The sequence below is a fragment of the Carex rostrata genome, chromosome 33 (genome assembly GCF_964058835.1).
Source record: "Carex rostrata chromosome 33, lpCarRost1.2, whole genome shotgun sequence".
NCBI classification, from domain to species: domain Eukaryota; kingdom Viridiplantae; phylum Streptophyta; class Magnoliopsida; order Poales; family Cyperaceae; genus Carex; species Carex rostrata.
Window position 1 is genome coordinate 1739581 of NC_135950.1, and position 72089 is coordinate 1811669.

Genomic DNA, 72089 nt, shown 5'->3' on the forward strand with positions numbered 1-72089 from the left:
GATTCTGGGAAAGAATTTTATCAATTCATTCCTTGGGAGTTGGGACTGGTCAGCAAGGATCGTTTGGTCTGGGAAAGAATTTTATCAAATCATTCCTTGGGACTGGTCAAGTCTTGAACTAATTGGGTCGGGTACTCGGGTTCTAACATTAACGGATCAGATCTTGTTGATATACCAAAATGTGCCTTAAGCAGTTAAGCACTTATTACTAGGGATACTACTAGAATTCTCAGTAATGGTAACGGTAGGATTAAGCTTGTTGCAACGGCTTATCCTTGCTATAGGCCCCAAAAATACTATTTGCAAGCGCTATACTTGTGATAACTACTGTTGCTTTAAATCAAATTCAGTCTGATGTTGATTTGTATCATGATTTGTGAGGAGAATTAAAATTATAAACATTCTCGTGAATCTAAATGCGGATCAAATGACCTAGACCGAATTCGGATTCCCTTCACTCCATGATGCTAGATGCCTAGATGGTTCCCGACTTCGGGTCTTCACCAGTTTTTCTATGTAGCTATAAAGCAAGCCTCTTAGGCTTTTAAGAAAGATGAAAATCTTCTCTGTGTAGATGAGGTGTACATGTTTTGTAAAATGTCTACATCAGTTTGTTTATCTTACAAATTTGAAATAAACTTTAATAAATTGTGAGTTTTTAAAATTTAGAATGGTAAATATAAAATATGATACTATGAATTTTAGAGGGAAAAGTACGTAATACATGAATTCTCCCAAAATTTTAAAGCAGTAATGTATACACTCCGGAGCAGATTGTAGGTTTTTATATCCGTTTTGGAAGTTTAAGTTACATCCTATTTAAATTTAATATATCATGGTAATTAATGTCCTGAATTCTATCATTACAACATTAACATTTTGATATGCAATATATGAGAGGTGATTATAAATGGCTTAGGTTTTGTTCAAGTTACTCTGGTTCCATACTGTGTCAAATGAACCAGACAGATTTGAAACTTGTGACAAATGGTTCCAAATTTCCAATGCTGCCTTTGAGGTACTGTAGAGGATGTGACCAGTCAAATTAACCATTTCAGAGTTATTATTTTTTTTTTAGAAATGTTTTGACCCTCAAGCCTTCATCCTCGAGCGCTCCTCTTCCCCCGGATTTTGTAATTTAGAGGGATAAATGTACTATTTTAAATATTGGAATAAAAATACACAATTTTGTAATTTTGAAAGATATATATAAAATTCCTCCTTATATTTAGAGTTAGATAAATGAATGGGGATATATTATTTTACCAGTGCGGTGTTCTGAAAGGATTTTATTAAATTTGTTATTTATAAAATTTTCATCTTAAAAACGGAAAAAAAGAAGTTAACATGTTAGATTTGTAATTAGAACGAAATTATAAAATGTAGATGCACTATATATAATATGTTGCTGCGAAATAAATTAGATCGTTGAAGTGGGTTCGGATGTGAGAGAGATTTGTTTTATTTTCTAAGGATATGTCGCCGAAGATTGTGAGAAAAATAAAATTGGACTCTATCTTGCAAGCACCAATTATTACTTGACACGTCAACTTCTTCAAAAGCATTTCTCGAGTGTGAAATTATCTGTGCAGCCTTTTGTGTGACATTTAGATTTTTTTTTATTTGTATCTTAAAGCAATTAGAAAAAAAAACTTTTCAGTATATAAAAAATATTTTTGAATTTATATAAATGAAAATATGAATAATATGATGTGTTTAATTTACTGTTTGATCCCTCACAACATCTTACTATAGTCAAACATGCGGTATTTTCAAATTTAATCCTTGGACATATATGATATAATTTTTGAATAATAGCTTTGCTTAAAATAAAAATAAGACACTACAATAAAAAAAAATTAGGATTAAAATAGGTGTTTGATTAATGTGAATAAAATTGTGGTGACAAATTGTTGTTGTATTTGGATAAATGAAGTTTTTGTAACTTCTATATAATTAAGCCTCTCAATTATTTTCCATCCTTCAATCAAAGTTTTAATTTTTTTTCTTGACAACCATTTCCTTTATGTTTTGAGATTGGTTTAAATTAATATTTTTATTAGTGAATTAATAATTAACATAATATCAAAATCGGTAATTTTAACAGTAATGTAAGAATTTACAAAGTTAAATCTTAATTAATAATTTTAGAAGGCTCTTATTGAGTTAAAAAAAATTAAAAAACTGGGGTGAACAAAAAAAAATTAAGAACTTAAGCAATAAAATGTTCAACAGAAGTACAATAATAAGCAGCAAACAAAGGAAAAACAATTATGGTCTCCTGCCTACGAGTCAAAAGTGCAAAATTGATCAGACGAAGGCTCTTGCTAGACTATTGACGCCAATTGAAGTATTGCCAATCAAAGCAAATATTTTCTCGCATCTTCGCCCCTTTTAAATCCCACCGACCAAAATTGATCGGACGAAAGCAGCAGTCTTCTTCGAATCCCCAACTGAACTAAATTACTCCCAGCGCCACCACAGCCGCCGAAATTCTCTTCTTCCTCCTCTCTACTCTTAGCTCACCTCCTCTCCCAACTCTCTCTTGCACTCCAACTGTTTGTTAAAATCCTTCTTAGAAGAATTGTCGTTCTAAGCACCACCCGTCATACTTGTTGCCTAATGAGCCGCTCTCCCTCTTCTTCCAAATGAAACAAGACAGACTAGGCTCTCTCTGACTGTGGTAAGAGCTCTGTTTCCTGTGCCAGCTTCTCTAGGTGTTTTGCATTTATGTCAGAAATTTAGCACCTTGGTAGATCGTGGTGACTGTGCATTCAAGTTGCTTGGAAAAATATCCAGAAATGTTACAGTCTCGAATTCAATTTGTCAAATATTTTCATGGGAAGTATCCTTTGCTGTTTTTGTCAAATAGATACTTGGGTACCGTACACGGCATAAAACCAATTGACCACAGTTATGAACACTATAAATCTGGTAATTATGCATCATCATCTACAATGTATTAAAAAGTTGGGTTGGAACGAAAATTGGCCAATGTATACTTGTACAACCAACAATTTAACATGATATATTAATAGCATGGGAGCTGATCTGATTGAAATTGTGCTTGCAAGATTCTGTTACTAATTGTGTTGGACTATTTACATTGTAATGTATGGATTGCTAGCTCCCAAATACTGAAGCCTAACTAGTACAGTACTTAGTGTGGTACCTATTGTACTGACCTGCAACTGCAAGACTAGTACTTTATGCAAAATCTATTCGCCATTCTTTCATTTTTTTTTTTATTATGTAGGTCATCCATTGATTAATTATAGCACTCATTCAGTAAGTCCCTTACAGCCAACGTATCTCCTTGAACTGTGAAGGCTGTGTTCTCCAAGTGGATTTTTGTCCAAACAAGTCAAACAAACGGGTGTATCAGCCCATATTCTAGAAGCAGTTTTGAGGCTACCACAGATTCTACAAGTGGAACTTGTAACAATTTTCAACACACAGCCATGGGGATCCGCCAGTTAGAACTAGTTGTAAAAGAACGTTGTTGGTCGGGCACCCTTACTATTAAAGATGCCCTTCAATTTTTTGATCGCTTGTTGGCTGCTAAGAGCCCGGCACCATCCATCTACTCCTTTAATCATCTGTTTAAGGCCTTAATTCATATGAAGAACTCAAACAACCATTATGCAACTATATTTTCACTCTTTAACCGTTTGAGCCAAACTAAAGGAGTCGCACCCTCACCCAATGTCGTGACCTATACTATGTTGATCGGCTACTGTATCCGTATGAATCAACTGGGACATGGATTGATTTTGTTTGGAAGGTTCATAAGGGTGGGCCAGAGAGCTGATGCTTTCATCTTCACTCCTATACTCAAGGGCCTCTGTTATGAGAATAGGATTAGTGAGGCCGTTGCCATGTTGCTCTACAAAATGCCAAAGTTGGGCTGCACACCTAATGTGATCTCCTACAGCACTGTTATTGATGGCCTTCGTAAAGAAGGTGCAGTTAGTAAAGCATTTAGTTTGTTTGAACGAATGCTTTCAGAGGATATTGCGCCAAACGTAGTCACATATAGCTCACTGATTGATGGCCTATGTAAAGAAGGCACAGTTAGTAAAGCATTTAGTTTGTTTGAACGAATGCTTTCAGAGGGTATTGCGCCAGACGTAGTCACATATAACTCACTGATTAATGGCCTGTGCAAGGAAGGAGAAACTCAGAAGGCAGAGAAACTGATGTCCTACATGGTTTCTAAAGGACTTAAACCTAATGTTGTGACCTATACTACTCTCGTGGATGGGTTGTGCAAGAAAGGGCTATTGGACAAGGCAGTGGAAATGCTTCAGTCCATGGTTTCTAAAGGGCATGATCCCGATGTTGTGACCTATAATACCATAATTGATGCACTATGCAAGGAGGGGAAAGCTGAAAAAGCAGAGGAGGTGCTATGTAATATGATTTCTAGAGGTAAGCATCCTAATGTTTTTACCTACAGTACTCTTATAGATGGGCTCTGCAAGATGAACAAACTAGAAAAGGCAAAGAAGATGCTGAACGAGATGGTTTCAAAGGGAATATTGCCTAACATCGTGACTTGCACTATAATTGTGAATTCTCTTTGCAAGAGGGGGAAAACTGACAGGGCAGAGAAACTGCTGTATGATATGATTGATAAAGGTGTCATACCGGATCTCATCACGTATACTAGTGTTATAAATGGATATTCTAAGCTAGGCTATTGGAAAGAGTCGATTAGAGTTTTCCAGGATATGATTGATCGAGGTATTTTGCCGGATGAGGTTACTTACAGATCAATGATGGATTCTTTGTGCAAACAAGGACAAAGCAAGGAAGCCCAAAAGTTGCTTGACTTAATGGTAACGGGAGGTATAAAACCAGATGTTGTATCATATAGAATTTTACTTACCGGCTATGCGAATTATGGCACTATCGATGATGTGATGAAAATCTTAGATAGAATGCAACTCAATCATGTTGCGCCAGATCTCTCAACTTACACTTCCTTGCTGAAAGCATATGCAAAGAACAAAAAAGTACATCAGGCTATGTGTGTGTTGAACAGAATGAAGCAAGAAGGGGTGAAACCCGATTTAGCTGCCTCTGGACCAATATTAGAACTGCTTTTGAAAATGGGACGAGATGATGATGCGAGGGATCTCATGGAGACAATTGGTAAGACTAATGACTGAAGTGCTTATTCTTGTTGTCAATAGATAGCTTATTTGAATTTAAATGATCAATTTATGTACTGTTGGGCAGTTTGTTGCTCCATTTAGTGTTACATGTAACAATAGAAGTGTTCCTGGACAGATTATTTTTATTTATTTTTATATTTTTTGGGTGATTCAATGTTTTGCAGCCGCACTTTTGGCCTGCTTTTTTTGGTTGCTTTGCATTCTAGTCTATGTCAGATGTCAGTAAATTAAAACCCATATTGTATTGTATCGAAATTCAATGTTGTTAGATGAGGCTATCTGTGTTATCAACATCAAGTACAATTCTTTTAATTGAAGTGAGATATCTCTAAGATTTTACTATTTTGAACATTACAAAATTTCTTGTAATTTTCATCAAAACTAAAATGATATATGTTAAAATTGAATGGCCTTTCCGAATGAAACATTCAGTGCACATGTTTGCAATGCATATTGGCTTCAACCATTACTATTTTTCCATTCGGTTAATTATAGTTTTTTTATATCCAGGCCAGCAGAGTAGCAGACCTTTTCGTTAGATCTAAGGTTTCGTCCAACCTGGTGATAATTTAAATGAAAATATTAAACTATTAAATTATTGGTAGAAATTAATTCCTCCTAAATTGGAAAGAGAAACATTTAATTCAATGAATAAGGCAATGAAACATTGGAGGTCATTTTAGGCCGAAATAGAAAAAACCAAGCATGATGAGCTTTTCAAAGAAAATTGTAGCCCAGCCCATTTAAAAAGTTTCATTGCTTGATAACAAAGAGACACGGGTGCTTGCAATTGCAAATATCCAATCTAGGTAATCTAGGTAAGTCAATAGAAAGCGCCGCCATTCCAATTAGATGGTTGGGAAATAGGACTCGTCAGACTCATAATAGCATCATGGATGCACTCTGCAAGGAGGGAGAAACTTTAATACCTTTATTTTCAGTTCTCCTTGCATAGTGCATCTATGATGGTATTATTTGTTAACAGTTTACTTGGTGCCAGATGGGGTGCCTTATGCCTTACAGCATGAGACAACAAGACGAATAAGAAATGAATTCATGGCGGCTTGCCACTATTTGCCCCTCTGACCTGGATGAAGGTTGCGTTGAGCACGGTTTCTTATTGATTTTTTGTATCAGTTCCTCAATAACTCAATAAGTCTATTCAGACTGACTCGCTTTCTTCTTTGTTTATTTCAAAAAAAAAATTATATGTAGGATATATGTGGACCTGTCATCTGGATGATACTTAAATCATAAGCTGTAATATCAGTGGGATGTAAATTTTATCTCGGAGACATTGGGTCTTAGTTTGAATTTGGGGAATATTAGTTGGCAATTGCAAATATTTTTCAAGTTTTACATGTTTGTTTCATTCAAGGGCCATAATGAAGTGACCGGAGTTGAAGCAAAGACGATAATACTGCTTGCTTTATCTACCAGTAACTTAGTAAATGACAAATATGAAGCAAAAATAAAAAATTTACATGGAGTCGTGGCCTTGAAATTTGGAACCAGGGCAGAATTCGCTCCAATCTCTGTTGAAATTGACTCAGCTATTGCAGACAGGCATTGCAACGGCATATGATCCGTCAGCATTGTGAACCAGGGCGGAACAGTGATGGCCGAACAGGGCCGTTTACATATGCATCCAACCATATGCACATACAATAACATAAATAAAATTTCATAAACATTGCAACATAATATGTCATAATCATCTGAATACAACATGACATAATACCTTGAACCTTAAACAAATAAACAAAAACACCCAAGACAGAGACCCATATCTAGCAAAGGGGTCGTCTCTCGATGTATTGGTTCGCCTCCAACTGCTGCGCCAGCTGGCTATCTAAGTCCTGGAGCATCTTGTGAAGGTCAGCGAGCGCCTTATCCTGACCGTCCACCCGCTCTCCCATCTTCCGGAACTGCTCATCGACCATCCTCTCCATTTCCTTCCCACTATAACTCATCTCTTTGGAGTGAAGCATCTTGCGAAGGTCAGCGAGCACCTTATCCTGAGTGTCTGCCCGCTCTCCCATCTTCCGGAACTGCTCATCGACCATCCTCCCCATCTTCCCGAACTTCTCATCGACCATCCTCTCCATTTCATTCTCACTAGAACTCATTCCATTGTGCAACTGCTTAGCAGCCTCCCTTTTCAATTTCCTTATATTAAACTCCTCTTGAATCGAAGTTTGCCCCTCCTTAGTCCTAAGCCAAGTGTTTATGTTCCAAATATCGGCTGCAGTAAGGCTACCGGCACTGGAAATAATCCCCTTAAGAAAAGCCCGAGCCATTAGTTGAGGAAATATTTCCTGCTTGACTAGGTGATGCAAGAATTTTTGGATCTTTCCAAATTGTTCGACAGGAATTAAGCAAATTGGTAGGCCTTTGAGTGTGCAATCATCGGTATTTACGCCAACCTTCTTGTATGGTTCGATCATGGTTGCTAATTTTGCTTCAAGCATAGCATCGCTTTCTTCTTGGGAAGACATCTATTATGTGTTAAGTTCTTCAAATTTTCTGTATAGCATAAGAGACAAAAATTTAGAAAATGAAATTAATTTAATTAAATACTGATCCTTGTAATGAAGATACCAAAAAAAGAACTCTAAAGAGTAAAGAGCATATATCATATCCAGAGCCGTAAGATGCCAGACATGATGTATATACATTGGAAAATATGTTTGAAAATTACAATGAATTCATCTATTGAAAAATGTACATATATTAAAACATCTTGCAAAGGGAAAATGACGAATTAAGATGAGAAAGAATCTCAGTAAAGACTCGAGGGATTAGGAAACGGGTTTAAATTTGAAGCAACTATTTCATGTCTATCATAACAAAAATCGCTTGACATGCAGGCTTCCTAGCTACTCTTCTTTAAACGATATATTTTACGATGATCTAAAATTCTAAACGAAAAAAAAAAAATGGGACAAATATCTCAAATGTACAACTCGATGTAGAACAAAAATAAATAAAAGAAACAGCACTGACCTAGTCCCTCTTCGAATTCTGAATTTGAATTTGAGCGGACAAGTGAACGCTTAAAACGAGCAGAGAATTTGAAGAGGGTGAAAGTATTAATTCAATTCAAAAGCTGCCGGAGGTGCACTGAACAGTGTGCTCTGCGCTGTTACTTTCAAATTCCTCGTTCCAACTTCCAAAAAGCGTTTTTTCAAAAAAATTTGACATTTTCCATAAAGCCTTGTAATTATCAGCAAATTGCAGTCGGCCTCTCTCTTGACAGTAATTATTATGCTCAATATTATATTAACCTTTATTCTATTTCATATTTATCCATAAACTGAACATTCTTTTAATTGAACTTGTTTCACGAAAGATGAAAGATGTATGGAGTTCAATTTGATATAAGAAATTATTTTAGTCCTATGTCTGTTAATCGTGACCATAAATTATAATTGATGCATATGTATATATATACAAATTTTGATACATTGTAAAAATTAATTATAAATTTATATATTTGTATTCATTAAAGAGTCTGGCTAGGATGACATTGATGTTATATAACACTAATTTCAAAATTTATCAAATAAATTTCAAATGATAAATCCAAACCGTTCAAACCGAATTGCTAAATGAGTGATGCGTTTACATGTCAATTTTATATACTTTGGAGTTATTTTAGTATCCAATTAAGTGGTCAAAAATGTTGAAAAATGGTACATTAAAATTAACTTAAAAACTCTCACATTTGACCGCTTAACTTGATACTAAATAAACTAAAAAAATTATAAATTTTGCAGAGAAACACACAACTAATGAAGTATATCATTTGGAACGGTTTGGATTTTTCGTTTGAAGTCGATTCAATAAATTTAAGAGTTAGTGTTATATAGACTGAAATGACATTGTTGTCATACTAGTCGTACTCTTCATTAAGTGTGAAATATATAGAATTAATTATATATATAGATGTGAATTATGTATAAATATAAAAATAATTTATTTTCTCTTTTGGTCATTTAGTAATTAGAATCCACGCCAACGCATTAAAATTGTTGTTGTGCATCAAAAACCGCGTACTATAAATATATAAATATCATATTTGTAAGTTAATAAGTAATAATTTGTTAAAGATGACAATATCCAAATTTTGTATTTGATAGATAGTTATATTGCCTAAATTATATTTCCATTATCATTGTTTTTTATCTCGTGTAGGGTAGACAACTAAAAAATTATTCTCAAATTATATATTTAATTTCTATATATCTACTTTAGCTCGCCTCCTTCTCAACGAAAATCTTCAAAAAATAAAAAATAAAGTATATTTATATTTATATTTTTAGTGGCTGAGTACGTCCTTCTATTGAATAAAATCAGACCGGATTAATTGTTCATTACTATTCTATATTTTTCCCCCTTTTTTCATATTTTTCAATGATATTTAAGTGTCGTGATTTAATTTTGTTAAAAAAATACAAGTTCAAACTTTTTTGGGTAGTTTGTTTTTGACTTGAATTGTGATATTTGATTTATACCTTTGGTGTTATAGAAACTATGTTTTAACCTAATCTAACGAATCTGTCACATTTTGGTTTTGTATTGCTTTCAAGGAAAATGGTGGCGCAACAATTAATCAAATTTATAAACAGTTTAAATTTAATGAGTTGGAAGAGATGAAGCAAAATTCGGTAATTTGTTATCTGAGATGGCTATATTACCCCCTTTTATCTTCATTTTAGTTTGATGTCTGACAAGATGTACAGGGGTAAAGTTGTCAATATGTAAGAATATACATGAACAAATTATGATAATGATTGATTGTGGCTGTAAATTTTATCTCGGAGGCATTGGGTGTTAGTTTGGATTTGAGAAATATTAGTTGGCAATTGCAAATATTTTTCAAGTTTCACATGTTTGTTTGTTTCAAGAGTCATAATGAAGTGATGACTGGGTTCATCTACCAGTAACTTGCAAAATGACAAAATATAAACCTAAAATACAAAACTCAGATAATTTTTTATCTACAGAAAAAAAAAAAAAATATATATATATATATATATAAAAGAGAAACATAAAGAGTGGTGTTGAATTTTTATAAGTAGAAAGATCAGTAGAAATTATACCGATTTAAATTATATTTTTCTTTTAAAGTCATAGATGTTTTTGGATTCTCTGTGGCTTCATCATGTAAGAAGCATAGCATGAATAAGAAGTCATAGAAAATCTGAACGCATGTAAACATGTGTCAAAAGAAATAGTTTGAATTCGTAGAATTTCTATCTATTATTCAATGTATGAAAATTCAGCAGTACTCATTTTGTTTTCCTCTCTTTTTTTTCAATATTTTTATAGATAAAAATTAAAGATTCTCCAAAATTACATGGACAATTCGTGTATCTTCTTCAAAACTCAAAAGACATATATGTAATCCTCTTTTTTAGCATCGGAATGCTGCTCTTTTTGTGACCATGATTATTTGACTATTATTTAAAGACTAATTATTAAAAATAAAGTTTAAATAAATGTGGCATCAATTCAAATAAAAGTTTAAAATTAGATTCAAGAAAAGAGAAAGTCTGAAAGGTTGTTTGTTTTTAGTGGGAAAATAAACAATTTTCAAGTTGTGATGGAAAAATGAGATATTTGAAAATTTTATGATGGGCATGAGAACAATTACTCCTTTAAAATCTATAAAAACTTTGAAATTTTGAAATCTCTCTTCTTTCTATTTTCTGAATTTTTTTTGTTATTTCTCTTAGAGGCTTATTTCAAACTAAAATTTTATCTAAATAGAAAATGTTTCGGGAGATAAGCGAAATCGAGTTACGCATAAATCTTTCCAATTTATAAAATGTTGAATTCATTTGCATTTTATTTGTAGTGTTATGAAGAAAAAAAAAAAGCTGACTCTGTAAGCATAAATATATGAAAGGAAAAAAACATGATATAGCATGCACAAATTGTGTTATGTGCATAATATTTGAATGAACCACACACATTAATTGTGAGGTTATTATTTAACTCATGTAATTCAAATTATTTAATTTTTGATGAGCTATATATGCACAAAAACGTATAAAGATTTGGTTTGCGACATGATTATAATTGAACTAAAAAAAAAATATTGTTGAATTTAAAGGCAAAATTTATTGAAATAATTTGGATTTTAGAGGAAATCAAGTGAAATGCACTAAACTATTTTCTGACACTTGGAAAATTAACGGTCGATCTGCAATGAAATCATTCCAAATCTATTTTAAAATAATTAAGTAAGAACATTCAATGTAACTAACATAAAAGTTCAGAAGTTTTATTATGTATGGGTTTCGATCCAACACGAAATATTTATTTTCATATGATACTTCATTTTTTTGTTAACTAGATGGATGAGTAAATAAAAACAAATTTTGGTCAAACTAAGGTGTCAGACAATAAATACAGTGCTCTTTAATTTAAATGATTCTGATCGACCAACGGACAACGTACTCCCATACATCTTCATTAACTCACAAAACAAAAATTTATGTTTCATGTTTATGCATAAAAGATGTCATATATGCAACATACATGTAATGCTATATAATTTAATATGTCAAGATCATTTAATTAAGCAATAAATATGTTGTAACATTAATTATTACATAAATTTCATAATTATAATTTTCATTACAAAATATTTTATAAAATTAAAGTCAAATTTTGTTATTAATTGACTCAATTTCACTAAATATCTTCACAAATACTATTGAAGGGGCAAATTATTATAAAATTAATAATTATAAATATGATTTGGTCACGAAAACCATAAAAAAATTGAAAATCTTTTTTTTTGAATTTTTTAATATGATTTGTTGTACATTTAATTTTATAAAGTATCAAGAATTGTCTACTTTCATATTGAAGATATCTATAAAATATATTTTAGTCTCTCATAATAATAACTTGCATTTAGATTTAGAAAAATGCATCCATGTTCAATATAACATTATAATATTGAATCATAATTTTACTACTGTTTAAAAAAAAAAAAAAAAAAAAAACAGATCCAGATCCAGATTCGAATCTGACTGGACTGGACTGGGCCATGTGAATTTGGACCATGGTCTTAGCACAGATTTGGACCAACTCCTTCAAATTAAACCCGCCGGATCCGAACCATGCCAACCCGTAGACCATGAGAATGAACCGGATAAAACCGGACCGGCCAGTTTGCAATTCACTAATACCTAGTAGTTCTGCTCTGTATTTGATAATCAAGTTGTATACTTGTTTATGTGTCGTGTTGTAATAAACTGTGCAATTGAACTTCTAATTATGATATTAGTTGGTTATTAATTTTTTTTTGCACAGTGCACAAAAAGTCAAATGAAGCCCACTCAATAGCCTGATCATGAAGCCCAATGAAGGCATTAAATGCAACTTATTGTTACATGCGTTCTGGTTTTTTTTTTTTAATTCTATTTGTTTTTTCGTGTTCTGATTATATTATTTACGTTCATTTTACTTTCTACTAAATTGTTTTGAGTACTGATCTAGTTTTTAAATTATGTTACAAAACTCATGTAATTTGTTTAATTCAATCAAATGTGGGTCCTCATAAGAACATTATTGGGTACCAGACCGAACCTAAACATATGAAAATTTATTGAGGGTTATATATTGTTCTTTATATTTTCCGCTCTGATTATGTTGATAATCTTTTTTTTTTTTGAGTAAAGGTTGGAGGTCAAGCCATCCAACTATTTCATACATTTGTTATTATAATAAATGATTTTTTCCATCTGGGTTTCGAATTTATAACCTCTCATATAGTGACCATGTATATTTGTCACTAGACTAAATGCTAGTTCTCGATTATGTTGATAATCTTAAGTTTTCATATATAACAGGTCATGAAAAGATATCATCTGATCCACACATAGACTTCGTAGATTTTTTTTTTTTTTTTTTTTTTTGACTTTAATAGATTTTATTATGAAGTTGATATTAGAGATGGAGATTTGTAAATGGGCTGAGGAATAGATTTAGTAGGAAGTGACGAACAGTTGTAATTTGCCTTTTGTTTCATGCTATATGAAATATGGGCTTGAGCCTTTTATCCAAAATGGAAATGAGCATTGTGTTATTTTAACAATTTCATTTATTTTATCATATTTCAGTCACACGATACAAATTATCTTTTCGACGCCTTGTAAAAGAGTATAAGTGAGAGTTAAAGGCGAGTTAAATAAGGGTAAAAGTTACAAATTTGACTGCAAAATGAAGTATAATTAAAAAATTCCACAAAATATATTCCAATATAATTCCACCGCAATTCTAAAATTCTAATCCATCCAACTGAACCACCCCTCAAAGTAGGGGTGCAAACGGATCGGATACGGATCGGATAATGGTAAAATCATATTTGTATCCGTTTTTATTTTCCGGATACGGATACAGATCGGATATTAGACGGATACGAATACGAATCGGATATTAACCGGATATGGATACGGATATCCGTTTTTTATAATAGTAAATAACATAATTTTTTTCATAATATATACTAAACTATATAATATATATCTACTATTCAGATACGGATAGTTAAAATTCAAAACCATATCCGTATCCATATCTGCACGGATTCGGATATCCGTATTAAATTTTCGGATACGGAGTCGGATACGATTGGATAATATCCAACCCGTTTGCACCCCTACCTCAAAGAATATGTTCACAAAAAAATACAAGTCAAAAGCTGCCCGAGGTGCACTGTGCATTGTCAGCCAGTGTGCTTTCAAAATCGTCATTTCAAGTCCGAGAGTAATTAACGGGTTTAATCCGATTTTGATGCAACGATCCGTTAATCAAACTGAGAATTGGAAATTCAGATCAAACGGTGGAAAGTGCCCACAATGGCCAATATCTCATTACCAGCAATTGTTTTGGGTAAATGCAGGGTCCCACATTTCCTCTCTGTTACTAACACGTTACACTTTAGATGCATAGTTTCTGTCACAGAATATCCTTCATGGAAATTGAAAAATTATAGAAAAGTCAAAGAGGGGATAAAATTGAGAAAGGTACACAGACAGTAAAGCGGAATAGATTAATATATTTTGTTATAATTTCTTTTGACGAACATATATTATTCTTTTTTGAATTTCATCTTTCATATATAAATTTCATATAATTTATTCATATAAGCTGGATAAATTTATTATATGGTCAACTTATTTTATTTGTTCATTAGTAACATTGATATATATATTTTTATGACACATGAGCATTTTTCAAACCATTCTCACAGTATAACCGAACATTTCAACACATTTTCATAATTAACCATTTTCGTGCATATTCATGAGTATTTAATATATATTTACCCTCGTTAAGGATGAGCCATGTATAATGATTAAATTAACTAAAATTAAAAAAAAAACATGAATCATAGAAATAAGTGATTTTTTAGATAAATTTTATGTCATAATTGTTATTTGAAAGATTATCTGGAACCCAAATAATATTAATTATTTGAAGGACTAGAAATTAAATTAAAATAATTATAACATGCTTTAATTATGATCATCGACATCGAGGATACATATTTTTTATGATGCTCTTGCGGTTCATTATCACACTTAAAGACCTTTCAATTCTATCGTCGAGTGTGATAGGTCATTGATCAATTGCAAGATCATTAATTTATTTCTAACAAAATAAGATCATCCTCATCCTCTTATAAATCAGGCCACATATATATATAGTATGCTTATACCATTTTTTTATTACCTCTGATCCGATGGCGTAAGTTGCTCAACACCGTCCATTCGTTTATTCAACCGATGGCAAAGATAGTCAACACTATCGGTTTTTAGCTGATTGCATAGATATATACCACTACTATCAACCAATCACCATCGATTCAAAAACCAATGGTGAAGTGAGATTTGAACCGACGCGCGGTGAAGCATTTTTCTGTAGTAGTGTGAGACATGTACAATAATGTATAAGTTAACTAAAATTTTACAAAAACATGAATTATATACAAAAAAAAGTGATATCTTACGTAAATTTATATCCTCAATTGAAAAATTATCTGGGACTGAAATAAAATTCTTAATTTGAAGGACTAAAAATTATATTAAAAAAATAATTACATGCTTTAATTACGGATCTATATGACATCATCCAGCAAGAGCTATGATTGAGGGATACCTTTTTTTATTATGCTCCTGCGGTACATTGTCTCAGTTGAAGACCTTTCAATTCTCAAGTCAACTGTGATAGGTCATTGGTCAATTATCCTTCCTTCTTATACTACTTATTCCATAAACTAAGAGAACCAAAACTTAAACGGAAAAACAAAAATAAAGAAACAAAATGATGAAAATGAATCCTCTCTTATTTTACCTGTTGATGTTGTTTCAATGCTTCTTTATATGCAAATCTCAGCTTCCGATTCCGGCAAAGATAGATGGCTTTGTGTACAGAATGCCATCTGTTTGGGGTGAATCGGTCGTGGTGGAGGCCTTTCTTGATCCAGTATGTCCCGATAGCCGAGACTCATGGCCGCCTCTAAAGCAGGCTTTGGATTATTACACTGGTCGGTTGTCGTTGGTTGTTCATCCTTTCCCCTTGCCGTAAGTTCGGTCAAATTTTAGTTTTATTGTGAGTTCAAGATGATTTTAGACTGATTATTGTGAACGTTAGCAAAATTATTGCTTATTTATCTTTATCTGGAGAGGAGAGTTCAAATGTCTCTATTAGAAAAAAAATAATATATATCACATTTAACGGTTTTTATTTTGACATATAAAATTAAAAAAAAATTATCATTAGAAAATAAAAAAGTGAAGGTGTGATGGAGGCAAAAAAATTAAGATGTATTTGACTTCATCAGCAAATTTTAGATAAAAGTTCATTCTTTTTCTTCAAATTTATATACATTTATACAAATTGAGAGGTCTAATAGGTCTTGATTGACCAGTGATATGTGCTTTGTTTGTAGCGCAATAGGTCTCAATTGCTCTGTTGTAGACTATTGTTCTATTATTTTACAATTCGAATTTGTTTGCAAGTGTGAAACACCCATATAGCTAGACACAAAAATTCAAATTCCAATGTAATTATTTCTTGAGCAAATTTTGCAGATATCACAGCAATGCTTTTATCGCGTGCCGTTCGCTTCACATAGCAAACAAGCTGAACGCATCCTCTGTTTATCCCCTTCTCGAGCTATTCTTTAAGACTCAGGTTAGAGCTCTGCCAGAAAAATTATAATTGCTTAATTAAGTGTGTTTGCTCTATTTTCAAATTGAGCGTTCTTGCTGTTATTTGATGAATAAACAGGAGCAATATTACAATGCACCAACTTATGAAATGTCAAGGGCTTCTATAGTAGCCGACATGACGAAGTTAGCACTAACAGTCGTAGGGGAGAACTTCGGGACAGCATTTCAGTTAGGTTTCAATGATTCAAGTACTGATGAAGCAACTAGGATTTCCTTCAAGGTCAGATAATAATCTTGTGCTTCACATTTAATGGCCATGTTTCATTTGATTACAGAGTAAACTGCCAAAAGAGACTTAAAATAAAAAAAAAAGTAAGATGAAATAATTAAGCAACTTAATTTTAATTTACGTAGCAACCAAATATGATTAATATTGGCTGTTTTACTTTCCAAAATGTTAGATTTACATACGAGCTGTTTATGAATAGAAAATAAAAGTTTTAAGAAGCTGAGATGTTTTGTGCAGTATGGATGCTCAAGGGGTGTAACTGGAGCACCTGTTTTCTTTGTGAATGGCATGCCTCTCTCTAACCCTGGATCACCATTGGATTACAATCAATGGAGAAGTACTATTGATCCCTTGTTGGCCAAGAACAAAAGATAGATATGCAAGATCCCATGATTCCAAGAAGAAAAATCATTGTAAAGTTAAAAATCCTAAGAAATATATTTTACTTTTGCTCTTTTATTAAAATGCTGGTCATTTATTATAATTTCTTTGGGTGTGCTTTTTACTGTTAGAATATTTATACTCGTGAATTTTTTGTCAAACAATTTTAATTTTTTAATAGATCTATGATGAAGGACCGATCAGATTTTAAGTTAACTCAAATATAATATACAATTTGTCTAAATAACGCCAACATAAATCAAAATGTTATAACAGCTTAGCATTTTGTTATATTATTTTATCATTGTACTGATCAACTTTAACATGCTAGTGAGATATTCTTAGTTTTAATTCTCAACATCCTCACTAACCTAAAATTGAGGCAAACAAAAGAGGAATGGTTACTGATAAAAAAAAATATGTTATTGGTAATATAAGAAAGAATCTAAAAACAATGAGCAAAGAGTAGCCAAAAAGGAAACATCAAAAGTTGTTTCAAAATCCACCAAATTGTACTAATTGAATCTGTTTTGAATTTTCTTAAATTTCTGTATTGATATATGTAGTTTAAAAAAGGGACAACAGAGAAGGCGGTGATTTTGTTACAATGTTTCATCTAATGAGAAATTTAGATATGAAAACATCTTGCAAAGAGAAATGATGAAGACGAGAGAGATTTGCAAACGGGTTTTAATTTGAAGCAATTAAATATAATTTTATGTCTATTATTTACTAAATTCTGCTAGATAAACAACAGGCATCCTGCTATTCTTTTTTTTTTTTTTTATGGCTAGTGGCTTGCCAACTAACAATTCCATTGAAAAAAAAAACGAACTTACAACGAGCCAAATGACTCTAAACCTAAATCCACTCTTTATTCTTACAAAATTCTCCAAACTACTCTAAATAACTCTAATCTCACTTATATACACTCATAATTATCCTAATACATTTTCCTATCGCTCTCTATGACCGGATCCGTTTTTTCGACCACCGCCGCGCTCCAACGACCGGATCTACTCACTCATGTTCCGATCGAGATGGCGTAGAGACTCAATTCTCCGAACTCCAACGATACCGCACTCTCAGCTCTAATCGGTTCCGGTTTCTCCTCTCTTTCTCAATCTCCTCTCCTCTCAAGGTAGAGACGAGAGAGAGAGGAGGCACTTCGTCAGAAAAGAAGTCTAGAAGAAATGACAGAGGAATGGATTGAAAGTAGAGGTGTGTTGGAAGAGAAGAAGAGGGGAGGCGGCTGCCTAGGGTTTGATCGGCATCCTACTATTCTTGAAACGATTTTATGATGATCTAAACTTCCAAACGAAAAAAATCAACATAATTATTTTTAATGAAATACAACTCCTTGAGGAACAACAAAAGAAAAAAAATATGAAAAATATGACAACTGTTATTTGATTTTTAGCGGACAAGTGAACGCTAGAACGTGCAAAAAGTTTGGAGAATTTTTTATTTATAGATAATAAATAGAAATATAAAAGTACCTTTAGTTTTTAATGTATATGGATTCGAGAAAAAAAAATCGGATCCAAACTTTCAGACTGAAATTTTTTTCTCGGATGCAAAGTATTTTATTCTGCTTCAGAAATTATTTCAATTTTCTTTCTATTTTAAAAACAAATTCAACTACTCGTTCTATATCAAAAAATCCTAGTTACTATTGCAAAAAAAAATTACCAACAGTCTTTCTATTTCAAAGAAAAACTCCGCCACCATTTCAAGGAAAATAAAAAATAAAACACACCAATATCCGGAAAAAAAAATGTGTTTCAAAGTTTGAATCCGAATATATTATTTTATCCATCTATGACATTGAAAAATAAAGATTCTCTTTCTATTTTATTTTATTTAATAATAATTTCTATAAATAAAAAGTTCCTAAAATTTTGAAGAGGGTTAGAAGTGTTAATTCAAGTCAATGTTATCAAAATCAGACTGGATATTGATCCGATAAAACTTCGGGTCAATGATTCACTGATCGAAACAGTGGATTAATCAATTCAACAACTGATATTTTAAAACATATATATCTTTGTTATTTGTTATTCAAAAACTAAAATAGTTATTTATTTTTACATTTATTTGGTTGAATGAAACATATAAATAACAAAGAGTAATATTTTTAAATTTTAATACAATAGAGAAAAGAGAAAAAAATAACTGAATAGAAGTTCAACAGCAACAAAAACATTTCTTCATAATATATAAAAGAAGTAGATATAATTTTTTTATATTATGTATAATTAAATTCTTTAAAATATTTAAAACATTCAAAGTGTTGTGTGCAAACTTCATAAATCATAATACAACAAAAATAACTAATTTTCTCTATATATTTGATTATTTGTGTCTAATTTGTTATGTGGTACGCTAGTGTATTAATGGTCGGGCGGGTACGGGTACGTCTCGGGTACGGGTATGACGGGTACTAGGGTATACGGGTACGGGTATGTCGGGTATTTTTTTCAAAAACCATACCCTACCCGTCCTATACCCGTACCCGTGTACCCTTGACGGGTAGGGCGGTCCGGATACGGGTAGGGCGTGTACGGGTATTTTTTTTTTTCTGGTTTTTTGGTTTTCGTTTTTTTTTCCGTTTTTTTTCCTGTTATTTTTTTTCTGTTTTTGTTATGTTTTTTTTTTTTACTTTAAAACAATAAAATATAAATATAAATATAAATATAAATAAAAAAACAGAAATTAGAAAACAGAAATTAAAAAACAGAAATTAAAAAACAGAAATTAAAACAGAATTTTAAAAACAGAAATTACAAAACAGAAATTACAAAACAGAAATTACAAAACAGAAATTAAAAACAGAATTTAAAAAACAGAAATAAAAACAGAATTTTAAAAACAGAAATTAAAACACAGAAATTAAAAAATAGAAATTAAAAAACAGAAATAAAAACAGAATTTTAAAAACAGAAATTAAAAAACAGAAATTAAAAAACAGAAATAAAAACAGAATTTTAAAAATAGAAATTAAAAAACAGAATTTTAAAAACAGAAATTAAATTGAATTTGGGGGGGAAATTTGAATTTGGGGTTTGAATTATTGGGTCGGGTATAAGGGTACGGGTACGGGTACGGGTAAGGGTAGACGGGTACCCAGGTACCCGGGTAGGGTAAATTCGGGTACGGGTAAGGTCGGGTACGAGTATTTGTCCAAAAAAACCGGTCCGATCTGTTTTTTGCCCGTACCCGCGTACCAGAGGACCCGACCCATATCCGGGCTCGGGCACGGGTACCCCGGGCGTCGGGCACGGACGGGTAGGGGAGGGTATACCCTTAACGGGTATAATTAATACTCTATGGTACGCCATGTGGACAAGACAAAAAAACTATAGCCTACGCATTTTTTGTCAGTATATCTCTCTCTCATTTAATGCACGAAAAGTGCATTTTATAGAAATGTGAATCAATAAGTTTAAGATCCGGTTTTCTTCAAACACGAGCTGGCAGTTTTTAATAAAAACCGGTCATTTATCTGGTTTTTAACGGTTTAATAGCTGAAATGATATTCTAAACAAACCAAACAGTAAAAAAAGAGCCAGATCCGGTTTTTTCCAGTTTAATTGCCGCTCTGATCCGGTTTTGATAACACTGATTGAAGTCATTAAGTCAAAAGCTATCTGAGGTGCACTGTGCAGTCAGAGAGTAATTAACGGGTTTAATCCGATTTTGATGCAACGATCCGTTAATTAAACATAGGATTGAAAATTCAGATCAAAGGGTGGAAAGCGTCCATCGGACAGAGTCTGGTCCGATGACATCCCCTCTCCCGATTTTTACACAGCTAAAAAACTCAATGGTCAATATATCATTCTTGTCAGCAATTGTTTTGGGTGGGTAACTGCATGCAGTGTCCAGTCACATTCGCTCTCTGTTACTAACTCGTTACACTTTTAGATGCATAGTTTCTGTCACGGAATATCCTTCAGAGAAATTGGAAAATTATAAGAAAAGTCAAATTTGTGTAGATCGTTTGCCTAATTATCTCCTTTTATGGCGCTATCTGTGTAGATCGTTTGCCTGAAATGATTAATTTTGTTTCACCATAGAAACCAATTTCAGTGCTTTATCAGCAAAAATAATTTAATAGTTGTCCCCTTCCTATAGAAATTGTGTCCAATTATCTTTTGGTTTCATCAAATTTGACTTGATTCATGGCCCCCCCCCCCCAGATGAGATATCTACCCATACAGTTTTAAAATTTGACTAGATTTATGTCTCAATCAGGGTTTGACCAATAACCAATTGTAATTGGTGAATAGCTTTTGGAGAATATATGTTAATATCTTTGTTTTGTTCAATTCTGTATGTAGGCCGTCTCCTCTGATTAAACCAATGGAGAATATTTTGAATGATATAGTTTAAAAAAAAAAAATGCATTGCACAGCGTCTCTGATAACAACTTTATGATTGATGCGACATTGAACTACTTGAGCAAAATACCGTTGAAAGAAATCGGATACAAGGAAACAAATAAGTTAATCATTGAATACGAATCTTTTAAGTTAGCCTCCAACCCATCAGTTTGCACTCTAATTGACTGATGCCGGCACGGAAAACCCTTCAAAAATAAAATTGCATAAACAATGACAACTTAACTCCTACTTCTATTCGAGCTACTCTTTCTTTGTTCCATTGGCCCAAATTTATGGTTCAATCTGCAAAATCCAGTCAAAGTGTGGTGATTGACTTATTGGCACAAATTAATTGGTATGATTGTTTTGGAGGGGCAGGAACCCTGACAAGCTGTGGCCAGTGCAGCTGCGAGTCTTTCTACCTTTTTTCTATTGGTATTGAGGTCGGTACCAGTTTCGTTCCCTACTCTTTTTATACATTATTTTTAATACAATCCTACAATAAGGTTAAACACACACACACATATATATAGACTAATGTGCATTCGAATGTATATGGGCTGAAATATATACGGTCCAAATTTGAAATTTGAAAATCCAAAAAGTCGATCCGAAACATTCATCTTGTTCTTCATATTAATATGTGCTTAGAGACCAAATTTTACATTTTTCTGAATTTTTTTCCTATTTATTAAGCCACTTTGAAAATTATTGATCCAGCGATGACTTAACAAAACAGTAAAATCAGCAGCTACCGTTAGATCAACAATTTTTAAAGTGGCTTAACAAAACAGTAAAATTAGCAGCCACCGTTAGATCAACATATTAATATGTGTGTGTTGAACAGAATGAAGCAAGAAGGAGTGAAACCCGATTTAGCTGCCTCTGCACCAGTATTAGAACTGCTTTTGAAAATGGGGCGAGATGATGATGCGAGAGATCTCATGGATCAGACTGCTAGTAAGTCTAAGGATTGAAGTGCCGAGTTTTGTTGAAGACATCTCATTTGAATTTAGATAATCATCTGTAATTTGGCTAAGCTCACAAAAGACTTGGTGAGCTTAAGAATACCCAAGTTCTACTCTATATACCGAAGAGTATCCTCTCCAATATGTGTAAAAGATTCCCTTAACATTATGGTTTGCAATTTACTCTCAGCTGCTTTGAGATTTACTGTTGCTAACTCAGGGGTGCCTCCTGTATATTTGGTAACTCAGGGTTTTTTCTTGTAATTTTGGAAATCAGGAGGGAGTTGCTGTAATTTTTGCTCGTTGGTAGTTGTTAGCATCTACAGTGATGTATCGGATGATGTACTGTCTTCTTCCAGACAGGGGATGCTTCTGTTATTTCAAATTTGGACCTGGTTTTTTTTTTTTTTGTAAATTTTACTCAGCACTTTTATATATTATAAACGCATACGGACATGTTCCACAAAAAAAAAATTTCTTTCGTGTTGACAATGCACTTACTTTCTATGATAATGAATATGCTATGTAAATAATAAATAATGATTTGTTTTCTTTTGAGAAATATGTATTTTATGACATGCTATACAAGTAAAATTAGATGTCTGGTAAAACAGATGACCTCTCCTTTCAATTACTAGGTCCATAAAAATATTAGGGGCTTTTGCTGCTCCAAATTCAAAAAAAATTATTAATAAAATGTATTTTTCTCATCAAATCTAGACAATCAATTTGCATATTTCTCAAGAGTTGCTGAAAGAGTGGGCCTAAAAATAAATCGAAAAGGTCATATAAATTGTATAACATAAAAATAAAGAAAACATAAGTGACAAATATATAACCTGAAGTCCTGATTTTTATCTATAAAATAAAAATAAAGAAAACATAAGTGACAATTTCATCCATACCATAATTTCTCTAAAATTTTGAAATCTATCATGACCATTGGTAAAGTTAGCAGATCAAAACTAATTCACTAGCACTTGTGTGGTAGATATCGAAATGTTGGAAAATAATGGGTATAGATGAAATTTTGTTTTTTACTTTATGTTTTTGTTTTCTCTTCCACTAAAACTAGGTTTGCACTCTGAACTCTGAAGTGTCGCGTGATACTTCTCCAAACCTCACTATACGAGATCAGTTACTCTCCCTTTCTATTTCACTGGTCACTAATCATATTTCCCCATCGCCTCCTCCATCTCTTCTTCAGACGCCCTTCTCCTTACAAATTCCTCTCTTACCCTAATCCAATGCGGATGGTCTAATAGAACCTTCTTGCACGTCAAGTGTTTGTGAAAATGTCCCTCGGAGATATTCTCACTTCCACCACCAGATTTTGACGGCTACACTTTATACACGTTTCTGAACAAGCACTCAACCTCTTCTCTGATATGCAAGACTGAAGAAGACAGACTGGAGTCTCTCTTTAACCATGGTAAAACCTTCGCCCTCCTCTGCCACTTCCTTTAGGCCAGTAATTTAACACATTGATTGATTATTCTGATTTTTTTTTCCTGTCCTCAAATTCTGGTTCCCTTGATATATAAATTTAGCACCTGATTGATTACGAGGTGCGTGATAAATTGTCCCAAAGAGACCGTGCATGGATTCAATTGTTTGAACCTTTCCATTGGGAAGTAATTTCGCCTTCATTCCGCAAATGGAGAAATAACACATAAAACCAATTATGAAACTTTGTTTTGTATCTTTTTAATAAGTTGAGTTAAGAGCCTAAATTGTGGAAAATAAGAAGCAAAAGTCCATGCAAAAGACATCTTTTTCCTTGCCAACTATAAGTGAAGCTGGATTATTTAGGAAAGAAACAATGGTTGAGGTTATGAACCAACAACCAGTTTAGTAATATTGAATATGAAAAATAAAATAATGAGAATACACTAAGAGTACCATTCTGAGTAATACATCTAACATTCTGAGGGATACTGACAAGCATACTGGAACCATCCAGTTATGCAGATTAGTTAGATTGAGTATACTGGCAACAATTTCTGTTAAGCAATTTATTAGCCTAACAGTTTTCTGTCAAGGCATTGTAATAGATAAGTTGGTTAGCTTTCTGTTAAAGCTTTGTAACAGGAGATTAGTTAGTTAGCTTAGACTCTAAACAAATCATTAAATAGAGGTTATTGTAATTGAAATTATAAGCTAAAATGAATACAAAAGTTCTCAGATCTTATTTCTACTTCTCTCTTTAATCGCTTTAGATACATCTAATTTATTTGAATATTTTCTAGTGCATGTTACTTCACGGCATCTAAACTTGGTCTGAAGGTTACAAGCATAATGGTGACATAATATTATAATGAATCATGAAAAGGCAATTCATTATTGGATCAAGTATTCTCTTAAGAATAATTTATTTATGAGCAGGTTACAGTACCAATTGCAGTCAAGGACTCCAATATCAGGTCCTTTTGCTATTGAGCTGATCAAGTTTGGTACTGGCATCTGCTGGTTACCACTGTGATTGCACACTATCTACTGCCACAGTTTCAATTTGTAAGGTTAAGTTTAATTTTAGATTTCTTTGGTTTAGTTATCTCAAGTAGGAGTAATTAGTTTATTGGAACATAAATAGGCTGGTATTAGAATGCTTATTCGTAAATTACGAGAGGCATCGACTTTGGTATTTGTCCAGTCATACCAAACATGTATGCCTCACTTTTTTAATATAATATAGTAATTATTTCTAACATCCTCAATATAACACCAACTTGTAAATTGGACAAAAAGCAAACACAACTTGTACTATTCTTGGTCACGTTTCAATTTCTAAGGTCAATTTTGAATCTCTGGTTGATATTTTTTTATTCTCTTCTTAAAGAATAAAGAGTAATTAGTTTGTTGGGACCACAAATTAGGCTGGCGGGTGTTCCAATGTTTTTTTTTTTTTTGTAACTATGAGAGACATGAACTCTGATATTGGTCAAGCTGTATCGATTCTAGAGGCATGTGCTTCTTACTATGGTATTAGAAATTATAGATTAGATCCTAAATTGTGTCGATTCTGGCCGTACCTAATTGTAGCCTAATAGCATAGTATCTGATCTGATTCAAATCGTGTTTGCCAGGTTGTAAAATCAAAGAGTGTCTTCAAGGGGAGTTGTGACCATTTCTAACACAGCCATGGGGATCCGCCAATTGGAACTGGCTATAAAAGAACGCTGTCGATCAGGCACCCTTACTATTAAAGATGCTCTTCAATTTTTTGATCACTTGCTGGCTGCTAAGAGCCCAACACCGTCCATCTATTCCTTCAATCATCTCTTTACAGCCTTAACTCGTATGAAGAACTCAAACAACCATTATGCAACTGTCTTTTCGCTGTTTAACCGCTGGACCCAACCTAAAAGGATCTCAACCTCACCCGATAACTGCACCTATTGTATCCTGATTTCCTACTGTATCCGAATGAATCGGCCGAAACTAGGCTTGGTTTTCTTGGGGCAGTATATTAAGGGTGGGGAGAGAGCTGATCCTAGAATCTTCAATCCACTACTCAAGGGCCTCTGTTATGAGAATAGGAGTAGTGAGGCTGTTGCCATGGTGTTACATAAAATGCCTAAGCTGGGTTGCACGCCTAACGTGATCTCCTACAGCACTGTTATTGATGGCCTTTGTAAAGAAGGTGCAATTAGTAAAGTATTTAGTTTGTTTGAGCGAATGCTTTCAGAGGGTATTGCACCAAATGTAGTAACATACAGCTCACTGATTGATGGCCTTTGTAAAGTAGGCGCAATTAGTAAAGCATTTAGTTTGTTTGAGCGAATGCTTTCAGAGGGTATTGTGCCAAATGTTGTCACATACAGCTCACTGATTAATTGCCTGTGCAAGGAAGGACAAACTGAGAAGGCACAGGAACTATTGCACTACATGGTTTCGCAAGGACTTAAACCTAATGTTGTGACATATAGTACTCTCATCGATGGGTTGTGCAAGAAAGGGCTTTTCGACAAGGCAGTGGAAATGCTTGAGAGCATGGTTTCTAAAGGGCATGATCCCAATGTTGTGACCTATACTACCTTCATAGATGCACTATGCAAGGAGGGGAAAGCTGAAAAAGCAGAGGAGGTGCTATGTAATATGATTTCTAGAGAAAGGGTTCCTAATATTTTAACCTATAATACTCTTATAGATGGGCTCTGCAAGATGAACAAACTAGGAAAGGCAAAGAAGGTGCTGAATGAGATGGTTTGAAAGGGGTTATTGCCTGACACTGTGACATGCAATATATTTATGGATGCACTTTGCAAGAGGAGTGAAACTGACGGGGCAGAGAAACTACTGTATCATATGCTTGATATAGGTGTCACACCTAATCTTATCACATATAATATTGTTATAAATGGATATTCTAAGCTAGGCTGTTGGAAAGAGTCGATTAGAGTTTTCAAGGATATGATTGATCGAGGTATTTTGCCAAATGAGGTTACTTACAGATCAATGATGGATTCTTTGTGCAAACAAGGACAAAGCAAGGAAGCTCAAAAGTTGTTTGACTTAATGGTAAGGGGGGGGGGGTATAAAACCAGATGTCGTATCATATAGAATTTTACTTATTGGCTATGCAAATTATGGCACGATCGATGATGTGATGAAAATCTTAGATAGAATGCAACTCAATCATGTTGCGCCAGATCTCTCAACTTACACTTCCTTGCTGAAAGCATATGCAAAGAACAGAAAAGTAGATCAGGCTATGTGCGTGTTGAACAGAATGAAGCAAGAAGGGGTGAAACCTGATTTAGCTGCCTCTGCACCAGTATTAGAACTACTTTTGAAAATGGGACGAGATGATGATGCGAGGGATCTCATGGAACAGACAATTGGTAAGACTAATGATTGAAGTGCTTAATCCTTTTTTCAACAGATAGCTTATTTGAATTTAAATGATCAATTTATGTACTTTTGCGCAGTTTGTTGCTCCATTTAGTGTTACTTGTAACAATAGAAGTGTTCGTGAAAAAGTGCTGGACAGATTTTTTTTTTTATATTTTTGGGTGATTCAATTTTTTGCAGCCACACTTCTGACCTGCTTTTTTGGTGCTTTGCATTCTAGTCTACTTGTCTTTATTTTTTAATGTCAGTCAGTTAAAACCCGTATTGTATCCAAATTCAATGTTGTAAATAAGGTTATGTGTGTCATGAGCATCAAGTACAATTGCTTTTAATTGAAGTGAGATATCTCTAGCATTTCACATTTCATTGTCAAAATTTGTATCAATATTATATGGGAAATGTTTTTCAGTCCTATGCATGTATGATGACCATTAATTTTAATTGATGCATACAACTTTTTATCCATTGAAAAGATTAAGCATAAATTTGTGTATTTTAATTTGTTAACTGTGCAGTATATATAATTTATTTTATTAGGTACAATTTATATATCAATTTAAAAAATATAAATTATTCACAATTTTGACCATTTAGTAAATTAGAATCCATGCCAACGCATTAAAATTGCTGTGGTGCATCAAAAATCGTGTATCATGTATATGCATCACAGTGTTCTAAATAGTGCGTTATAGCATTTTTGGACCCTAAACGCTATGCTATGGTATCAAAACGCGCTATTTGAGCTATGGGCGCTATAGCGATAATAGCGGTCCGCTATAGCACATAGCGTTTAGCGCAAAGAGCGTGCGCTATGCAACATGAGTTTTTTTTTTTTTTATTTATATGGGTTTTAAATAAAGGCTCAGATTGGATTTTAACCGTGATTTTTTTTTTGTAATTGACGTACTAAGTTTTATAGTAAACTATTAATTATTAAATGAGAGATCCATCAAACGAAATCAAATAAGGAAGCTACACCGCGCTATACAACATGAGATGCTTTTTTTTTTTTTTTTCAATTTATATGGGTTTTAAATAAAGGCTCAGATTAGATTTTAACCGTGATTTTTTTTTTTTGCAATTGACGTACTAAGTTTTATAGTAAACTATTAATTATTAAATGAGAGATCCATCAAACAAAATCAAATAAGGAAGCTACAACGAGTTATGCAACATGAGTTTTTTTTTTTTTTTCAATTTATATGGGCTTTAAATAAATGCTCAGATTGAATATATTAAGATATTTCTTGAAGTAACAAAATGATACTTACTATATGGTAGTTTAAATATTTTGAGTCGTAATTTGGACTTTGTATTGGTTCAATATGAATATTATAATTTTTTAATCAATTTGATGTTATTTATTGTTATATGAGACTTAGATAATGTTGATATTTAGTACAAATATATGATATAATTTTTATATAAAAAAAAAAAAACGCTATGTGGCATAGCTTTCGCTATAGCTTTTTTTTTCGACTTCCCGCTATGACGCGATAAACGCTATTTAGAACCTAGATCATAACGCTTACTCTTGTTAGCAGACCTCGCTTCATGACTATATAAATATCATATTTGTAATTTAATTAGTAATAAATTGTTAATGAGAGGACAATATCCAAATTTTGTATTGTATAGACAGTTTCATCGCCTAAATTATTTTTTCATTATCTTTTTTTTTTCTTACCTCTTGTGGTGGTCAACAATTAAAAAACTATTCTCAAAGTACTTAATTTCTATACTTCTCCTCTAAATTCAGGTCAGATTCTTCATTACTATTCTTTTTTTTTTTTTCTTTTTTGAGGAAAGGACAAGGATCTAGTCCCTGTTTCATTGATAAGATAGTTCTTACAACAAAGAACTTACAAGCAAATTACAAAAACAAACCTGCTCAATGAGGATTGAGCTATAAAAAAGACGGTAAAATCGGAAATTGAAAATAGAAAATATAAGTAAATTTGCTCATAATGGCGTCATTTTCCCGTTGTATTAATCTCCAACTGTTGGAGCAGTACCGCACTTGTGTACCTCCATTGGATGAACACCTGCTCCAGTAATTGGTGCGACGAGCACTCCTTGTCGCGGAATAGCCTCATACATGCTTCTCTTTACAGTATAGACATCTTTCCTTGACTGTGTCCTATCCATAATTCTCTGTATTGGCCCGGTACCGGGTCCCCTTACCCAATAAGCATGTTCATTACTATTCTATTATTTAATTTTTTCATACCTTTTCAATGATTCCACTGTGATATATTAAATTTAAGTGTCTGTGATTTCATTTTGTTAAAGAATACAATTTCAAATTTTTTCAGGTAGTTTGTTTTCGACTTAAGAGTTGTGATCTTTGATTTATCCCTTTGGTGTTATAGAACTCATGTTTTAACCTAAAACATCACCAATTAATATCACAACATAAAATGTCGTAAACATCGCAACATAATATGTCATAATCATCTGAATACAACTTGAAAAAATAAGTTCCAAATATCACACTCTGAATCATAAGCAAATAAACAAAAACGCCCAAGACATGCACACACCCATATCTAGCAAATGTCGTGGGCCACCTAATTAATTGTCCTAATAGAGCCACCCCCTCCTCAAGAGACCTTGTAATTGATCTCCTCCAACTGTTCCACCAGGCGGCTATCTAAGGACTGGAGCATCTTGCGAAGCTCAGTGAGTGCCTTATCCTGAGCATCCACCCGCTCTCCCATCTTCCGGAACTGCTCATCGACTATCCTCTCCATTTCATTCCCACTAGAACTCATTTCTTTGTGCAACAGCTTAGCAGCCTTCATTTTCGATTTCCTTATATTAAACTCGTCTTGGATCACAATTTGCCCCTCATTGGTCCTAAGCCAAGTGTTTATGTTCCAAATATCGACTACAGTAAGGCTACTGGCACTGGAAATAATCCCCTTATCAAAAGCATGTGCCATTAGTTGAGGAAATATTTCCTGCCTGACTAGGTGATGTAAGAATTTTTGAATCTTTCCAAATTGTTCGACAAATCCTCTGAATGTGCAATCATCAGTATTTATGCCAATCTTCTTGTATGGTTCGATCATGGTTGCTAATTTTGCCTCAAGTATAGCATCGCTTTCTTCTTGGGAAGACATATCTATTATGTGGTAAGTTCTTCAAATTTTCTGTATCGCATAAGAGACAAAATTTAGAAATTCAAATTAATTTAATTAAATACTAATCCTTGTAAAATAATAAATAAGAGATACAAGGAAAAAGAACATCACTGTATTAAAAAAGGGTTTAATTAATAGTATCTTTTAAACATCGTTGTTAGTTATTGGGGCATGTTGCTCTACATGATGTTAGGATTTGTCTTGTAAAAATTGGTACCAAACAATGCATAGAGTTTACCGTACTGGCCGCATGCACCTCATACTAATTTACTAGCATGGTGACATTCATAGTACAAACTACAAACCTCTTAAGCAGCGTAGTTAATTATCAGTAGCCCAGTAAATGTTAAATCCGACACTAAAGGAGAAGGGGGGATTATCCTCTATCGTGCAACACACTCCCCGGAAATCTATACATTTTTTTAGTACACTAAACAAATTTGAATATATCACAAAATAAAATGGATCGTTGGATACTTGGATGGTGCACTGCACATGTGCATATGATTGCAGATCCCAGGCCAAAGGCGTAGAGATTTGTCAGAAAGTTCAGTATTATTTTCAAGTCAAACTGAACAAGTACAGGAAATGATGCATTCAAGATTTCTGTGAGTTTTTTCGTTTGTTGAAGCATGATTTGGTTTTCTGGTACCGATCTTTCTGGTACAGTCTCTGTTATCTGGTTGCTGATTTGGGATTTTTCCTTTTGTGGTAGAAAACTGATAAGGACAGTTTCTCTACTTGAGGGTTTCTTTGCTGGTTCTTTTGTGGATTTGCTGGTATGTAATCAGATCTTCTGATTTTTGTTTTGTTTTGCTGACTGTTGCAGTTTCTTACTGTCCAGTGCTTTGGTGGCCTTTAAGGCTCTTGTTTTTCTGATTGTAGATCAGTGCTTTGATACTATGTTAATTTTTATGATTCTGAAGAGATTATTGTTATTAAATTATCAGAGTATATGTTTACACTGTTTCTATGCTTTATGTATACAAAGAATTCTAACGGCTCTTTTATTGTACCGTTGGTACTGTACAGTGTACCATTGCTATTATTCTTAGTCTACTTTATTCAATGTAATTAATCAGTGATGGATGGCTGAGATCAATCCATATTTTTAACAATTTTAATATTCAATAATTACTAGATTTATAGGGTAAAGAGTACGAAATAGCTCTTACTCATATTCTTATTTGATAAGCTAACGATTTTTTTTCTTACCTATATATAAGAATACCTGTTTAATGAAAACAAATTCTTAGTTTCTTACCCATACCCTCCTTATTGTATTTGATATATACGAGTCGGGTAAACGGTTAAAAGGGTTTCATTGGCACCTCCTTGTTTCAGTTTTGAAGCAGATGACTATACATGTTTCCATATTTTAGAATTTTATTTCAAAATTTATACCATGAGTTATAATATGCTTTCCTCAGCTTGCTCGGTAGAATTAATTAACTAGTTGTAAAGGGAAACGACTGCGCACTGGCAAAGGAAATCTGATTTTAATTATGAAATATAAATTTAGTAATTCAACAATGAATATTGAACTATTCTTTAATTTTTTGAGATGAAATAAGGTCAAGCCATCCAACTTTAATTTTTCAGTCAATCCAATGGTGACTGGTTTTATTATTATAGGATTATAGCTGCAGTTGCCAGTTGGTCAATGGAAATTGGAATGAAAAACGAACTCCTGAATTCAAAATCAAAATATTCTCTTTTAAATAGGAACAGTGCTTAATATCAATATATACATTAATTATAATACAGTGCTTACTCGAAAGCTCTTTGAGGTGCTCCTTAGACGAACTCAGCTCTGAGATTCTTGTCCCGAAGAATTAAATCCGAAATGAGAAGGTTGTAGATGGTAATAGCATTAATGGAAGAACTGACTCTCCTAGAGCTCTCTAATTTGAACCCAAGGGGATATTTTATACTTTCCTTCCATGTAAAGAAAAGTAGAGTTTATGCTTTTTACTTTCACAAGTGCGTGTGCACTTTCACAAGCATCCTTCTTTCTTTCTTTTTTAAAGAAAAAAAAAGTAAAAGTTTGGGTGCTTTGAGAATTGAGAGGGGATCGGATTCAGATCGGATTCGGATTGGATTTCGACATATGGATGGTAACAGCTTCATCCAATCAAACCATACAATTAATTGGAGATGAAAAGTGCGCCAGATTTATTTGATTTTTGTTTTGATTGCTTCAACTTTTTTATTACTGTAATGCAATAAAGAATAATCCCAATACTAGTAGGGAGTGTATCCTCTGCGGAGTCGTAAGTTGCAGAGCTGTGCAGAGTTTTTAATCTAGTCTGTTTGTTTTGATCGGACGGATCAGATCAGATCAATGTAGTTCTTAGTTTAAATTTTGAGATTTTTCAATTTGGACAAAATCTGATATGGTCCATCCGATCAAAAATGAACGGATCAGATTAAAAGCTCCGCAGCTTACGACTCCACAAAGAATACGCTTCCGTACTAGCAGACACACTAGAAATTAAAACTTGCTGTAAGTTTAGTATCACAAAATTTGTTGATTCTCTATGCCGGCGATATATGTTAAAAAATGAGAGACATATATCAACATGTTCATACATTTAGGGAATTTGGGACCCTCTGATTCCAATCTGACGGTTTATGTTGAAAAATCATGTTGTAACTATAAAATGTTGTATGTGGATCCCTCCTGAAATAAAATATGTAGTTATATCCTATTGCTCATATTTTATATATAGTTTTATGGCAAATTTAGCTCAATTTGAAAGTAGTTTTGTCAATGGTAAGAAAGCTAATAATTAAGACAAACAATTAAATTTTAAATCATTTGATGAATGAGTAAAAAACTTTAAAGTTAGTCTGATGAATTCATAATATTTTTAGTTTATCAAAAATTACATCTGCAAAAAAAATAATAGTTTGGTAATATTGTCAAGAATAGCATTCAACAAAAAATATATACGGTGAATTTAACCTATGAAAAATATATAAAATCAACAATTATCTTTCATGACCCTATTTATGACGTGTCCATCTGATATAAACCGTCAGATTGGAATCAGAGGGTCCCAAATTCCCTAAATTAAAAATTATCTACAAGTGATTATATGGGATGAATAAATAACAGAGCTCAGAACCGGGTGGGTTTGAAAAATTTTGAAATTCAAAATTAACGGGTACACGGGTGTGGGCACGGGCACGGGTATATGGGTTCACGGGTACGGGCTCACGGGTATGGGTAAACGAGTACTACGGTCTGGGAATGCCCGGGTATTTTTTTACCGAAAAACCGGATTCAGCCCGTTTAATACCCTTATCCGTGTATCCGTTTACCCGTCTATACCCGGACTCGGGCATGGGTACCCAGGGCAGAGGGCACGGGCTGCCCTAGCTGGGTTTTGTCAAACCACTAGCTAACATGGTCCATGGCATCATTTATCCTGTTTTTTAAGTAGCTCTGTTGGCGGGTCTATAAACCTGTTAGATTTCTGAGTGCAGTCACATCACATGCTTCGTATGTTGTTGGGTAAATCCATCAAAAGTTTGATTATTAATTTTAGTGGTGGCAAAAGTTTATTTGATCCGAATCGATCTTAGACGATTTAAAATTGAACAAGCTGAAACTAGATTCGATCACAAATCCGAATTGAGCCAAGGCGAACAACAAAAAATTCATTTAAATTTACAAAGTATCAATTTCACCCTTTATTAAGAAATGTACAAAATATGTAGCATGTTTCAGAAATATATTAGTCTTCTAATTGATTAGTTTCCAAGGACAAATGAGTCATTCTCTACTTCCAACACTTACACAAGCATATCCTTAAATATCTATGTAGGTGTCAGAAGCAGAACAATGACTCATTTGTCATCGAAAACCGACCAATTAGAAGACTCACATTTTTCTGAAAAATGATTCATATTTTTCTGTTTTTCTTAATAAAGCGTAAAATGAATACTTGATTAATTTAAAATAAGTTTTAATAGAAATGACAATAAAATGAGTAAATTTGTGAGTTTTTAAATTTTAGAAGAGAAATATGATATTATAAATTTTAGAGGGGAAAATACATAAAATTCGCCCAAAAATAATGGGGTATTTTAATCTATTCATGGAAGTATTATTTCAACTGTCATAACTTCTTGTAATATAATTAATGTGTGATCATTTATTAATTATCTAATTTTTATAATTGTTAGATGTTCTTTTCTATTGTCTTTTGATTTTGTGTAAAAGAGGTATTTCTTCCAAACGACATATAAAAATCTAAAAGCTAAAAAAAAATAGCGAAGCATAAATACCGAAATTTTTAAATATACCATACTTCCAAAAAAAAAAAACCAAACAACCACAATTTCTGAAAAATTCGATTTTTGACATGGCTGCATCCCCTAGGTGCGGCCACCTTTTTTCGGGCCGCATCTAGGGGATGCGGCCACCCATTTTTTTTCCCGTTCAGATTGAACTGCACGAAGAAGAAATAGAAAAAAAAAAAAAAAAAAGGTGGCCGCATCCCCTAGATGCGGCCCGCAGAAAAGTGGCCACATTTTGGGAATGCGGCCATGTCAAAATTCAAAATTTTGAGAGAAAGTGGTGGTTTGGTTTATCTTTTTTGGAGTAATTGTATATTTAAAAATTTCGGGCATAAATAGTTTACAAGAATATACATCAATCAAAGTTTCTAGCAATTAAGGTATAAGTATATATACCTTATTATTGTTTTTGATAAATCTAAGAATAATATATGTAGGGAAGAAAATAGAGTTTTAATAATATAATAAAATAATTTATCCTTATAGTATTTTTAAAAATATGAAAGATGTGACGAAAAATAAATAAATATGGAAGAATATTGATTTGTATTATAAATCTAATTTTAATATAAAGAAAATCTAATAATATTGTATGAGATAGAAGAAGCTTTCAAATCGAATAATTTATTTATAAATAGAATGCTCAAGGAAAGTAAATCCTATTATAATAAATGTATGAAAGTGAAATAATTTAAGGAAAGTAATTAATGAATGTTAAAATTGTCGACAGATTAAAATATTCGATAATATTGTACTAATTAAAAAAGAGAAATGAGGGACCTAACAATCTCACAAGCCCAATTAAAGTCGCTAACGACTTTTTTTGTTTTTTGCTTTTTGCTTCAATAAAGTTACGACGAATAAAGCTTCAAGCTAGCTGGACTTGTGTACCTTTGACCCCTCATTTTCATTCATTAATGGTTAGAAACTTTTGAAAAAATAATAAATTAATGAAGATTTCATTTTTTGGCAAAAGAAAAATAGTAGGTTTGTTTGAGAACTTGAATTCCGAAAATATATCATCAATCTAAGTGGCTTGAAAAGACAATTTTGACTATTATGTGGAGATATAATCTTTCTGGTACTATTTCAATAGCTTTATTGATTGATTGTGGATATTTTTTGTGCCATCTCTACAGGTTATTCAATTTATCATTCACACAAACTTTTTTAGCATTGGAATGCTACTCTTCTAGTATCCATGATTACTTGACTATTATTTAAAGATTAATTATCAAAAATAAAGTTTAAAATTAGATTAAACAAAGAGAAAATGAAAAAGTTTGTTTGTTTTTAGTGGGAAAATGAGATATTTCAAAATTTTATGATGGGTATGACAACGATTATCCTTTTAAAGTCTATAAAAACTTTGAAATATTGAGATCTCTGTCCTTTCTATTTTCTGATTTTTTTTGTTATTTATCTAGAATTTTATTTAAATATAAAAGTTTCGGGAGATAAGAAACCGAGTATTGCATAAATCTCATTTGACTCGTAGTTTGGCATTTTGTTTAGAATTTTTAATAAACCGAATTCCGCTTTTTAATTCACGCTTCTATTTATAGAATGTTGAATTTCATTTCCATTTCCTTTGTAGTGCTGTGAAGAAAAAACAAATGAATAACTTTGGAAGCATAAATATTCGAAAGGAAAAAAAAAAAACATGATATAGCATGCACAAATTGTGTTATTTAACTCATGTAATTCAAATTCTTTACTTTCTGGTGAGCTATATATACACACGTATGAAGATTTGGTTTACGACATGATTATAATTGAACTCAAAAATTTCCTTCTCGTTTAGACTTAAAGGCTAAAATGTATTGAAATAATTTGGATTATAGAGGAAATACACTAAATAAAATTCATAATTACAAAAAAAGTAAATGTGTCAAATCTGAATATGGATCTATGTATAAAACTTAAATAAGTTTTATTAGATTTATAAATCCTAGTTTTAATTTGAATTGAATTAAATTATCATTTTGATCAGCATGTTAATTTGATTTGAACAATTTATAATTATTAAGTCAAAAGTATTTGCTTGACAGTGAATATAAGGTTTTTGTCGGATATATACCAAAATTTGCATTACATATTTGCTTTTTTCATCTCTTTTCAATCTAATTCATTATATCACTTCAATTTTGACAACATTTGTAGTTCAAATTATTTATTTAACTCATATAATTGTGCTTATTATTTTACTGATATAATTCAAGTTCCTTAAATTGGTGTGTTATATCTACAAACATATATATTTGGTTTGTGATGTGATTATAATCGAACTTGAAAAATTTTCCTTCTTGTGCAAACTTCTTCCTTTTGTTCAAATTAAAATCTCCAGCTACTTTTGCATCAAGCTATATTTCATACTATAGTTTGATAAACATTAAACTATCTTAATTTTATTTATGTCTATATGATGCTTTTCTTTTCTTTTTCAAATTAATACGTTATGGTTAAGTCTTCAAAGTTTTTATCAACTATTTTTTGTCAGTCCGATTCAATTTAATTTTTCAATTTTCTTAATGGAAATAGTAATGCTTCTCGCTCGCTTCATTTGATATGTTCCCATTGTAGAGAAAATGCATAAGGGACTCGAGTTCAGGTAAAGATATCTATCTGTTCAGGAAAGTCGACAACATCTGGATTTCACAATAAATTCTTTTTATAATGTCGGATCCTTTGTAAAACAGGTTACAATTCACTAATATTGGCGGCCCATTAACCATTACCAGGCTTTTTAACAATATCTGTATGGACCTCATCCTTCAATGCAGCTCCAAAGCCTTCTGAAAATCCCAACTTGTCTTTTATTTCAATTCCTTCTCTCTCCTCGAGCATCTTTTATGAACTCAAAGTACCCTTAAATCCCACCAACCAAATTGGCTTTCCCTTCTTTCATTCCGATCTACTTCTCCCGCACTCTAACTAAATAAATTACTCCCAGCGCCACACAGCCGCCTGATTCTCCTGTCATCCTCTACTCTCAACTCACCTCCTCTCTCATCTCTCAACTCTCTCTTGCACTTCAACTGTTTGTCAAAATGCTCCGGAGAATTATTGTCGCTCCAAGCACCAGTTTTGTGTAGCCACGCTTCATACTTGTTGCCTAAAGAAGAGCTCTACCTCTTCCTTCAAATTATACAAGACATTCAACGCAGACTAGGCTCTCTCTAACTGTGGTAAGTGCTCTTCCATCATGTGCCAGTTTCTTCAGGTGCTTTGCATTTAGGCCTGAAATTTAGCACTTTGGTAGGTCGTGGTGACTGTGCATTCAAGTTGCTTGGAAAAATGTCCAGAGATGTTACAGTCTGGAATTCAATTTGTCAACTCTTTTCATGGGAAGTATCCTTCGCTGTTTTTGTTATATAGGTGCTTGGCATAAACTCAATTGATTACAGTTAGGACCCCTCTAAATCATGTAATTATGCATCATTGTCTAGTATTTATTTGAAAAAGTTCGGTTAGAGAAAAATTGTTAATACAAATTCAATTTAGTCATGTTTAATTTAGGACAATGAGAGGACACTAGAGATACCATTTTGAACTACTATTTTTTAGTAGTAACTAGTTAATATTATTCAAATATTTACTAGTTGTATGAGCTAATTACAGTTCTCAAAGGATCAAGGATTTGTGTTGATTAACCCAGGAGCTAAATTTATTTATTTTGAGGTTACACACATAGTGGTGAAACTATTTACTTTAATGGATCACATAAATAAAAGGAATTCATTGTTGGATCAAACATATCTCTTGCATAATGATTACTACAGGCTCAACATAGAACCAATGTGTAAAGTGAATAAAAATAGTCCCAATTAACTACTAAAATCCGGTCCTTAAAGTTTAAGTTGGTTTGATACTGATTACTTGATGCTCATTATCGACTGGTATAGGAGCTCTGAACTTTAAACCTTAATGAAGTAAATAGGAGTTCTCTATTTAGCTTTCTGCTGTATTTAGTAAGATTTATTATTTTTGAAGGTTTTGTAGTTTCTTGTTACTTATTGATTCCTTGGATCACTCAGTGACTATGTCCCTGGCTGGCAAATGACCAAATAGCCTTTCTGGAAGAACTTAATTTTATTATACAACTGCCCTTTGCTATACCTACCTAAGCACAAATTAAAAAATGATGCAAAAATGTATAGCACAAAATAGACATCTGGCAGTACCAATTGTAGCTGCATAGCTGATCTGATTGAAATTGTGTTGGACTATTTGCATTGTGCATTGCCATAAAACACACTTCATGTACTGTACAGATTGCTAGCTCCCAAATACTGTACATATTGTACTGACCTGCAAGACTATAGCACTTTATGCAAAATCTATTCACCATTCTTTCATTTTTTTATTTTTTATTTTGTAGGTAATCCATTTATAAATTGTAGCACACCTTCAGTAAGGCCCTTGCAGCACACGGCCATGGGGATCCGCCAGTTGGAACTGGTTGTAAAAGAACGTTGTCAGTCGGGCACCCTTACTATTAAAGATGCCCTTCAATTTTTTGATCGTTTGCTGGCCGCTAAGAGGCCAAGACCGTCCATCTATTCCTTTAATCAACTCTTTACAGCCTTAACTCGTATGAAGAATTCCAACAACCATTATGCAACTGTCTTTTCACTCTTTAACCGCTGGACCCAATCTAGACGGGTCTCACCCTCACCTGATGTTTGCACCTATACTGTCTTGATCAGCTACTGTATCAGAATTAACCAGCCTGGACTTGGGTTTATTTTATTTGGACGGTTCATTAGGGAGGGCCAGAGAGCTAATGCTTTCATCTTCAATTCGCTACTCAAGAGTCTTTGTTCTGAGAATAGGATTGGTGAGGCCGTAGCCATTTTGCTATACAAAATGCCTAAGCTTGGCTGCACATCTGACGTGATCTCCTACAGCACTGTTATTGATGGCCTTTGTAAAGAAGGCACAATTAGTAAAGCATTTAGTTTGTTTGAGCGAATGCTTTCATTGGGTATTGTGCCAGATGTTGTCATGTACAGCTCACTGATTAATGGTTTGTGCAAGGAAGGTGAAACTGAGAAGGCACAGGAACTGTTCCGCTACATGGTTTCTCAAGGACTTAAACCTAATGTTGTGACCTACACTACTCTCATCGATGGGTTGTGCAAGAAAGGGCTATTCGACAAAGCAGTGGAATTGCTTCAGTCCATGGTTTCTAAAGGGCATGATCCCGATGTTGTGACCTATACTACCTTCATAGATGCACTATGCAAGGAGGGGAAAGCTGAAAAAGCAGAGGAGGTGCTATGTAATATGATTTCTAGAGGAAAGGATCCTAATATTTTAACCTATAGTACTCTTATAGATGGGCTCTGCAAGATGAACAAACTAGGAAAGGCAAAGAAGTTGCTGAATGAGATGGTTTCAAAGGGATTACTGCCTAACACTGTGACATGCAATATAATTATGGATTCGCTTTGCAAGAGGGGGGAAACTGACGGGGCAGAGAAATTGCTGTATCATATGCTTGATAAAGGTGTTACACCTGATCTTATCACATATAATATTGTTATAAATGGATATTCTATGCTAGGCTGTTGGAAAGAGGCGATTAGAGTTTTCAAGGATATGATTGATGGAGGCGTTTTGCCGGATGAGGTTACATATGGATCAATGATGGATTCGTTGTGCAAACAAGGACAAACCAAGGAGGCTCAAAAGTTGCTTGACTTAATGGTAAGGGGAGGTATAAAACCAGATGTTGTATCATATAGAATTTTACTTATTGGCTATGCAAATTATGGTACTATCGATGATGTGATGAAAATCTTAGATAGAATGCAACTTAATCTTGTTGCCCCAGATCTCTCAACTTACACTTCCTTGCTGAAAGCATATGCAAAGAACAGAAAAGTAGATCAGGCTATGTGCGTGTTGAACAGAATGAAGCAAGAAGGGGTGAAACCTGATTTAGCTGCCTCTGCACCAGTATTAGATTTGCTTTTGAAAATGGGACGAGATGATGATGCATGGGATCTCATGGACCAGACAATTGGTAAGACTGATGATTGAAGTGCTTAATCATGTCGTCAACAGATAGCTTATTTGAATTTAAATGATCAATTCATGTGCTTTTGCGCAGTTTAATCTTGTTGCTCCATTTAGTGTTACTTGTAACGGTAGAAGTGTTCGCGAAAAAGCCCTGGACATATTTTTATATTTGTTATATTTTTGGGTGATACAATGTTTGGCAGCCACACTTCTGACCTGCCTTTTTGGTTGCTTTGCATTCTAGTCGAAGTATATGTCAGATGTCAGTAAATTAAAACCCGTATTGTATTGTATCGAAATTCAATGTTGTTAGATGAACATCAAGTACAATTCTTTTAATTAAAGTGAGATATCTCTATCTAGGATTTACTATTTTGAGCATTACATAATTTCTTGTAATTTTTCATCAAAGTTGGATGGCCTTTCTGAATGAAACATTCAGTGCACAATGCATATTGGCTTCAACCATTACTTTTTTTCCTTTCGTTAGTTATTGTTTCTTTATGTGATCCAGCAGACCTTTTCATTAGATTTAAGGTTTCGTCCAACCTGGAGATATTTTGAATTAAAATATTAAACTATTAAATTTTGACAGAAATTAATTCCTTCTAACAACATTCTATAATGGTTTTGGAAAGAGAAACATTTAATTCAATGAATAACAATAAAACATTCGTAGGTCATTTTGGGTCGATATGAAAAACCAACCATGATAAGCTTTTCAAAATAAAATTGTTGCCCATTTAATACACACGACCCAGTTCAAATAATTAATTTTGTCGGATGGTAACAAGAGGCATGGGTGCTTGCAATTGCGAATATCGAATCTAGGTAATCTTCGAGAACTGATAACATTTATCAACTATATATTTACAAATGTCCTCTTATCTACCTGTACCCGAACCCGAAGGTATGTATTCATTAGGGGATATATTTGTTTGGTGGAGATAAAAGTGAAGGAACAAAGGGATAAAGTGAAGCTTAAGGAAGAGGAGCACTTGAGAACTTAATTTCAACAACCAGATAGACGAGGACAAAAAATAAATTATGTTCAACTGCAATATTATACTTAATTTCAAGGGTTATTCAGTAAAGTGAAAAATAAAATAAAACGGGTTTTCCTGTGTTGTTGGATTTTAGTGTTAGACTAAGATACAAACAAATAATTCTAATATAGATCTTGTACCAAAGACAAGAGTACCGCCTCATGAAATTAGAGTGAAGTTTAAAAGCTTACCAAGGCACTTTGCTCCTTCGCTAGTAAACTAGTCCAGGTCATAATTTGTTAATGAGGTAAGAATGTGAATGTACCTAAATGTTTAGTCCCGGTCAAACTTTGATTATCAAAATTGGTATCAATTTTATATGATGTTTATCATGAGTCATGCATGACCATAGATTTTAATTGACGCATACAAATTTTGATACGTTGAAAAGATTAAGCATAAATTTGTGTATTTTAATTTGTTAAGTGTGCAATATATACAATTTATTTTATTATGTACGATTTATATGTCAATTTTAAAATTATATATTATTCACAATTTTGACCATTTAGTAAATTAGTATCCAGGACAACGCATTAAAATTGTACAGAAATTACTACAACTTGAGCAAACTTCCCAAGGCTCTAGAAGCCTCGTCATCGCTTGTGGGGCCCACACTGGATGACCTCAGCAGTAAAGATAAACCTGGTTGAGGCAAATAACTTGCTTTAGGAGCAAGGCACGTGTAAACCGACCCAGAAAAGGTCAACTCCTTGTACAATCCAACCTGGTTCGGTTCAGATCCGTGTCTGGACCGATACGATTGAGTTTTCTTCTGTGACGGCGTCTGGGTTTCTTTGCTCTTAAGTGGAGAAAACTTGTCAGATCCAATTTGAGCCGGTTTGAAAGCTTCCCCACGTTTCAAAAGCCTGAAGCCGTCTTGCACAGGAGAGGTTGATACTGACATGACTCTGATTTTCTGCATTTCCATATTAATTTGGAAGTTGGATGTTTGTAACAATTGATGCTTTAGGGAAAACTTAAAGAAAACTTAATTTAACGTTGGAAACTTAATGGAGCGGGGCTGAATTTTCTATTTTTATGGGTTTAAATTAAATAGACACTTTCCAATAATACATGTCGATTGGCTTTTAAATGCACTCCTGCAGGCTCCAATTCTCTAATAATAATTATGTAAGAGGAATTTTCATCGCAATATTCACAAAACAAATAAAGTGAACTACAAAGTACAAAATACAATCAGGGTTGGGTTGTGAATCTTGTCACTAACAACTGGACCAACAAAATGAAGCGCTTAACTATAACTTGAACTTATTTGTTTATTTTGGTTCTCTTTCTACATCCAAGTCAAACAGCTTCCCAACCCAAAGGAAAGTTTGAACAGACTGCATAAAAAATTGTTTTTATAATATCGGATCCTTTGTAAAAGAGTTAAAATTGACCAATATTGCAGGCCCATTACCAGGCTTTATAACAATATCTGTATGGAGCTCCAAAGCCTTCTAAAAAGCCCAACTTGTCATTAATTTCAATTCATTCTCCTTAATCTCCTCAGAGCATCTTTTATGAACTTGACGTAACCTTAAAATTTAAATCCATCCCACCGACCAAATTGGCTTTACCTTCTTTCATTCTGATAAAAAGGAAGGGCTTTAAAATCGGACGAAAGTACCACCCTTGCTCTACATCTCCTCCCCCACTCAACTAATTAAATTGCTCCCTGCGCCTCATTCTGCACTCTACTCTCACTCTCAGCTCACCGCCACCTCAGTCTCTTCTCCAAACCTCTCACTAATACTAATACTAATAGTAAGGAACAACATCAATAATTACTCTCCCTTTCTATTTCACCATCGCCTCTCTCTTACCCCACCTCTCTCCTCTCTTCCTCTTTCGAAGTGGTATAATACAATTCTCTTGCACATGCATATCAAGTGTTTGTGAAAATGTCCCTCAGAGATATTCTAACTTCCAGCACCAGATTTTGATGGTTACGCTTCCTACACGTTTTCTAACAAGCTTTCAACCTCTGCTCTGAACCATGGTAACAGCTCTGCTCTCCTCTGCCACTTCCTTTAAGCCACTAATTTAGCACCTTGATTGATTATGGTCATTTTTTTTTCCTATCCTCAAATTCTGGGTCCCTTATTTGATACTTGCACTTGTAAAATCTAGGAGTCCTCTGACTGTGCACGAGGTGCTTGATAAATTGTCCCAAAGAGACAGTACATGGATTCAATTGTTTGAACCTTTCCATTAGGAAGTAATTTACCTTTCATTTTCCAAATGGAGAAATACATATAAAACCAATCATTTGCAGTTGTTAACCCTATAAATTGGTAATTATGAAACTTTGTCTTGTATCTTTTTAGAAAGTTGAGTTAGAGCCTAAATTGTGGAAAATAAGAAGCAAAAGCCCATGCAAAAGGCATCTTTTGCCTTGTACCTATAAGGGAGCTGGATTATTTAGGAAGGAAACAATGGTTTAGGTTATGATGAACCCACAACCACTTTAGTAATATTGAATACAAATAATAAGAGTATGTGAACACACTAAGAGTAGCATTCTGAGGGATACCGACAAGCATACTGGAACCATCCAGTTATGCGCACCAACTTCAGATGAGTTAGATTGAGTATACTGGTAACAGTTTCTGTTAAGCAATTGATTAGCCTGATAGTCTCCTGTTAAGGCATTGTAACAGAGAAGTTGGTTAGTGTTCTGTTAAAGCTTTGTAAAAGGAGATTAGTTAGTTAGCTTAGACTCTAAACAACTCTTTAAATAGATGTTATTGTAATTAGGGGTGTTCAAACAGTAGGTTCAGTTGAAACCAAACTTTTTTTCGGTTTTCAAAATTAAAACTGAACCGTTTAAACCCATCAACTGATTAAAAACCGAACCAAATTTCGGTTTGTTCGGTTGAACCGAAATAAGCATAAGAAGGGGAAAAGGCATCTTAATTCCTTGAGAATTTTCAAATAATCAAGCATAAAATATCCATAACTACTGCCATAATCTCTCCTTTGATCAATCAAATTTAGAAACCCATCAAATCCAAATCAAACCCTCAAATCTACCCAAAATTAGAATTAAAGAAAGTATAAAATCTTACCTTAGCAGGCAAGCAGGAGAATTAGAGAGGGAGAGAAATAATAATGAAGGGAGTAATCATCACGGGGGGGGGGGGGGGGGGGGCAAGAGAGAGAGAGATAGTGAGAGTGTGGAGCATTGTTTTAGAAAAAAAAAAAAACAGAGAGTGGGGAGCGAAGGTTGGGGGAGGAGACAGAGAGGGGACTGGACAGAGCGGTTTGGTTTTCAAAAAAAAAGTTGGGTTCGGTTAAGAGATTGAGTAGGGAAATGTTTGACACTTTTATTATAAGAATGGGTTTGGTCGGTTCGGTTCAGTCAGTTTTCAAAAATTCTAAACCGAACCAATTAAGTAAAACTGAAATAGATAAAAAATTAAACCGAACCGAACCATTTAAACCAAAATTTGTCAGTTCGGTTTAAAACCAAACAAACCGAACCGTTTGAACACCCCTAATTGTAATTGAAAATATAAGCTAAAAAGAACGCAAAAGTTGTCAGATCTTATTTCTACTTCTCTCTTTAATTGCTTTAGATACATCTAATTTATTTGAATATTTTCTAGTGCATGTTACCTCACACATCTAAACTTGGTTTGAAGGTTGCAAGCATAATGGTGACATAATGTTATAATGAATCATGAAAAGGCAATTCATTATTTGATCAAGTATTCTCTTAAGCATAATTTCTTTATGAGCAGGTTACGGTACCAGTTGCAGTCAAGGACTCCAATATCAGGTTCTTTTGCGATTGAGCTGATCAAGTTTGGTACTGGCATCTTCTGGTTACCACTGTGCATGCACACTATCTACTGCCACAGATTTGTAAGATTAAGTTTAATTTTAGATTTCTATGGTTTAGTTATCTCCTGGAGTAATTAGTTTATTGGGAAATAAAGAGGCTGGTATTTTGTTTCTTCGTAAGGTATTTGTCCAATCATACCAAATCTGGATATCTCACATTTTTAGTACAGTATAGGAATTATATATAAGATCCTAAACATAGCAATGACTTGTAAAATTGGACAAAAGGCAAACACAAAAAGTCCCAAGTAACTACTAAAATCTGGTTCATAAAATCGAAGTTTGTCTGATGCAGACCACTACACCACTACTAGCTGAATAATTATTGGTATAAGAGTATCGAGTTCGAACATTAATTAGGTAAATAGGGAGTCCTCTATTAAGTCTTTTGCTACATTTATTATGACACTGTGATTTATTATTTATCAAGTTTTGAGTCTCATGTTGCTTGCTTTCTTAGATGACCTGCTCACTGACCAATTCCCTAACCGGAAAAATTGACCAAAAAGCCCTTTGGGAAGAGCCCAAGTTGACCTTCCCTGACCACAATAAAGCACATCTTAGTCCAAATAAGAAATATAACGAGCGAGTATGGCATTGTATAACCAAAAAAAGGCATCTGGTAGTACCCAATTAACAGTACATAGAGTAGCAGCAATGCAGCATGGTACCTGATCCAAGTTGAAATTGTACCAACCTGGAAAACTTCATCTATTTGTGTTTCCTCTGCATTATGCATCACTATTAAGCAAAGGTTGACATCACGTACTGGACTGATGCCTAACTAGTACTGTTATGTTACCTATAGCCTGGTTATGCAAAATTTATTAACCATTCTTTCATTTATGTTTTGTAGGGAATGTATTGATGAATTTTTTCGACACCATATAGCTGAACAAGGGGGGCAGCCATTTTTAGAGGCTACCAACAGCCTCTAGTGAACCATCTCCAAGGGGCAGTTGTGACCATTTTCAATACACGGCCATGGAGATCCGCCAATTGGAACTGGCTCTAAAAGAACGCTGTTGGTCAGGCACCCTTACTATTAAAGATGCTCTTCAATTTTTTGATCGCTTGTTGGCTGCTAAGAGCCCGGCACCGTCCATATATTCCTTTAATCATCTGTTTAAGGCCTTAATTCGTATGAAGAACTCAAACAACCATTATGCAACTGTCTTTTCACTCTACAACCGTTTGAGCCAAACTAAAGGAGTCTCACCCTCACCCAATGTCGTGACCTATACTATGTTGATTGACTACTGTACTCGTATGAATCAGCCTAGACTTGGGTTGATTTTCTTTGGGCGGTTCATTAGGGAGGGCCAGAGAGCTGATGCTTGCTTCTTCACTCCTATACTCAAGGGCCTTTGTTATGAGAATAGGATTAGTGAGGCTGTTGCCATGGTGTTACATAAAATGCCTAAGCTTGGCTGCACACCTGACGTGATCTCCTACAACACTATTATTGATGGCCTTTGTAAAAAAGGTGCAGTTAGTAAAGCATTTAGTTTATTTGAGCGAATGCTTTCAGTTGGTAATCTACCTAATGTAGTCACATACAACTCTCTGATTAATGGTCTGTGCAAGGAAGGAGATACTGAGAAGGCAGATGAACTATTGTCCTACATGGTTTCTCAGGGAATTCAACCTAATGTTGTGACCTATACTACTCTCGTGGATGGGTTGTGCAAGAAAGGGCTATTGGACAAGGCAGTGGAATTGCTTCAGTCCATGGTTTCTAAAGGACATGATCCTAATGTTGTTACCTATACTACCATCATAGATGCATTATGCAAGGAGGGGGAATGTGAAAAGGCAGAGGAGGTGCTATGTAATATGATTTCTAGAGGAAAGGTTCCTGATGTTTTAACCTACTCTACTCTTATAGATGGGCTCTGCAAGATGAACAAATTAGAAAAGGCAAAGGAGTTGCTGAATGAGATGATTTCGAAGGGAATATTGCCTGACACTGTGACATACAATATGATTGTGGATGCACTTTGCAAGAGGGGGCAAACTGATGGGGCAGAGAAAGTACTGTATCATATGCTTGATATAGGTGTCACACCGAGTCTTATCACATATAATATTGTTATAAATGGATATTCTAAGCTAGCCTGTTGGAAAGAGTCGATTAGAGTTTTCAAGGATATGATCGATCGAGGCTTTTTGCCGGATGAGGTTACTTATAGATCAATGATGGATTCTTTGTGCAAAGAAGGCCAAAGCAAGGAAGCTGAAAAGTTACTTGACTTAATGGTAAGGGGAGGTATAAAACCAGGTGTTGTGTCATATAGAATTTTACTTCTTGGCTATGCAAATTATGGTACTATTGATGATGTGATGAAAATCTTAGATAGAATGCAACTTAATCTTGTTGCGCCAGATCTCTCAACCTACACTTCCTTGCTGAAAGCATATGCAAAGAACAGAAAAGTAGATCAGGGTATGTGCGTGTTGAACAGAATGAAGCAAGAAGGGGTGCAACCCGATTTAGCTGCCTCTGCACCAGTATTAGAACTGCTTTTCAAAATGGGACGAGATGATGATGCAAGAGATCTGATGGAGCAGACAACTAGTAAGACTAATGATTGAAGTGTTGAGTTTGGTTGGAGATAGCTAATTTTAATTTGGATAATCATTTTATGTAATTTGTGCAGTTTGTTACTCTGATGAAGTACTTCTACTGCTTTGCTCGATATTTCTGTTTTTCTAGAAATTTTCATTATTTTTTCCACTGTTCTTTCTTTATTGGTGATGTTTTATTTATTTAGTTTGCATTTTTTTTATTGTATTTTTCTTTATCAAATGCTTTGTGCTGCATCTGACTTGCTGAATCAGTACTTGCAAGGTATACAATTAGGTAGTGGTGCTTGGCAGCTACTCTACTACTAGATCTTACGCTTTCATATAAAGATGGTTTTTAGGAGCAACTTGCACTGACATTGGATGCTGAACCATGCAAAACTTCCACAATTTCACAAAATTTACAAGATTCATTTGGGAGACCTGGGAACCTTTTGAAATGGTGAAAGGGTTGTCCATAAAGTTGAAACTAATTTAAGCTTTTGTCCTTTTATAGTTTATAGTGTGTGCTTGCTAGTAACTGTTAGTGCATGTGCACTCCACCTCACTAATCTTGTCTGTGATTAATATCTTAATGGGGTTGCCGAGCATGGAGTGCAGCTTGAAGTTAATAGTTGGTTACTGAGGGCATGGAGGCATGTTCCTCTGTATTAAGTGCTGCATCAATTGATGTGAATATGAACTTTAGGAAACTCCCTGACTGTGCTAAAAACTTGTTCGATGAAATGTCTGAAAGAAGCGTTGTACTGTGGGATTTGAATTTTACCAAGTAGATTTATATAGAAATTAATTAACAGTTGAATTTGTTAATAATTATCATTTTTAATCAGTTCAATGTTGGACAAAATATTTCCCTTCTAAGTAATGATGGATTATTTGTGTGCAGGTTCAAGTGCTCTTGCCAATAGAGAGGTAGAACTGTTGCCTTGCCAATAGAGAGGTGGAAGGTACGTGTCTTCTCCCTCCACCGTTCAACCAGAGCCGTAATAAGCCTGACATCAGCGGGGACGTGTCCTATCTGGTGAACCCAATAACCCAGCGTTAATAAGGTAAGGCTTGTACCGTTACCGGGGTTGTCATTTGAGATTGAGATTGACCACATGACGGCAAGCGATCAACACTAGTGGTGAATCACCTGTGAAAATGGCTTGTGACCAGTGGTTGTCCTGTAAATGCAAGAGAGGTCGATGTGAGCGACAAATGATATGGCCGCAGGTTGGTCAGGATGTACCACTGCCACAGGTGGTTGCTCCACATCCCGGTAGAATTACTAGAAGAAGGATCTGTGTGTGATGGTGAACCCCCAGGCCTACCCCTAGGTATTGTCCGACAAAGCTTAAAGAACTAAAAACCAAGACCTCTTCATTAATTAAACTATCACACGTGCAAAATGCAATTTAGTAAAAGTGAGTTGTATAAAAATATATATATATATATACAACTGATATGTGCATGATGACGTCAAAGCTATTACTATACCTAAAAGTTATTTTCATGTTAGTTTTATGGGATCTACATAATTTGTACTATTTAAAAGAATAACTTATTTTTACAGCAATATATTAGTGAGTTTTGATATATTTTTTTACCAATCTACCATCTACAATAACAAGTGCAATCTAGAGTGATAAAATGGGTTAATGCTTGTAGGGGATTTCAATTTAAAATAGGCAATTTTGAAGAACACTAATGTAAAGTTGCAAAACAATATATATCTCCTTTTAGAAAAGAGAAGGAAGTCAGATGTAATCTGTGCAAATTTTGGGTTTAATGGAATTAAAGGGATAAATAGTAATACTTAAAGGGTTAGCCAAAAAAAATAAGCACAAGCATAACTGCAATGATGTTAATTGTTATAGCACTATTCATTTTGGGCAGGGCAGAAAAGGAATTATGGAGGGGGGTGATGGAAGTAAAATGGAGTGTTGAAATAGATTTGCTGAAGGATTATAGCTTTTATGTAGTTCTTGAATTAAATTTGGTAATCTAGTGTTTTTTGTTCGATTTGATAAGCTAGTGTTTTTTTATAATCTTGACTTTTGTTATCAAAGTCTAATTCTGATATATATTTACTAATATAAGAAACTCTAAACATGCATGTTTGTAATTGTTGTACTCGTGTTTTTGTGTTTTGACTATGGTAAAAATGGCACTCAATGCTCATTTAGAAAATTAGTTTAGTCAGTGAAATAGAATATAAAAGCCAACTATATTATTTCAACCAGCCAACGTGAATCAAAATTTAAGTGATTTTGAACTTTTGTTGTATTTAGTTGAATCAAGTTTATGAACTTCTGTTCAATCAAGCCCCTCAATTATTTTACAATCTTCAATTAAAGTCTTTAACTTATTCCATCTAATTTTTTTCGTATATTTTGGAATTGATAGAAATTGATATTTTAATTAGTCAATTAATAATTGACATAATATCAGAATTGACGATATTCAGGATTTGAGATATTACAAAGTAAAGTCTTAATTAAATGTTTTATACAAATTTGTCCAATGCAATCGGATCGAGTCCGGATGAGCGTGCAACCCATTAAGGGAGCAGCTATAACCTTGTCCAATGGGCAATGGGTCTGCTTATTTGAACCCAAGTGAACAACCGGCCATTGTATTTCCATAGGTGACCAAAAAAATCGTAGCTCATATCGACTCGTAACGAGATCGATAAAAAATTCGCTCGCTCGGACCGAGCTGAAAACGAGTTGGTTCTGGTTTGGTCGAGTGGTACGGATTAGTATAGGGTTTAGGTCTTAGTCCAAGTCCTGAGCCCTAAGTGTCACTCCACGCGCGCGGCGCACCGTAACCCCGTCCCCCTCCTCATTCTCGAATTCACATCCTCTCCAATACCTGATAAGGGAATCTTTTACAATTACTAGATCTCAACCGTTAATTTTAACTTGGCACGAATCGTAAAGCACAAAAATACTGTCCCCCATTGCGATCCGAATCCTAAACCGGTTGAGATTTAATCTCAAACCGTAAAGTGAGGGTGATCCTCTGCAATAAGGATACGGATTCCTCATTCTCTGCCTCTTGACTCACCTCCTCTTCGTTCCTTTCAACCTTGTCTGGTTTGCTTTAACCCCTACCTCTCTGTAGATCGAACCTTGTCAATTGAGTGAGCAGTCGCCCAATCTCTCTTCTCTGCAGCTCTAAATCCCACCGACCAAAATTGGCCTGACCTTCTTGTTTTATTCCGACGAAAGTAGCCAATCTCTCCCCCACTGAACTAAATTACACCAAGCGCCACACCACCGCCTTTCTCTTCTTCCGACGCAACTCCTGTCTTTCTCCTCTCTACTCTCAGCGGTAAGTTCACCTCCTCTCTCAACTCTCTCTTGCACGTCAGCTGTTTGTCAAAATGCTCTGACAAGTATTGTCAATTGAGCGAGCAGTCGCCCAATCTCTCTTCTCTCTAACTGTGGTAAGTGCTCTTCCTTCCTGTGCAAGTTTCTTCAGGTGGTTTGCATTTAGGCGTGAAATTTAGCTCTTTGGTAGATCGTGGTGACTGTGCATTCAAGTTTCTTGGAAAAATATCCAGAGATGTTACAGTCTGGAATTCAATTTGTCAAGTCTTTTCATTAAAAGTGTCCTTTGCATCCTTTTCTCAAATAGGTGCTTGGTAACACGGAATAAAACCAATTTACTACTGTTAGGATGGTAATTATGCATCATTCTCTAATATTTTATTTTAAAAAGTTGGGTTAGAGCAAAATTGCAAAAAGTTGGGTTAGGCAATACTGTATGGGTGATCATTGTAGAGGCCTGAGTTTCTTACTATGGTAATAGGAATAATATTTTAGATCCTAAACATAGAACCAATGTGTAAAGTGAACAAAAAGCAAACAAATACAATTCCAGTTAACATTTAAACTCCAGTCCTTAAAGTTTAAGTTGGTTTGATACAGATTATTAAATGCTCTGTAACGACTGGTATAGGAGTACTGAACTTTAAACATTAATGAAGTAATAGGAGTTCTCTATTTAGCTTTTTCAGTATTTAGCATGATTTATTATTTTTTAAGGTTTAGCAGTTTCTTGTTACTTATTGATTCCTTGGATGGATCACTCTTGACAATATCCCTGGTTGGCAAATGACCAAATAGCCCTTCTGGAACAGCTTAATTTGATTATACAACTGCTTTTTGCTATACCTACCTAAGCACAAATTTAAAAAAGATGCAAACATGTATAGCACAAAAAAGACATCTGGTAGTACCAGCTGTAGCCTAATAGCATGGTAGCTGATCTAATTGAAATTGTGCATTACCAATAAACATGTCATGTACTGAATGGATTGCTAGCTCCCAAATACTGAAGCCTAACTAGTACAGTACTTAGTGTGATATTTACTAGTTTATGAGGTAATTAGGGTTCTGATAGTTCCTAGGATTAGTGCATGTTACCTGACAGCATCTAAATTTGGTTTGAAGGTTACAAGCATAATGGTGACATAATATTGTAATGAATCATGAAAAGGCAATCCTTTATTTGACCATGTATTTACTTAAGCATAATATCTTTTTGAGCAGGTAACAGTACCAGTTGCAATCAAGGACTCCGATATCAGTTATTTTGCAATTGAGCTGATCAAGTTTGGTACTGGCATCTACTGGTTATCACTGTGCATGCACACTATCTGCTGCCACAGATCCAATTTGTAAGGTTAATTTTGATCTTTAGATTTCTTTCGGTTAATTTTCTCCAGGAGGAGTAACTGCTTTGTTGGGACATTTAGGCTGGTATTATAATGCTTAGTCGTAATTTATTAGAGACATGGACTCTAGTATTTGTCCAGTCATACCAAATCTGGATACCTCAGCTTTTAAGTATATGGTATAGTATTTATTTCTAAGATCCGTAACATGGCATCAACTAAAATCCGGTTCATAAAGTTGAGTTTGTCTGATGCAGACCACTACAACCTCATTAATTACTGTTATAAGAGTATTGATCACGAACATAAATGGGGAGTTTTTGATTTAGCCTTTAACTACATTTAGTATGATACTATGATTTATTATTTATTAAGTTTTGAGTCTCGTGTTGCTTCTTGATTCCTTAGATGACCTGCTTGCTTACCAAATCCCTAACCAGAATAATTGACCACCCTTTGGGAAGAGCCCAAATTGACCTTCACTGCCCACAGTAAAGCCCGTCTTAGTCCAAATAAGAAATATAACAAATGAGTATGACATTGTATAACACAAAAAAGGCATCTGGTAGTACCCAGCAGTACATAGAGTAGCAGCATGGTAGCTGATCTAAATTGAAATTGTACCCACCTGGAAAACTTCATCTATTTGTGTTTGACTATCTGCATTGGGCATCACTATTGAGCAAAGGTGGACATCACGTTATGGCTGATGCCTAACTAGTACTGTTCTGTTACCTATAGCCTTTTTCATGTTATGCAAAATATATTAACCATTCTTTAATTTATGATTTGTAGGGGATGTATTGATGAACTTTTAGGACACTATTCCATCTATTCATTTAATCAACTCTTTATAGCCTTAACTCGTATGAAGAAATCCAGCAACAATTATGCAACTGTACTTTCACTCTTTAACCAATGGACCCAAGAAACTTCGTTTAGAGTTTCAACCAGCATTGTTCGACCTATAGAACTCAACCCAAATATCCATTCACAATTGATCCATAATTCAAGATACAGTCGGCTCTTTTCTACTTGCCGGATTGTTCATTCCAATGCCTCTACTGTCAGTACTGGTGGAGACATGTCTACAGAGAAAAAAACAATAACAACCCGAATCCGAAGGACCGGTACCCGCTTTTCTCAAGCTCAAAAGGATCTCTGTGATTATTTCCACAGCACTAGAGGCTATTCACTCCCTGATGCCGAGCACCTCAGTAAAAACACTCCAGTGTTTCTCGGAAAGCTAGTTTCAAAATTAAAGGAGGACAGAAGCTTTGATCAATCTATCGGTAGATTACTTCGATTTCATCCAATTAATGAATTTGAACCCTTTTTAGAAAGCATCGGTTTGTGCCCTACTAAGTACAAGCACCTGTTACCAAAAAACATAATATATTTATCTGACGATCCTCTCTTGCTAGAGAATTACCATGTTTTGTGGAGTTATGGGGTACCAAGAATTAAAATTGGTAGAATCTACCTGGAATCAGCAGAGGTGTTTAGATACAATGAGGAGGTATTATTATATAAACTCAAAAATTATGAAAATTTTGGTATCAGTAGAGCAGCAATTGTAAAATTGGTCACTTGTTGCCCAAATCTTCTGGTGGGGGAAGTAAATTTGAATATTCTTCGGGTATATGAGAAATTAAGTAGCCTTGGAGTTCAGTTTGATTTGGTAATCCAGTGTTTATCTGACAGGAGCAAATACAATTGGAGCCGAGTTTCTGAAATGTTAACCTTTCTAGACAGAATGGGTTTTGACAAACAGGCATTAGCAACTCTAATCAAGGAGACACCAGTATTTGTTTTCCACGAATCAGGAAAAAACATATACTTGCTTGTGGCCATATTAATTAAGGTTGGTCTTAAAACTGATGAGATATTGAATTTATTTGTGAAGAACCCTCGTATACTAATTGGAAACTTTGTTAACATTTTGGGTCATTCTGTAATTTTCCTCACTGAAATTGGGATGGAACTTGGTGACATAGCTAGTATTATTTCTACCCACCCCCAAATATTGGGCACTTCTCCATGCAGGAGTTCGAAATCTGTTTTACGCCACCTGAGCTTGCCCCCAAAAAGCTTAAGTGACATGATAAAGGCAGACCCGTCAAAGTTTACCAGCTTGGCTTGTACAAGGAGCGTTGATGAACCTGTGCATATAGATGAACAACTTTTTCTAAAGGCCAAAACTGAGTTTTTGCTAAAACTAGGTTTCGCCGAGTGCTCAGATGAGATGGCAAAAGTGGTTTCCAAGTTTAGAGGTAGAGGTGACAAGTTACAAGAGAGATTTGACTGTCTGGTCAATTCTGGCTTAGATTACCATGATGTGGTTAAGATGATAAAAATGGCACCTGCAGTGTTGAACCAATCGACTGATGTCTTAATTGAAAAGATAGATTATCTTACAAACAAATTAGATTATCCACTTGAGTCACTTGTTGACTTCCCCTCCTTTTTGTGCTATAACATGGATAGAGCGAGACTTAGGTTTGAGATGGTGAGTTGGCTAACAGACGAGAAAGGATTAGTGACAAATACCCGGGGGGCAACAAAAAGGTCTGGAGGGAAGTTTTCTTTGAGCTACGTACTTGCAAGTTCAGAGAAAAGGTTCCTTAAACATTTTGTGGATGTGAAACCAAAGGGGAAAAAGCATTATGAAATGTTGAAGAAATCAATTTTGGGTTCTAAAGGGATTGCAAACTAGGATCTTCTTTTTGTTTCTTCTCTTTTTAGTTTATAAAAGGCAGTTATAAATGTCCTATTTCAATGATGAAAGTTGTTGTACCAATTATTGTAAACAAAAACATAATTAGACAATTAGTAAGACTAATGATTTAAGTGCTTAATCGGGTTGAGATGGCTTTTTTGAATTTAGATAATTAATTTATGTACTTTGGGCATTTCACTACTCTATCAATAAACTGCTCTGTTGCATATTACTCTATTAAAGAATTTGATTGATGTTTAATTATCTGTGAAATGAGCTTTTATTTCACAAGTCAATTTATCCCATCCTCCTAAGTCTTAAGGCTATGTCCAAGCTTTTATTTTATAATCTATAAATTGGGTACAATGTGTGCGAGCCCCTGGATTCCTGGAAGATCACATAATAAAACAAACGGGTCAATTTGATGTGTTCTATTATCAATGCAACTGGATGTAATAGAAATGAGACTTGTGTGAAATATTTGTACAATTTGATGTGTTCTGCTAAAGATTAAAATGTGAAGAATATATTAATGTACTATTATTTTCTTTTTCAAAACTTCTTTCTTAATTCAAAAATAATATCATTATTTGTCAAGTTAATATATTATTAATGCATTTCGATTTTACAATTTTTAATAAACTGAGTTCCACCTTTTAATTCACGCTTCTATTTATAAAATGTTGAATCATTTTCATTTCTTTGTAGTGCTATGAAAAAAAATAAATGAATAACTCCGTAAGCATAAATATATGAAAGGGAAAAAAAAATATAATATAGCATGCACAAATTGTGTTATTTGCACAATATTTGAATGAACCACATAAATTAATTGTGAGATTATTGTGAAGTCATGTAATTCAAATTCTTTTTCTTTTTTTTTTGGTGAGCTATATATACACGTATGAAGATTTGGTTTGCGACATGATATAATTAAACTAAAAAAAAATTCTTCTCGTTTGGAATTAAAGGCAAAATGTATTGAAATAATTTGGATTTTAGAAGAAATCAAATGGCTTGTAGTAAATAAATCCTATTTATCAAAAAAAGGTGAAATACTATTGTTATCAGTTTCAACTTCAATCAATAATTTGTATAAAGGGCACCTGTATGTAGACAATTTACTGTTATTAGTTTATCTTATTTTTAATATTTTTGTTTGTGTAGTTATTTTACTGATATTATTTCTTCAAACACAGAGGCTAATTCAACACATAATGGTTCAAAAAATTGACCAACACATTTCAACACAAGATAAGCACATAAGAAATGTAAGTTCTAATTATTATTTTTTTCGAAAGGGTCTACATCTTGTACTCGTAGCTAAATACATAATGGTTTCTAGGATTTCTGTACACCTGTTTCTTTTATTGCTTAAGTGCTAATGTGCGTGCTTGTTGCTTGAAATTATATTGGGAAAGATGGAGAAATTCAAAAACTAAAGTGGAGTTGATTAAATTACAAAATTCTAAACAGCAGTTGTTGGAGTTTCTAGAGCAAAAAGATTCTGAAATTCGATTATTTATATAATTCATAGTGAGCTCCAACAACATTTGTATTTAAGATTATTTATATAACTCATATAATTCAAGTTTTTTAAATTTTGTTGTGTTATATATACACATATATAGATTTGGTTTGCCATTTGATTATAATTGAAATTATTTAATTAGTAAGAAGAATTGTAACATTCATTTGTGTTCACTATTTAATATGATATTAATTTAAATTAGTGTTGAGTATGAATTCTTTCATTATAAATAAATAAATAAAATCAACCTTTTTATGCAAACTGTTTAAGATATATGATAACTCTGATATAATTTTGAATTATTTTTGTTATGTAACAGTTAAAATTTATCTCTTTCATTTTAAAGCAAAAATTGATTTTGCTATGCAAACAGTTCAGATATATGATAACTTTTCTATTATCATGTAATCTTGAATTAATTATTTTTGTTATGCTAACGGTTAAGATTTATCTGCTTTTAAGAATTAAATAGTTAGCTCAAATAAAAAATTAGTCATTAACTTTTTTTTCAAGTATAACTTCGAATAAATATCTTATGAGTGAGGCTATGGTACTTTACAATGCACGGATCGTTTCGTGCATTAGATTCATATTTCTATTTTTAAAGTCTAAATAGTCGATCCGAACCGCCTAACATTATTGTTATATGAAAATATACTTGGAGATCAAATTTTATATTTTTTGGAATTTTTTTACTATTTTTTGAGACAATTAAAAAATCACTTGATCTAAAAATTTTGGACCATCCGAGAGTAGTGATTTTCTACCTACCAAAAATAATAGTAAAAAATTCCAAAACAATATAAAATTTTGTCTCCGAGTATAATTTCATATGATAATAATATTCAAATAAAAAAATATGATAATAATATTAAGCGGTTTAGATTGACTATTTAAACTTTAAAAATAAAGGTATAAATCCAATGCACGGAATGATCCGCACATTGCAGAGTACCATAGCCACACTCATATCTTATTGAGTTGAGATTAGGCCAAATTCTTGTTTCTCATTTGCCACAAATTAACGATATAGCAATATTAATTATTTAAAGTCATCAAAGTCATAAATTATACAATGAGTCTGTTTATTCAAATGGATATCCCGCCGTAAATAAAATAAAATGTCAGTAGTTATAATGTTAAATAGTTAATTTGTAACTGGTCAGTAATTTCAATAGAGTATTTTGTTGATGTGATTTCTTGGGAATTGGTTGTTTCCAATAGTAGTGTTCATTTTCTTTTCTTTGTAATTTATAGTGTGGTTGTGTTGCTGTACAGATGTCCCCTGGAATAATTTCTATTTGGTATACAAACTTTGGTTGTTCAACTAAAAAGTTAGATTAAATTAATAATTTGTTTGATGTAAATTTATTAATTAAACTAGTTACTTATCCCAATGACTAGGAGCTAGGGGCAATCAACATCCTCCTTCCACTAAAAAAAAGATAAAAATAATTCTTCCGCTAATAAATATTTTAATAAGGACATAAAAAGTGCACAAAATATTGTTCAATTTTTCTCATTTTTGTTTATTCCTAAATAAGAAGTTTCCCTGTAACTGGATTGATGCATCTGACTTTCTCCCTTGTGTTCTTTGTGCAAAATTAGAGATGAAAGCGGATCGGATAGTGGTAAAATTATATGAATACAGATATTTGTATTTGTTTTTTGTTTTTTTATACGAATACGGACAAATATTTGACGAATATGGATAAATATCCATTTTCAGTACTATTATTTATTAAAAAAATATAAATATTATTAAAAAAAATGCCAAAATTCATAATATTGATCTAATTATAATGGTATATAGTTAAAATTTAAAATTATATTTGTATCTGAATCCACACAGATCAATATTCAAATATTCAATATCCGTATTTAATTTTTAAATACAGATTAAATATTGATCGGATATTATCCGCTCCCTTTTCGCCCCTACTAGAAAATTAAATTTCAAACTTCCTCCTTTTATTCAAATTAAATTCTCAAACCACTTTTACAATAAAGACCTTCCTATTAGCAGATATCCCCTGTGTTTTCTGGATAAGCTTTTCCCCTTTTTTTTCCCTCTAATTAGTTTACATTTTCCCTTAGTCATCTAACGATTGTAATTAATCTTTTTTGTCCATTCAAGATACATACTTTCAACTTGCTTCCTATATAAATAATAAAGGAGGGTTCAAATGTCTACCTGCATCTTGCCTCAATCATATTTTAATATTTTTATTTTCAATTTCAAAGTCTAAACAAAAGATTTGAACCACTTAACATAATATTCATGTTAAAATATGATTGGAGACCAATTTTATATTTTTTAGAATTTTTTTATTATTTTTTAAGATAGGTACAAAATCATTGTTTTAGATGGTCCACAATTTTGCGAAAAACAATGATTTTGTACCTATTTTTTTTTTTTAAAATAGTAAAATAATTCCAAAGAAATATAAAATTTGGTCTCTAATCATATTTTAACGTGGATATCATGTTGAGCAGTTTGAATCGTCTGTTTGAAGTTTGAACCTTAAAATTGAAAATAAAAACATTAAGGTACAATTGGGGCATGAACCAATGGGCATTTTAACCCTCCTCATATATAATATTATCTTAACTAATTATGCTAGACGTAATTCTTGTTCAGACAATTTTATTATTGCTTTTTTTTTCCTTTTTGTAAATAATAACAAAATTATCGTTTCGTAAGCAAACCGTTGTTGGAATGATTCATGCCACAAAAAAAAAATAATAGTCGCCAAATTATGATTTTTTATTAGTCTTATGAATTATTTTAAATTTTATTTAACATCATATGTGACCATTTGAAAATGACTTCTTGAAAATGACGCGCTTAATTAATTACAAAGTAAGAAAGCATAATCAAAGTTAGACATAGATTTATATGTCACTATTTTGATAGAGTCAATGTTTTAATTTTTATTCCTTTTAAATTTAAATAATAATCGCTTCCTCTAATTAATTTGTTAGTTTTTTTTCTCTCATTTAATTCGAGCCCTTCCGTTATTATTATGTTCATTCAAATAAAAAAAAATACTGATATCAGGATAGTTTTGTTGAATTTTGCCAATAACTTTGTTAAGAATTTCTAAATTGATCCTCATAATTTGTAAATATAATAATTGATTTTGTATCTATCTAAAAAAATTGTAAAAAATAATTTCCAAAAAATATAAAATTTTGTCTCCAAACACATTTTAATATAGAAATTATGTTGAGCAGTTCGAATCAACTATTTGAATTTTCAAAACGAACATAAAAAAATATAAAACACGATGATGCACGAAAGACATGAGACATTTTAAACATCCTCTTGCTCCATAAACTCTGATCCAAAAATATTGGGAAAATTAAAGGATCTTAAAGTGCTTTACTTTTCCTTTCCCAAGGAATCTAAGTTACTAATAAAAATTGTAAATAGATTTTATATGGCAATTGACATCAATATTAACATTTCAGTTTGAACTTAATTTAATGATACCTATTTCTGTACAAATGAATACATTCATACAACAATTATATATAACAGAAGTCACTGCAAAAAATTAACAAGCTGTATAACTAAAAAAAAAAAAAAAGTTACTAAATTAGATGCATATTCATATTTCCATGATAACTAATGATACCCTGTTTTATTAATAAGATCAGTAGTTTACTAGTGTGTTGTAACATAATGTAAAATTTTATTTATACTTAGGAATTACAGGTGTGTCCCAAAATCATATAATTATGACAAAGTATAACATGTACTTACAAATATATGTATACAATATATTGAATAGTTTAATTAAATCACACATTTAAATCATAAAGAGTAAAATATATACAGATACATCTAGCCTGGCTCCATCTATATATTATCTATATAAAATCGATCACATGCTACTTTACTATTATATTTTAATTATATGTTTAATAAATTTATCAATCATACAAATTTTTGCAACTAGAATGCATGCAATAGTAGGTGACCAGTAAGTTTGTGGAAGGCCTCAAAAAATCTCTCTCCTAGATAATAGTTAGATACCAATAATCACTGATTACATGCTTAATTAAATGTTTAGAAAGTTTAATCTTGTCACGTTTCTAAAGGTCGGCTTGGTAGTTGGCGAACTGGAAAGTTGTGTTAAGTATTTTAACAGAGTATATTTAGCTTCGTGCAGCGTAAGGACTATAGAATTCAAATAGAGCTGTATATGGTTCTTGCGCTGTACGAAGAGAAAACTACTCTGTTAAAATAAATAGCGAAACGAACTTGTAATTAGAGAATTGACCTTTGGCAGTTTAGTGATCACTTTTTTTTTCCTGTTTTCGGATCAACGGCTCTTGAGCATCCCATCAAATGTAAATTTTTCAAATTAATTTGTCCTTTCTGTAATTACATTATATGTAAACAAGTTTGCGTTTTCCAAAACTTCAGAATTTATATTGTATACAACTATATATCTAGAGCAAAAGCAAAGATAATTAATTTATTTTCACACTTAGCAAACAGTCTTGGACATAATAATAATGATGATAATAATAATATTGAAAATATTTAATTTTTGGTACTTGTTCGTACGAAATTGATTATCTATCGATTTTTTTAATGTTGCATTAATTCTATTTGATAGAATTTGACTCAATCTAAATTTTATTTTTTTACATACGTATTTTATTTGGGGAACAAATTAAAAAAAAAAATTGACCTAGTAGAAGTAATAATAGTAATAATACTAGTTTATTTTTCAACTCAATTTTACAATAATTGACAAATTCTAATTCTTTCCGCGTGTTGGAAAATTAATTAGTATATTAATCAAGTATTTATTCATCATCTTACACAGAAATATACTACCTTTTTTTATGTAGATATAATATTGCTTATATCCAGTGCATGATAGCCAACTGCATAACTTTTAACTAGTCATGACTTGTCTCTCTGTTGTGTTACAATTGGAAGCAAATGAAATATTCAATTGTTAATTTTGCACCATTCTATAATCTGGTAGATAAGAATTCCTTAATTATCAGTTTATTAACTGGATAGTAGAGGACTCAAATGCTCCATTGTTTTCATGTTCTAATTATATTTTATATCTTTATTTCCGATTTCAAAGTCTAAATATACAATTCAAACTGCTCAATATTATATCCATATTAAAATGTACTTGGAGACTAAATTTTATATTTTCTGAAAATTTTTGTTTTTTTAAGAAATTACTATTTTTAGATGATTCAAAATTTTCTAAAAAATAGTATTTTTGTACCTATCTTAAAAAATAGTAAAAACATTCTAAAAAATGTAAAATTTAGTCAACAAGTACATTTTTATATGGATATCATGTTTAGTAGTTCAGATCGTCTATTTAGATTTTGAAATTAGAAATAAAGATATGGAGTGTGATTGGAATCTCAAAGCAATAGAGCATTTGAGATAATAAATTAAGAAAATAAATATCAATTCAAACACTACATTCCAAATTAAGATAATAAATTAATTACTTAATTTAATCCGTATCACACGAATGCTTTGCCTCCTCTAGATCCTTTATATATATATATATCTTCTTCCTTCTTCCTCCTCTCACATGGGCTCAACCTAGCTAGGAACTAACCATATCTCTTTCTCTCTCTCAATCCATGGCACTGGATCGTATTTTACACAACTTCTCTTCAATGTTAGTCACTTGTCGACAACACGTGTCTCGTGTGGCACAGTGCCTCTCAGAGAAGGTCTCACGTCGTTTGTCAAAGAGAAACAAGCGACATCGTAAAGTGATCACAAAGGTGTCAACAAAAGAAGGTCAAGAGAAAGCAGTGTGGCGTAATACAATCTTGATGGGCGAGAAATGCCGACCGTTGAATTTCTCCGGTGCAATTCACTATGACAGCGATGGAAGGCAGACACCGACGCCACGATCTCCGATGCGCAGCCCCTTGCCTCACCTTGCTTACACTGAGAAAGTCGAATGAATTCAGCTCAATATGAAGTAATATATATATATTTTTTGCTTTCTGTTTGCACTTTCCTTTTTTCTTTTTTTTTGTTCTTCTCTCTTTTGTTTTGTTAGATGGATCACAGCATGCCTGTATGGTTGCTGGCATGTATAATGTAATCTTTTAGGTACGTTTATGTAAAAAAAAGTGAATTTTTTTTTTTAGATAATATATCTTTTGGTGTTGTTTGTTAATTGTAATTAATTGTAAATTATGTAATTTACAATTAATTGAAGGGAAGATCCTAGTAAACCCCAACCACTATCCTCAAATAGTCACCATTAGAAAATTGCACTATTCCTCTTATTAACATTAATACAACCACTTGTCAGCTGCTGACAAGCTTTCAAAAAAAAAAGAGAAAATTGCACTATTTAGCATTTATTTTTATTTATTTATATATATATATATAGAGAGAGAGAGAGAGATGGGCTATGGTGCATTGCAATGCATGAACCCCCTTATGCATTGCACTATAATCACGGATTTAAAGTCCAAACGACCGATCCGAACCGTTAGATGTTTAATCCATATTGAAATGTGCTTGGAGACCAAAGTTTACATTTTTTGGAATTTTTTTACTATTTATTAAGCATTTTTGAAAATTGTTGTTTTGCTTTGAACAGTAAAAAACAGTAAAATTTTCTGGACCATCAGATCAGCGACTTTCAAAATTGCTTAATAAATAGTAAAAAAATTCCAAAAAATATAAAATTTGGTCCCCAAGCACATATTAATATGAAGAACAAGATGAACGGTTCGGATTGGTCGTTTGAACTTTAAATCCATGATTTATAGTGCAATGCATAAGAGGGTTCATGCATTGCAATGCACCATAGCCCATCTATATATATATATCTCTATTCTATTATTATGCACGTTGGGTGTCCGATCCGCCAACGGCTACGATTGAGAGATGAAACTTCGGATTTGATCTCAGCTCTCCAATTACATAATTTGTCTTCTTTTGATTAAATGCATATCTTTTATGTATAGAAGTCTAAATTTAGTTAAAAACATACGCACCACATGTGCTGCCACACGATACGTTACAATTTAAAATGAATAAATTCTGAAATATAGCTATATATTTATTTGTTTCCTTATTCCTTTATTTCCATATTTTTTTCCTCTTCAATTGAGAAGACTTCACCTTCCATTTTCTTATTTATTGTTTTCTTACTTCTTCGTTTCTATACGAATCACAATGGAAATCATTTTTTTTTAATTTCCTTATTTTTCTTTTTTTGTTCCTATACATATTGGTGTGGGCAATTTAGAATATATTTCCAATATATAATATATCAATGTGTGTGTGTGTGTTCTAAATTGGAAACAAAGAAGAATATAAATTGGAACATGTGTGTGAATATATATTTTTCTTATAATATGTGTGTGTGTGTGTGTATATCATATACATACAAACGATAACACTTTTTATTTATGTTTTTTGATATCATATTATATGTTGATATTGAATTGTTGTATGATATTTGATATTATATTCAAATCGAGCTATTATTTGATATCATATTATATGTTGATATTGAATTGTTGTATGATATTTGATATTATATTCGAATCGAGCTATTATTTGATATCATTGGTAGTTAAAAATAAAGAATCATCACATCATCAAATTGTTATCAGAGATCACGATTAAAGTTAATTAAAAATACATAATCATATAAATTTTCTATTAACATGTGTTTTAATTTTTAGATAATTATTATTTTCATTGATATATTTGTTTCTTATAATATGTCGCCGTTGCAACGCACGGGTATGATACTATATATATATATATATATATATATAGGGTCTGTCTAAATTGCTGCTGGCAGCATTTCGGCAGAGGTGCTGCCGGGGCTATATTTAGCCGTGTGATATCCAAACAACAAATCCAAACCGTTAGATGTTTAATCTATATTATAATCTACTTGGAGACCAAATTTTACATTTTTTGGAATTTTTTTACTATATATTAAGCTGGTTTGAAAACCGCTGATTTCAGTAAATTTCTGCAGCATTGAAATCAGCGGTTTTCAAACCAGCTTAATATATAGTAAAAAAATTCCAAAAAATGTAAAATTTGGTCTCCAAGTAGATTATAATATAGATTAAACATCTAACGGTTTAGATTTGTCGTTTGAACATCAAAAAATAGAAAAAACAATGGCAGCACCGCCGGCAGAAATGCTGCCGGCAGCAAATTAGCCACAGCCTATATATATATATATATATATATATATATATATATAGATAGATAGATATATAGAGATATAAAGATAACTCTCTATTATTAGCCACATGATAAATATAATAAATTTTAAAGTAAGTTTAAATTAATGATAAAGTATTAGAGCAAGGTCCTGCGTCTTCTACTTTTCTATTAACCGGCCGGCCCCTTAAAAAAATAGAATTAATGCCTGGTCCACAACGTAATTTAAAAAGAGATTTGCTGCCAAGAAAATTTTATTGAGCACCAATAAACTAAAGACAATATTATAATTATAATTAGTTAAATTTTTATAATAAATCTTATCAGTAATATGAGCTAATTTTTTTTTTCTATTAATTGTCAATAACGTATACGTTGTTTAATTAATTTATCATTTTCGAGCTATCCATAAATATAATTTACATTTTTTACAGGGTTATATATTATATTAATTAAAAAAGTTTGGTAGATTACAAGAGAAACTCTATCAGAATTGCATTCTCATTTCTCATTAATTGAACTATTTAGGTTCGGTAAACGGTTCCCTCATAACATTCGTCAAGTCGAAATTAAATATTTTTCGGATGAAGATGAGATCATGATCTGACGAGGAACATATATATATATATATAAAATAAAATAGTGTCAATAGGTCACAGATAAAGACAATTAAAACCAAATCTTTTGTTTGACTTCCTATAACTGAATAACAGTTCATGTTGACAAAATAATAAATAGAGATCAAGCGGAGTCCTTATCAATAATTATTATAAGTAGATAAATGAGGGAATCGTACGTACAACGTACTTGATCTCTATTTATTATTTTGTCAACAAATATGTTCTGATTGGGCTGCAAACGAATCAAACCGAACTGAACTTATTCAGTTTGAATAAGATTTAAACCGAATTTGTTTGATTTATTTCAGAATTAACTAATTTTGAATCGAAGTCAATCGAATTACGAACTACAAATTTTTTTGGCAGCCCTAGTTATACTGGTAGTTTATGCATTAGTTTTCTTCTCAAAGAACAAAATTCACACTGTTTCATTTTATCTTTCACGGCATGAACCTTGTATAACTAGGGCTGAAATATTTTTCTATTATAAGTTATCATTATACAAGGCCGGTCTTGAAGATTTTGGGGTCCGGGGCGGAAGAAATTTTTGGACCCTTTATATATACCCGTGTTGTAAAAAACAGGCTTAACAGTCTATTATATGCATGTTTAATTGTTAATGGCTGTTAAACAGTTATGAATACACTTATCGGAGGTCTATTAGTGAATTTTTCTGATTAATTGGTCGATTATTCTCGATTATTCCCAATTATTTCGTATATTCTAGTTTGATCGTCCATTTTTTTCCATTTATTTTCGTTTATTCCAGTGATTATTTATTTTTACATTGTTTTTTTTTTCTGTAATTGTGTGATAATAAGTTTCATAAACATGTATTGCAGTTTTATTTGTGCTTGGCTATACTTTATATATGTTTTTTCTTCTTACTTATTTTGAATTAATTGATTAATTTCTCTATTATATATATACCATATATTTTTCTTACTTACTAATGTAATTTTTTCAATTAGTACATCATGTTCATATATTAAATTAAGTTGTTATTACAAACTAACTATAGTTATTTTATGTTAGAATGTTTCATGTCTTTCAAATAATATATTGTTAGTATTTGAAAATGCTTAATTCTCGAATTTATTTTTTAATTAAATAAATGTGTTATAGATTAATTTATAGAAAAGTTTGAACCCTTTGAATATTCAAAGTTTGAACCCTTTGAATATTCAAAGTTTGGGCCCTAATATTTTATTTATTTTTAATATATACAGATTAATTTTTTTTTAATATATGCAAAATATTTTTATTTTGGGGGCCCATAAATCTTGGGGTCCGGGGCGGTCACTCTGGCTGCCCAGCACCAGGGCCGGCCCTGCCATTATATTAACAATTTTGAGTTTTGATATAAGTTTGATTTTTGCATTATTAAAGATTTATGGTTAAATCCATTAGTTGCATTATTTGAGATTCGAACCTAAATAGTTCGCGAATTAATTTCGAACGAATTATACCCAGATTGAGTTTGATTTGAATAAGATTCGAACCGAACTGGTTGGATTTGTTTCAGAACGATCTAATTTCGATTCAAATTAATTGCGAACTTTTTCGACTCAAACTTAAATTGAATCACGAACTACGAACTTTTTATGCAGCCCTATTCTGAATTTACAAAACGTTAATTAATATTGCGTTTGATCTCGCTTACGGTTGCTTAACAAACAAAAAAAATTCAACAGAAACATAGCTAAATGGACGTTGCTTGTCAATTTTTAGAAACTTTTTTTGCACAGACATATTACCCCTAATATATACCCGTTATATTGAAAGCTACAGAGAAATTGAGGTATACAGTATACTTATGTTAGAATGCGGAGAGAATAGCGTTGTTCTGAGTTAGCACACTATTTTTTTCTGCTACTTTTTGTTTGTATTACACAAAAATAGCGTTATTATCTGGATTAGCGATGTTTTCGCTAATCCGTCCAAAACATGAGTTAGTGCTAATTTCATAACAACGTTATTCTCGCAATTCCTGCTGCAACATCCAGCTTGTCTTATAAATAAAATAAGATCAACGTTAAAGAGTCCATTTCAAAAAATAATACACTTTTGAAAACTTCTAGAAAATCGGCAAAAAAATAATATTTTTTAAGAGATATGATATATATAATATTTTTTATTATAAATTGAAAACTTCTTATCTCAAATTAAGAGATATGATATATATAATATTTTTTATTCTTTTTGCCTGTTTTATATTGTTTTAAGTTTCTCTGATGTTCACCTAAGTAAAACGCTTCCAACTTGCTTTGTTCCTCTCGACATGGAGCTTTTCTTTCTTGAGGAGGGTTCAAATGCCTCCATTTTTTGTGTCTCCATCATGACTCCATTTTTAAAAACTTAAATAACTCAAAATTTACAACTTAAACATCAAAATAAAACCGTTAGATGTGATTTATGTTATTTTCTCTATGTGCCCATAAAAAATTATCACATTTTGATTTTGCTTTTATATGAATCAATAAGTTGAAAAATCAACGTCTAGAAATTATCCACATTTGTATACATTTTTACAAGCTCAAGATGACAATCAAAACAAAGTTGAAATGTCATAATTTTTTACATGTGCATAGATAAAATGATATAGTTCGTATCCAACGGTTTTTTTTTTATTTTAAGATATAAATTTTGACTTATTAAAGTTTTTAAAAATAAATGCATGATGGAGGCACAAAAAATGGAGGCATTTGAACCCTCCTCTTCTTTCTTTTCTTTTTTTCCAATAAAAAAGAAGGCAGGTTGCAAGAAGCATATTTTTCAAATAAAAATATAGTTAAAAAAATTTTAATCATTTTTTTTTTTTGACAAAAGTGGGTATCCCCACTTGTTTCATATAGAAACCAAATATCAGTTTATACAAAAGGTAGTGAAAATCATATTCCAAAGTGCAAAAGCTAACAGACTTGGTTTTACACCAACATATTAAACGCAACAAAGACAATAGTAAAAGATTGGATTAAGTCCAAATGAGTAGAAAAAAAAAAATTAAATCATTAATGCTGGGATTTTTTTGAGGAAAAAAATATAGGCCAAGCCTATAATTGCTTCGACTATTCTTTAAAAATTCGTTCTAAATATAATTTGTAAGCTAAGCTATTTTCTAGAAATAGATACAGATATATGGTTAGAAATAATGAGATGTGTACCCAAGAAAATAAAAAGGAAGGCAAAAGAAATCCATTGCAAGTCCAAAACAAAAAATGGCCCAACCTTGATACCAGCATGGGCTGAAATCTAAAATTACTTCAACTCAACCAAATCCTATCCTCTCAGGTACCTGACTCAAAACAATTATCAATGGACGGTCAAGATTTTATTCCAGCCGGACCAAATTCAATCAGATACGTATAGAAACTGTACGAGTTTGTTGTGAGATTCGTGTCAGGTTAATATTGGCCATCCGTTCACAATTGTTGTGATTCCGGTACCTGAGATAATCCAAATTCTTCCCGTTCCCCTTCCCCTCTATCAAATCCAATTGAGCTTTCTCCCCTTCCCCTTCTATTAGAACTCCAACTGGAATCACCAATTGCAATTTTTATTTGAGCTATGTGCTACCTCCTTGCAAGGAGACTTTGTATGTTTCCCCCCTCTTCTTTCCACCACAGCCATCTAGCCCTACTGACTCCTCTTCTCCGTCAGTCGTAAGATTCCTAAAAGAGACGGATCTGTCAGATTACTCAGATACCCAGATGAAAGCTGTTGTTTCCTTCTACACGCCTTTTTCTGGCTTTCCAAATTGGAGAATACCCTGAAATCAAAGGTGCGTCAATTTATGGATGGGGGCTATGAAGAACTGCACTTTTGGTTTCAGGGTTTTCTCCACGTTGGAAGCCAGTTCTGATCTGTCATTTTCAAAAAGTTCAATAACTTTGCTAATTGGAGAAGTATTTTTTTATTTATTCGCCAGCAATTAGCATATTTCTGACACTTTAATTTTTTTTTTCTATGCTTGCATCTGTTAGTGTAATTTACTGGAGCTCACTTGTTTGACAAAAATCTGAGAAACAGGTGATCATTTATTTATTTACTTATTGTGGAGATTTGTGGGTTTCTAGATTAAACTTAGTAATAATACTAATAATCCTAGGGGTTTAAGGATAAATTTGGGGTCTATGGGAGAATTATGGGAGAGCTTTCTTACTATGTCAAGGAATGACAAGATTTACTGACAGTGACTCTGCTGTGTTTGTGTTTTGGATTGTTTCAATTATTAGAAATAAGAGGGTCTTTCAGCAAAGAGACATGATCTTCAGCATCTGTTAGGACATGATCAGTGAACACAGAGAATCTATGTTGCATAGATACGGGTATGGATATCGGATACGATACGATACGGGATATGGCGATATGACAATTTTTAACACGATATGGGTATCAGGCGATATGATACGGGTATTGATACAGGTACGGAACCATATATGAAGTATCGGGGTAACATAGAGAGAGTAGTTCTTGCTATGCATGTTTACTCAGGGTCATAGCTACTATGCTGATCTTATTTTATTTTAATTAATCCTCTTTGAGCTGGTTTGATGTTGCTATTTCTCATTAAGTAGTATGTATTCTTAGGATTATTGTTGTAGGAAATGGTTGAGTTCATAGTACCCCAAAAAAAAAAAATTTCACGTAATGTTTATGATTTCGGTGTGTGTTGTGAACATTTTTATCTCTTAAAAAGAATGGGGGCTGGGGATACTTTTTTTTTTTTTTGAAAAAAAAGGACAAAATGGCAGTATATATTGCAGTCTCAAGCTGGTAAATTACTTTTTTTATTTATTTTGAATTATGTTAAATTATAAATGAAAGGAAGAAGAAATGGGGAAGTTGAAAACAAGAGAAAAAAAATGGGAATTTTGATTTTTATGGAGATCTAACAGGTCTGGATTAACTTTTCTCCTCTTCTGAATTCAATTAGCTGGGTTTAAATCCAATTAGCTAATTGCTTTTTTAGCTAATGGGTTTGAATCCAATTAGCTATTTAAATTTGATTTGCTATTTTTTGCCCTCTGACTAAAATCCTGGATGCGTCCCTGTCGGTCGATACCCCTATAGTTCTCTTATTTCGCCTCCGCCACTTGAAGACGGCAGATCATATCCGATGGCTGATGATCCTTCTCTCTCCTTGTTGCGTTCTCTCTCTCTCTCTCTACACAGTGAGCGGAATAGGAGACGCCCTCTATCGAGTGAAAGTGCATATTGTGTAGGATTATTAAAAAAAATTGTAGACAATTTTCTATTTTGTATATCCCATCTAGTATTAAAGGAAGTCAGATCATCATTGTGTCTCAGATGTGATTATTTGAATAAAAAAAGATAAATTTTTATTTGTTACTATTTTCTTTGCAAATAATTTCTATGTTTATTGCATATTGCAATTTTAAATTTATGTGCTAAATTTGATGAAAATCATAATCAAATAAACAAAATAAAATATAAAAAATGGAACTATAGAAGTAGAAAAGGGAAAAAAAATAAGTGAACATAACATCCGGAATCCAATAGGGACTTCCTCTCTGCAAAGGAAGTCCCTAATGAACAGTCTAACAAATATAATCCAAACATATGTTATTTTATGATGGAATTAATAGGGACTTCCTTACAATATTGGATTGACCCAATTACATATGTTTTTCGCTATTCCATATTTTTTTTTCTATTTTTATCATTATTAAACTTTTTTCACACAATTTGGGTTGAAGATTTTTTTTTTTATACTTTCTGTATTGTAACTTTGCTTCCTGTAATGAAAAGGTCTATTGAACTTTTATCAAATAAAGATTATTAATTCAAAAAATGAACATGACTTAAATTATTTTTTTATATTTTTATTTCAAGTAATATGCTCGTATTTCTTCAAAATATACTTTTGAAAACTTCTACAAATCGGCGAAAAAACAAGTTTGTTGTTTCAAGTAACTAAAAAGATAGAGACCTTGTATTAACAGAAATATTTTATTTTTATCTCAAATTTTGACAAAAGTATTTTATTATCTCAAATTAAGACATAAAAAATATAAATTGTAACTTTGAATTCTTTTTTTTTTTGCTAGTTTTCTGTTGTTTACTGCGCGCGCGCACACCAAAAAAAAATATT

At 32.8% G+C, this 72089-nt stretch overlaps 6 protein-coding genes across 13 annotated transcripts; 5 read left to right on the forward strand and 1 right to left on the reverse strand.

The window, feature by feature from the left end:
• The first annotated feature begins 2567 nt into the window (after positions 1–2567).
• On the forward strand, positions 2568–41065 carry LOC144548475 (uncharacterized). 2 transcript variants are annotated; one of them, XM_078297154.1, is made up of 2 exons: positions 2568–2683; positions 39091–41065. In XM_078297154.1, the coding sequence occupies exon 2, from the start codon at positions 39147–39149 to the stop codon at positions 40755–40757; it is 1611 nt and encodes a 536-aa protein (XP_078153280.1). In that variant the 5' UTR covers positions 2568–2683; positions 39091–39146; the 3' UTR covers positions 40758–41065. The 2 variants fall into 2 exon arrangements, with proteins under 2 accessions (XP_078153280.1, XP_078153279.1); XM_078297153.1 differs by lacking the exon at positions 39091–41065 and adding an exon at positions 3257–5328 and having other exon boundaries at positions 2586–2683.
• On the forward strand, positions 15455–17246 carry LOC144548743 (uncharacterized). The gene is made up of 4 exons (XM_078297461.1): positions 15455–15787; positions 16298–16400; positions 16497–16658; positions 16905–17246. The coding sequence occupies exons 1-4, from the start codon at positions 15528–15530 to the stop codon at positions 17040–17042; spliced, it is 663 nt and encodes a 220-aa protein (XP_078153587.1). The 5' UTR covers positions 15455–15527; the 3' UTR covers positions 17043–17246.
• On the forward strand, positions 23490–48610 carry LOC144548476 (uncharacterized). Of its 6 annotated transcripts, none has more exons than XM_078297157.1 (3): positions 23490–23833; positions 24787–24915; positions 46491–48610. In XM_078297157.1, exon 3 carries the CDS (start codon positions 46619–46621, stop codon positions 48227–48229), a length of 1611 nt encoding a protein of 536 aa, XP_078153283.1. In that variant the 5' UTR covers positions 23490–23833; positions 24787–24915; positions 46491–46618; the 3' UTR covers positions 48230–48610. The 6 variants fall into 6 exon arrangements, with proteins under 6 accessions (XP_078153283.1, XP_078153282.1, XP_078153281.1 ...); XM_078297159.1 differs by lacking the exons at positions 23490–23833; positions 24787–24915 and adding exons at positions 37598–37897; positions 45532–45665; XM_078297158.1 differs by lacking the exons at positions 23490–23833; positions 24787–24915 and adding exons at positions 43378–43787; positions 45532–45665.
• Positions 25371–26653, forward strand: LOC144548477 (uncharacterized). Its single transcript, XM_078297161.1, has 2 exons — positions 25371–25383; positions 25488–26653. Exon 2 carries the CDS (start codon positions 25543–25545, stop codon positions 26611–26613), a length of 1071 nt encoding a protein of 356 aa, XP_078153287.1. The 5' UTR covers positions 25371–25383; positions 25488–25542; the 3' UTR covers positions 26614–26653.
• Positions 29658–32379, reverse strand: LOC144548614 (uncharacterized). Its single transcript, XM_078297327.1, has 2 exons — positions 32176–32379; positions 29658–30410 (listed from the first exon to the last, which is right to left on the reverse strand). The coding sequence occupies exon 2, from the start codon at positions 30378–30380 to the stop codon at positions 29859–29861; it is 522 nt and encodes a 173-aa protein (XP_078153453.1). The 5' UTR covers positions 30381–30410; positions 32176–32379; the 3' UTR covers positions 29658–29858.
• A 2704-nt stretch (positions 48611–51314) lies between the features above and the next one.
• On the forward strand, positions 51315–55744 carry LOC144548478 (transcription termination factor MTEF18, mitochondrial-like). 2 transcript variants are annotated; one of them, XM_078297162.1, is made up of 3 exons: positions 51315–51538; positions 52762–52889; positions 53682–55744. In XM_078297162.1, exons 2-3 carry the CDS (start codon positions 52858–52860, stop codon positions 55600–55602), a joined length of 1953 nt encoding a protein of 650 aa, XP_078153288.1. In that variant the 5' UTR covers positions 51315–51538; positions 52762–52857; the 3' UTR covers positions 55603–55744. The 2 variants fall into 2 exon arrangements, with proteins under 2 accessions (XP_078153288.1, XP_078153289.1); XM_078297163.1 differs by lacking the exon at positions 51315–51538 and having other exon boundaries at positions 52768–52894.
• The last annotated feature ends 16345 nt before the right edge of the window (positions 55745–72089 follow it).

What these genes read in the sequence shown, in the direction of transcription:
- LOC144548475 (XM_078297153.1), top strand. Translation starts at nt 3,462, where the DNA reads ATGGGGATCCGCCAGTTAGAACTAGTTGTAAAAGAACGTTGTTGGTCG.
- LOC144548743 (XM_078297461.1), top strand. Translation starts at nt 15,528, where the DNA reads ATGATGAAAATGAATCCTCTCTTATTTTACCTGTTGATGTTGTTTCAA. An exon ending in GTTCATCCTTTCCCCTTGCC is followed by an intron (nt 15,788 to 16,297) that starts GTAAGTTCGGTC and finishes CAAATTTTGCAG; the next exon opens with ATATCACAGCAATGCTTTTA. An exon ending in CAACTAGGATTTCCTTCAAG is followed by an intron (nt 16,659 to 16,904) that starts GTCAGATAATAA and finishes TGTTTTGTGCAG; the next exon opens with TATGGATGCTCAAGGGGTGT.
- LOC144548477 (XM_078297161.1), top strand. Translation starts at nt 25,543, where the DNA reads ATGGGGATCCGCCAATTGGAACTGGCTATAAAAGAACGCTGTCGATCA.
- LOC144548614 (XM_078297327.1), bottom strand. Translation starts at nt 30,380, where the DNA reads ATGTCTTCCCAAGAAGAAAGCGATGCTATACTTGAGGCAAAATTAGCA.
- LOC144548476 (XM_078297157.1), top strand. Translation starts at nt 46,619, where the DNA reads ATGGAGATCCGCCAATTGGAACTGGCTCTAAAAGAACGCTGTTGGTCA.
- LOC144548478 (XM_078297162.1), top strand. Translation starts at nt 52,858, where the DNA reads ATGCACACTATCTGCTGCCACAGATCCAATTT. An exon ending in TGCTGCCACAGATCCAATTT is followed by an intron (nt 52,890 to 53,681) that starts GTAAGGTTAATT and finishes TATGATTTGTAG; the next exon opens with GGGATGTATTGATGAACTTT.